Source organism: Salvia splendens, chromosome 22 (assembly GCF_004379255.2).
Source record: "Salvia splendens isolate huo1 chromosome 22, SspV2, whole genome shotgun sequence".
In the NCBI taxonomy this organism is placed as follows: domain Eukaryota; kingdom Viridiplantae; phylum Streptophyta; class Magnoliopsida; order Lamiales; family Lamiaceae; genus Salvia; species Salvia splendens.
Genome location: NC_056053.1, coordinates 17547447 through 17618207, shown reverse-complemented (window position 1 = coordinate 17618207; position 70761 = coordinate 17547447). Strand labels below are relative to the sequence as shown.

The 70761-nt window shown below is 39.6% G+C and overlaps 6 protein-coding genes and 1 non-coding gene across 10 annotated transcripts; 3 read left to right on the top strand and 4 right to left on the bottom strand.

The window, feature by feature from the left end:
- Positions 1-10039: 10039 nt before the first annotated feature.
- LOC121786305 (protein TIFY 10A-like) lies at positions 10040-10870 on the bottom strand. Its single transcript, XM_042184912.1, has 3 exons — positions 10645-10870; positions 10399-10569; positions 10040-10316 (listed from the first exon to the last, which is right to left on the bottom strand). The coding sequence occupies exons 1-3, from the start codon at positions 10769-10771 to the stop codon at positions 10165-10167; spliced, it is 450 nt and encodes a 149-aa protein (XP_042040846.1). The 5' UTR covers positions 10772-10870; the 3' UTR covers positions 10040-10164.
- A 5655-nt stretch (positions 10871-16525) lies between these two features.
- LOC121785785 (probable polygalacturonase) lies at positions 16526-23275 on the bottom strand. The gene is made up of 5 exons (XM_042184223.1): positions 22667-23275; positions 19918-20038; positions 18321-18569; positions 17326-17479; positions 16526-17215 (listed from the first exon to the last, which is right to left on the bottom strand). The coding sequence occupies exons 1-5, from the start codon at positions 23090-23092 to the stop codon at positions 16690-16692; spliced, it is 1476 nt and encodes a 491-aa protein (XP_042040157.1). The 5' UTR covers positions 23093-23275; the 3' UTR covers positions 16526-16689.
- Positions 23276-27528: 4253 nt separating this feature from the next.
- LOC121786264 (pollen receptor-like kinase 3) lies at positions 27529-29883 on the top strand. Its single transcript, XM_042184862.1, has 2 exons — positions 27529-28900; positions 29320-29883. Exons 1-2 carry the CDS (start codon positions 27538-27540, stop codon positions 29874-29876), a joined length of 1920 nt encoding a protein of 639 aa, XP_042040796.1. The 5' UTR covers positions 27529-27537; the 3' UTR covers positions 29877-29883.
- A 341-nt stretch (positions 29884-30224) lies between these two features.
- LOC121786265 (protein NEGATIVE GRAVITROPIC RESPONSE OF ROOTS-like) lies at positions 30225-32078 on the bottom strand. Of its 2 annotated transcripts, none has more exons than XM_042184864.1 (5): positions 31923-32078; positions 31331-31849; positions 31118-31250; positions 30430-30474; positions 30225-30313 (listed from the first exon to the last, which is right to left on the bottom strand). In XM_042184864.1, the coding sequence occupies exons 1-4, from the start codon at positions 31926-31928 to the stop codon at positions 30455-30457; spliced, it is 678 nt and encodes a 225-aa protein (XP_042040798.1). In that variant the 5' UTR covers positions 31929-32078; the 3' UTR covers positions 30225-30313; positions 30430-30454. The 2 variants fall into 2 exon arrangements, with proteins under 2 accessions (XP_042040798.1, XP_042040797.1); XM_042184863.1 differs by having other exon boundaries at positions 30234-30320.
- Positions 32079-35812: 3734 nt separating this feature from the next.
- On the top strand, positions 35813-36274 carry LOC121788149. Its single transcript, XR_006047601.1, has one exon. It is a non-coding gene; the product is annotated as a small nucleolar RNA snR86 (small nucleolar RNA).
- Positions 36275-41968: 5694 nt separating this feature from the next.
- On the top strand, positions 41969-46733 carry LOC121787722 (protein trichome birefringence-like 14). Of its 2 annotated transcripts, none has more exons than XM_042186542.1 (7): positions 41969-42245; positions 42927-43094; positions 43784-43933; positions 44398-44559; positions 44648-44809; positions 45083-45278; positions 45639-46733. In XM_042186542.1, the coding sequence occupies exons 2-7, from the start codon at positions 42941-42943 to the stop codon at positions 46462-46464; spliced, it is 1650 nt and encodes a 549-aa protein (XP_042042476.1). In that variant the 5' UTR covers positions 41969-42245; positions 42927-42940; the 3' UTR covers positions 46465-46733. The 2 variants fall into 2 exon arrangements, with proteins under 2 accessions (XP_042042476.1, XP_042042475.1); XM_042186541.1 differs by having other exon boundaries at positions 42873-43094.
- Positions 46734-55733: 9000 nt separating this feature from the next.
- LOC121786185 (guanine nucleotide-binding protein subunit gamma 3-like) lies at positions 55734-58426 on the bottom strand. Of its 2 annotated transcripts, none has more exons than XM_042184764.1 (6): positions 58229-58426; positions 57758-57920; positions 56722-56774; positions 56519-56563; positions 56378-56422; positions 55734-56134 (listed from the first exon to the last, which is right to left on the bottom strand). In XM_042184764.1, exons 2-6 carry the CDS (start codon positions 57893-57895, stop codon positions 55789-55791), a joined length of 627 nt encoding a protein of 208 aa, XP_042040698.1. In that variant the 5' UTR covers positions 57896-57920; positions 58229-58426; the 3' UTR covers positions 55734-55788. The 2 variants fall into 2 exon arrangements, with proteins under 2 accessions (XP_042040698.1, XP_042040697.1); XM_042184763.1 differs by having other exon boundaries at positions 58225-58293.
- Positions 58427-70761: the final 12335 nt, after the last annotated feature.

Genomic DNA, 70761 nt, shown 5'->3' with positions numbered 1-70761 from the left:
GCATCAGCCACCACGTTGGCTTTGCCGGGATGGTAGTTGATGCCACAATCGTAGTCCTTCACTAATTCCAACCATCTCCTCTGTCTCATGTTTAAGTCCTTCTGCTGGAAGAAATACTTGAGGCTTTTGTGGTCCGTGAAAATTTCACACCGAATTCCGTAAAGGTAGTGCCTCCAAATCTTTAGGGCGTGTACTACCGCGGCTAACTCCAAATCGTGGGTGGGATACTTTAGTTCGTGCGGTCTGAGCTGTCGTGATGCATATGCTATCACTTTCCCATTCTGCATGAGGACGCAACCAAGTCCATTTCTTGACGCATCGGTGTAAACTACATAACCTATCCCCGGCTCTGGAATAGCTAGAACTGGCGCGGTGGTCAACTTTTTCTTCAGTAACTTAAAGCTTTCTTCACATTCGGGGGTCCACGAAATTTTGATGCCCTTCTTGAGTTGTTGTGTCATTGGTCTTGCAATCTTAGAGAAACCCTCAATGAAGCTTCTATAGTAACCTGCCAGTCCCAAGAAGCTTCGTATTTCGTTGGGTGTGGTAGGAGGTTTCCAATTCTGCACCGCCTCTACTTTTGCTGGATCCACCCGGATTCCTTCAGCCGTCACCACATGACCGAGAAAGTTCACCTCATTGAGCCAAAACTCACACTTGCTGAATTTGGCGTACAACCTCTCAGCCCTCAGTGTTTCCAAGGTGGTCCGCAAGTGTTCTTCGTGTTCCTTCTTGTTCTTTGAGTAGATGAGCACGTCGTCTATAAAGACTAATACAAACTTGTCAAGGTAGGGGTGGAATACCCTGTTCATGAGATCCATGAATACTGCAGGTGCATTGGTCAAGCCGAAGGGCATCACCACAAACTCGTAGTGGCCATACCGTGTTCGAAAAGCCGTCTTTGGTATGTCGTCTTCTCGAATCTTCAGTTGGTGGTAGCCGGATTTTAAATCCATCTTTGAAAATACACTCGCCCCTTGAAGTTGGTCGAACAAGTCATCAATTCTTGGCAACGGATATTTGTTCTTGAGGGTCAACTTGTTCAACTCTCGATAATCGATGCACATTCTCAGCGTCCCATCTTTCTTTTTCACAAAAAGTACTGGTGCTCCCCACGGCGAGACACTAGGTCTGATGAAACCTAGGTCCATAAGTTCTTGAAGTTGGAGCTTGAGTTCTTCTAATTCCTTTGGAGCCATTCGATACGGGGCTTTTGACACTGGAGCGGATCCGGGTTCAAGATCAATGGTGAATTCCAGTTGCCTATTTGGGGGTAAGCCAGGTAGATTGTCGGGAAACACATCTGGAAACTCACGCGCCACTGCTACATCTTCAATTTTCTTTTCTTCTTTCTTCTCCTCGTTCAGGTATACAAGGTAGGCTGGGTAGCCTTTTCGTACAAGCGTTGCAGCTTGTAGTGCAGAGATTATGGATTTCCGCTTACCCATTGTGATCCCGTGAAAGTTCGTGGGTTCTTTCCCTGGAGGGTGGAAAGAAATTTGTCGTTGTTTGCATAGGATGGTGGCGAAATTCTCAGCTAGCCAATCCATTCCAAGGATTATGTCGATGTCGCACATCGACATAATGTTCAAGTTGTTAGCTAACAACTTATGTCCTCCAAAGAAAATCTCTATGTTTGAGCAAAAACGGTCAATTTCGACTATTCCCCCGACTGGCGAAGACACCCTAATTTTATGTTCAGTTTGTTCCATGGGGAGGTCTAAGGAATCTACGCAGAGTGCTGATATGAAGGAGTGCGACGCACCAGTATCAAATAAGAGAATAATAGGCACATCGAGAAGCATGACCATACCTGCTAGATTTCCTTGGTCCCTTTCTGGCTTCTTCTGTCTCAGAGCATAGGCGCGGGCCTGTGATGGGAGTCCCGGTCGTAAAGCTTGTTGTTGCAGCGGTGGAGGAGGTAGCTGCAGGGGCTGCCAAGGTTGCATTTGTATTGCTCGCAGCTGTGGGCGCTGTGCTGATTGATTCGACCTTGCCCCTATTCCGGGAAATTTGTTAGGGCAGTTTCTAGCAAAGTGACCACTCTTGCCACACACGAAGCAAATGTCTGTCCCTGCTCTGCAGATCCCCGTGTGTACTTTGTTGCATTTGAAACACGGCCTTAGATTTGACTGATATCCTCCTGTTGGGGCATTTGGTCTTCCAAAGTCCTGGGGGCGAGATTGTGGTTGCCATGGCCGTTTCTGTTCCTAAGGGCCTCGGTTACCATCCCATTTGCGCTTTTCTTTGAATCTTTGGGGATGCAGCTGCGGGGGTCCCTGGGCTGCAGTCTGGGTGTTCCTCTCGTTGGGCATTGCTGCCTCTATGTCCAAAGCTCTGCTGAGGGATTCCGAGTAGGACAATCCCCCGTGGCTAGCTAGCGTCATCCTAATCTCATGTCTTAAACCGGCACAAAATTTATCCGCCATCTTCTCATCAGTATCGACTTGTTCCGGGGCATATCGAGACATATCGCAGAAAACTCTATCATACTCAGTAACTGACATCCTTGCTTGTTTAAGGTGATAAAATTCCATTTCTTTCTTCTTTCTGTAACTCTTGGGAATATATTTATCGTATATTCCTGCCTTGAACTGTTCCCATGTCAAATCCGCCAGTTGGTCCGAGGTCATGGTCTTCCTACGTGCCTCCCACCAGAAGTCGGCCGATCCGGCCAACTGGAAAGACACGCATGTCATGCGCTCTGTGTCTGTGCAGTGCAGGAAGTTGAATATGCGTTCTATAGCGCGAATCCAGGTCTCAGCCTCGACCGGGCCGCTCAATCCGTTAAAGACTGGTGGGTTCTGCCGAAGAAAAACTTCTTCAATCCTTCGTTCAGGTATCTGAACCTGTACCAGTGGTGGCGGAGGTGGAGGTGGAGGTGGTGTGATGTCGCGCCACTCCTCTTGATTTCCTTCGTTAATTGGGAGGACTCTTTCACCGCGCTCCCTCCCTCGTCCTCTAGGACGTCCAGCCCTTCTAGGTGGCATTCTTCTTGGAAAAGAACGAAGAAGAAAAAAAAAGAAAGAAAAAAAAATAAGGTACTTGCATTCGAAAAACTCATACAATCAAGACCACACTGTGGGTTCCCAGATATGATTATATTTGAGGATGAACAATAAGGGAGCATAAGGAAACTTCACAAGTAAACATAATTTGTAAGCATAAAGCTTTACAGATAGATATATACATATATATACACATCAAACCAAAATTTCCTCTAGGGAGGTCTTTCTGTACAGAGCTGACTCCTTATGCAACCAAAAGTCCCAAATTCTACACGGTCAAAAGATGAAAAGATCGTGAAACTGAAGAGTGAAACAGTTTTCACGTCACCAAAAGGGGACTGCAAGAGAAGGAAAAAGGAAAGGAAAAAAAAAAACTAGCATCAGGACTGCCTCATAAAGGGCCAGTTGCTGACGACACACGAACTATCACTACTCTACAGATCTTAACCGGAATCTAGTGAGCTCAACCCAGAACTTCCCTCAAAATCATCTCCATGATCCGAGTCACTGCTGATCTCGACCGGGTGATCCTCAGCCGCTCCTGGCAACTCTTCGGGTACAGGAAGAGGCATCGCAACATCAGGGACAACAAAATCCTCCAGCTCTGCCCTGAGGGCGTTGAGACGGACTCGTAGCTCTGCTGACATCTGATATATGTCGTCACGAATCTCCTCAGCAAGAGGTAGAAGGGGTACTCGATCAGGCACCTCCGGAAACTGTCGGTACTCGTAGGAGCTCCTCATCTGGGGTGTTGCCTCGTCATCAGCAGGATACTCCGTCGGATCCTCATCGTCGTCCGGGGCGGCTGCCATGGGGGCCTTGCCTCGTCATGTGGGGTCATGCTCCTGACCAGGGAACTGACGTACTCCTTGGGGTTGATCAAAACCTGGGGGCAGGTCCACCTCTTGTCTGTGTGAAGGTCCAGCCTCATGATGATACTGGCCATAAGACTCGACAGTGAAGTGAGCAGGAGTGTCCCATTGGGGTGGGTGTGACGCCTGAATGTTGGGGGAGGCTGGCGGGACATTCTGATACTCCGCGTACTGTTGGAAAATGGCAGATATGAAACCTGGGAAGTCTCCCACATCTTCTAAAGTGTCGGCCCGACGATAGATGTAATCTTCTGCTAACCTGGTCGTCCATATCTCCCAATCATCTGGTAGTAAGGGAATCAGATGTCGTATGCCATCAAGTCCGGAGATACCGTGTTTGTTGGCTTCCTCCCACAATTCGTAGAACTTATATATAATCCTCATTATGCTTGTCTCGGGACGAGGCCTGTAGGATCGGTAGGCAAGTATCGCATTGTCCGCAATAGCCTGGGGCGTGACTTGCTTACGAGCAGTCCGACGCTGATTCATCTACACGAGAAATTTTATTGAAACGATAAACAAGAGAGAAAGTATAACAAGTATGTACAAAATACTTCTTCTGTGAAAGAAAGGGTTACACTCAGCTGAAGCCGCACGCCTCGGGTGGCGTCTACTATGTTACAAAGCATTGCGTCTCGACTAGAGATATCACTTCTTTTATTACCTCCACTATTGTACTTTTGAAGGGAACGTCTCATTAGAAAGAATAAATTTACCTTTCTCCAGGTTGAGTGCGATGAAACTGGAGCTGAGTTTTGGTTGGTCTGTTAGTTTAATCTAGAGAAATAAGTGTAGACTTTTCGTTGCGAAGGAAGACTCACGATTTCAGAGCGGAAAACCTTAGCTCTGATACCACTCTGTCACGACCGCGCCTTGCTAAGGATAGCAATGCTCGGGGAAACGTGACTAGGGGAGGGGAATAAGAAGAGGGGATAGAAAGGGGATAAGGATAATGGAGCATCAAACACTTCTTGATAAGACAGAAAAGATTCATAAGACAATATGAAGGATTATACAATCCAAAAGAGAGTTTGCGGAGCGTCATCTCAAACAAAGTATTGTCCTTGTGACCTATTTAGTACAAATTATTACAACGAGGCACAACGGAAGAAGTTGCAAAACACGGCGATATGTGTGAAGACATATGCCACATAAAATCCTACAAAAGATGTGAGACAACCACCAACTCCACTCAACCACCATTTCATCATCAGCTCAACCTGCACATTTATAAATACATACAGGGCTGACTACAGGGTACTCAGTGAACACATTGCCGAAAGTTACACATATAAATAAAAAGTCATTGTCATAATGCCATAGCAGTAACACACGGGGTTTTTTTTTCCTAAAGGCCCGAGCTTACTAAGTTCATTTTCATAAAGTTTGTCTGATCAGACTAAGTTCATTCTTGTAATCCGCCATATCTGATAATTCATAGTGTGTCGGGAAGGTGGCCACCTTCCACGATCACATTGATCGGCCAACCCTTACGATGACACACGGTTCATTCCTTTGTGTACACTAACTCGAATAGGATCTTGGTTCTATTGGAGTCCGAATTCGATTTGTTCATTCTTTTGGCATAGCCAAACAGATAGGCATCATAAAACAAATCATTTATGGCATGATAACATTTGAAAAGAAAGTAAGTGCGATTTTATCAAACAAAAATTATTTCATATATTTGATAATTTTATCCACACTTAATGTGTTGGATATAAAGCCCACCTCGATGCTTCCAAAAATACCCTTCTCAAGCTCGGGTTCGAAAATCAACTCCTTGAACACGCCCTTCTTGAAAGAGGGTATGAATTCAATTAGTCGTAAGAACATTCATAAAAGATGGTATGAAATGATCTTACATGAGGTATGCATCCTACGTTCAGGGTTTAGATTAAAGAAATTTCATTCGATACAAGATTGCGGCACTCTAAATAATTTAGGGACTTTAATTACTTGGAAAAAAAATAAAAACTTATTAAGCACATATTTTAACTTATTCATAAGAAATTTATCAAGAGATCACTATTAATTGACTCTAAAGATTATAAAAGAAAAATAATTAATCATGAGATTAATTATTTAATCAAACCGAACCATTCAAAATTATTTGGAAACCACCATCAAACCATCAATTAAATTGAAGAGCTAAACCTCTCTCATTTCCTTTCACTTCTCGGCCCAAAGAAAGGATTTAATGAAGCTCAAACAAAATATTAAAGTTTTGGCCCAACAAGAGCCCAAGTCCTAAAATTCAAAAGTGAACCCTATATTCACCATCCCAAATTCAGATTTGTCTCACCTCTTTCTTCTCCCCTCTTTCTCTCTCACCGATCTCTCACTCTCTCTCGTTCTCCTTCGTTCACCGGGGCTCGGCCGGTCATTGCGTCGCCGGCGAACGACGCTCGCACCGCCGACTGCACGCCGCCCACCTCACCGCTGTCAGCAGGTCACCGTCCAGTGCTAGCTCCGTCGATCCTCGGTGTAGTCGCGCTGCTGCTCCGCCGGAGCTTCGCTGGCAGCTGGTGCATCGAGGGGCAGTGGCGACAGGGGTTTGGCGTGAAAGACTGCCACCGTGTGACAGCAGTAGCAGCAGCGTGTGTGCGTGTATGGCTGCCGAGAGGGCAGCAAGGTGTGCGTGGCTGCCGCAGATAGCAGCAGCGGCACCGTTCGGGCAGCCCGGTGTTCTCCTAAGTTCACTAAAAGCTAAGTTCTACTATCTCGAGCTCAACGTTATTTCCATGGTTATCAAAATTCATAGATCTTGATTGCTAATATATATATATATATATATAATCATGGTTCTTGGCTCTTTGATTAAGGAAGTTTGTTCAAGAAATTTTGTTTATAAGCATAAATGTTTTTTTTTCCTACGTTCACGGCATACAAGGAGATGGTATTTGGCATGTGAAAATTCTAAGTGTTCATGTTTGAATGTGGTATGAAAATGGCTATGTAGCAAAATAGTTATTAGGAGGAATTACCTTGTGGAGAGGAGGAGAAGAAGGATAGTGAGTAGGAAATTGAACTCCTCTTCTTCAAAAACTTATATGCATCCTCATTTTGATAAAATTTTGGTTAGAGAATTTTGTGAAGGAACAAAAAGTAGAGGATGATATGGCGAGGTATTTATAGGGAAGAAATGTGCATGGTTTACATGGTTAAAATTTGATTCATATGTGGAGGTATAATGTCCAAAAGTTATGGATTTTTTTTTACTAAAAACAAAAATTCACGTCTTTTCGTTTTGATGCGACGAGTAATTAATGCGGTTCACGTCGTTGGAAAACGTGCCTGATGTGACGTGATTCTTATCAAATTGGAAAACGTGCCTGACGTGACGCGGTTCTTATCCAACTTTTCGTCTTGATCCGTTGTCGAAAGTGTATTTGATACGTGGTCTATCCTTTCGTGTAGGTATCGGGAGTGCAAAAGTGGTGATCGAGCAAGACCATGAGGACGGAAGACGGCTGTCCCGGGGCTGCCCGGTTACTCGGCACGGCTATCCGACGCGAGTCCCTCCCGGCACGACTCTTGTGATGTCCGAAATTGTTTTTCTTATTCTATTCTAGCGTCGAACTTGTTGTAAAAACGCTTTTGGACTTCTATTTGTAATTTGAACCTCTCAAACTAGCTATTAGTTCTTCAATGCTAAAAGAACTTTATTCATTTGACGACATGATACTTACTTTAAACATAACACTTGATCACAACGCGAGGTAAAAAAAATTTTTGATACGAGTAAAAACACTAAGGAGTCGATTTCCCACAAGTTAGGACCATTAGAAAAAAACGGGTGTTACATCAACATACCACATCGAGAGTGCAATGCTCAAGGATGAAGAAACTTGCCGAGCAAAGAAAGAGAAAGAATGCAGAATGGTCATGATGAGTGACAAGTCAAAGCCTTTCAAACCATTGGAAGGGGAAGATAATTCTAAATCCACTATTTTCATAGTTACTCCTAAACCTCTAAGTGCTAAAAAGAAAAAGGCTACTAAGCTTCTACATACTCCTTTGCAGGAAAGAATGAGGAAGAAGAAGCCCCTGCATCTCATGGACTCTGAGATCTACGTCATCAAAACCGCGAATGGAAAATTCAAGTGGTGGAAGAAAGTTTACAACAAACTAATCCCATTTGCGGTGTGCAAGACAAGGGTGGTCCTCGTCGATTTTCCCACTTAGAATGGTCTTTAGATTATTTTGTCATATGTAACTAAATTCATAGAATTCTAGGGATGTGTTAGTAACGACTTTGGTTATACAATTCCTATTTATTTAGTATTCGTTTTGTTCATTACTTCGTTTCTATTCTAAATGTTGGATAATTGCTTCACGTTTCTATTCTATGATGATCTATTGACTTGCTACATAATCGTGAGAGGAGGTTAGCGAGTTAGAAGAACTTAGTTGACACTACAATTAACTTCCTTTAAAACGCAGTGTTAATTGAGAGTGGAGACTTTTTAAGGGTCTTAGCAACTTTTGGGAGTTACAAATCTAGGATTGACGCCCCTAGTGTATGTAATCTACGCTTGTGCCGCATGGGCAAAACTTATGTGACTCGTCCTAATGAAGTATGAACTGTGCTAGGATGTTGTAGTTGGAATTTGTATAACCATAATTGTGAAAGCATATCCCTGGAATTCACTTATCTCACTGTTTTATCTCAGTGGTTTATCTTCGAAAGTTGTTTATTTCTGTTTTTACAATTTTTATTTTAAAAAAATCTCAAATCTTTCACTTTTCCAAATAATAGAAGAATCTTAGTAGAAGGTAGACAATTTGTGTCTGTTTTCCCTGTGTTCGATATTCGGTACTGACCTTTAGCTATACTATATATAACTTGTATACTTGTAGGATTATTTAGTGCTAATAAAAATGCATCAATTCCCCAACTCAAGGGTATAGTTAGTTTAGTTTTCATGATGTTTCATTTCTTTTGTTATTTGATTTCCATTACATTTCTTAAAACTCGTGCCTGGTCAAATTGCAACAAAAATAGTTGACACTTGAAACGGACGAACAAGAAAAATAAGTTTATCTTTATATTAAGTACGATGGACTGATGAAGTGTCAAAATAATATGATGTGCTTCAACTCTACGCATAAATTGTCCCACTCACATGAACAAAGGACGACATTATTTGACTTGAGTGCCAATTTTTGCCGTAACGGTATCCCCAGACCACAATTGGTTATGACTTTATACTTGTCTATGCATAACATATCAATACTGAACATGTAATAGAAATTTTTTAAAAAATCGGATCATTAAAGATACAGAGTAGATAAAATAAACTAGATCGCACATATGCATAAGAGCATCGTCCTCAATTCAGGTTCCAAGTCCCTTCCGCGTCATCATTCCCCTAAATTTGAATCCCAAACCACAACTCTTCTGGCCCTTCAAGCCCCATCCCATGCCACAACTATTAAATTGCACTATTCACAACTCCAGTCTATATTACTTGTAAAAATTGAAAACGTTGATCAATTATAAAAATAATAAATTATAAACTATAAAATTTAAAAATTAGAACATTAAAAAAAGTGCAAAAAAAAATTTAAACAAATAATAATTAATATAGTCAGACACGTCGCTCGCCCCTCTCCCTCTTCTTCCTCTCCCCCTCCCTCTTCTTCCTCTTCCAAATACTTAAAAATTCAGAAATTGGTGCCCAGGACCGGCCCGAACCCCCTCCAACGTCGGGCCGGCACGCAACGGGTCACGGCCCCAGAAGCTCCATCACCGGCCTGGCCGGACCCCAAGCGCGGCCCCCAGACGCGACTGCGTCATCGGGACGGTCCCAGGCCGGAAAACGTGCTCGTTTAACGCATGGGCCGCGGGCCGGGACCTAAGTGCGGTCTGGCCAGCTCGCGTTAATGATGCTCTAACAATAACATTTTGTTTGTTTTTTGCTTCCTAAACACATACTATATGATCAGTGGGAATAATACAATACTCCCTCCGTTTCGCCATAGTTGAGACGGAACTTTTCGGCACAGAGTTTTAAAAAGAAATGTTGGGTGTGCTAAATAAATAATTTAAAAGTAAGAGAGATGAAATGATAGAGAGAATAAAGTACAAGGTGAATAAAATATAGAGAGAAAAGTAGGAGAGAGAGAAAAGTAAGAGAGAGAGAAAAGTTACCATATATAGAAATGACTCAACTATGAAGAAACTTCCGGAAACGGTAAAATGACTCAACTATGGCGAACGGAGTGAGTATAATACAACATGTAAATATTAAAATCCGATGGATCAGAAAGTAGAAACCCTAATTGCGCTGAATCTGGAGCCGGTCCATTTCCAGCCACGGCTCCGCCTTCACCGCCGGTTTGCTGGCCTGGTAGGGCGCAGCTCCGGCGACCCTATCTCTCCTCTTCTCCAGGAACCGAGCTAGTGAATTCTTCCTCGCAATTGGTAGATCTGCAGACGCGAAGCCAAATCAATACTCTCATAAATCAGTAAACACAAAATCCGCGTGATTAGACTCGGCGAGAGTGCTTACCTGAGCCAAGAGGCGAAACCGCGGGATAATTATTGGTGGTGGCTAAATTGATGATCTCCTTGGCCTTCTCCGCCGGAATATCGTTCAGCACAATCACTTTACCCGCGTAGAATATCGTCATCTGCCCGATCTCCTTTTCCGCTTTTGGATTCTGATCCGGATTGACGGATCCTATTTCCCCCAAATAGTAAATGATGAGAGAGATAGAAAAAAAAAGAGCAAAGTTGGAAACAGAATTTAATTTACCTATGGAGGTTTGAGGAAAGTTGGGGGTGAAATTGAGGTCACCGAATCCGCCATTCTCCTTCAAGTATTGGCTGAGAAGGTTGCAGGATTGCGAGAAGTTGGATCTGCCGCCATGAAACTTGTCCATCGTAAATGAATTGGAGAAAGCAGAGGTGTTGTTGAATTGGGAAGATGATAAGGCTTTACAATTGATGAAGATGAAGAAGGTTAGTAAAAGAGCACGAGGATATTGTGTTTGTAATGGGATATTTTAATTGTAGGGCCCTTCAGCAGACAGCATACAGCTTAGAGCACCCGCAACGCGGGCCGCGGGCATTCCGCGTTTCGTTCCTTCGAAACGAAACCGTAGCGGAACGCGTTACGGCACTGCGTTTCATCGCGGTTCCGTTCCCATGCCGTCCCGGGTGCCGTCGGCACGAGACGCGGCACGGTCTGTGCCGCCACGCGCCGAGGCGACGTGGCGGCATCCCATTCGACGCGTGACGCCCACTCGCTGCCCCGCGAGTGGGCGTCGTCACGGTGACGCAATAATTCATTTTTTTAAAAAAAAATTCGAATTTAATAAAAAAAAAAATTGCAACGGTATTGTTACCGTTTTTTTTTGCCGTTATTTATTTATTTATTTATTTATTTTAATTTATTTACTCTATAAATACTCATATTTCATACTCATTTCACTCACAAATACACATCTATTCCTCTCAAATCCTCTCTATTTCCACCCCAATTTTCATCTCAAATCAACTCTGTTTTTCTTCTCCCAAATTTAATCAAACTAATGGATCCTTTTGAACAAATGCGTCAAATATTAGAACAATCACTTGAAGAAGATCGACGACGGGAGGAGGAAGAAGCCGCGCCGCCCCCCAACGACGCTCCCGTACGTACATCCATCGTAACCGGGAGGAAACCGCCGCAAGGTTAGTACGCAACTACTTCTGCGATAACCCGGTTTGGGGAGATACGTACTTCCGTCGCCGTTTCCGCATGGGGAAACCGTTATTTCTCCACAACGCCAATACTTTGGCAGCCCGGGAAGAGTTCTTCCAGGAAGGGTTCGACGCGGTCGGCAGTCCCAGCCACACGACGCTGCAGAAATGTACTGCAGCAATCTGCCAGCTTGCGACTGGACAAACGGCCGACATGTTCGACGAATACCTCCACATCGGAGACAGCACTGGGCGAATCCGCGAATGTGCTTGCTCAAATTCTGCAAAGGCGTCCGGGCAGCCTTCACCGACGAATTTCTCCGGAGGCAAAGCACGACCGATTGTCAGTTCCTGCTCGACCTTCACGAAACAGTGCACGGATTCCCCGGGATGCTCGGCAGGGTCGATTGCATGCACTGGCAATGGAAGAATTGCCCGGTGGCGTGGAAGGGGTCCTACACGAGCGGCCACAAAGGCACCCACCCAACCGTTATACTCGAGGCCGTTGCCGACTACCGCCTTTGGATCTGGCACGCGTACTTCGGGGTTCTCGGGTCGAATAACGACGTAAACGTGCTCCACCAGTCCGACCTCTTGACCGAAGTTTTGGATGGTAAAGCGCCGGCCATCAACTTCGTCGCCAACAACCAGCTTTATAAAATGGGGTACTATCTCGCCGATGGCATCTACCCGAAGTGGCCTACCTTCGTGAAAACGTCCAGTGGGTCTGCGAACCCAAAGCAAGCTCTTTTTGCACAGAAGCAGGAAGCCGCTCGCAAGGATGTGGAGAGGGCGTTCGGGGTTCTCCAAGCGCGCTTCAACATCATCAAAGCCCCGGCTCGTACGTGGTTCATGGAGAACATTGTCGACATCATGTATACGTGCATAATCTTGCACAACATGATTGTCCAAGACGAAGGACCCGATGCGGGAAATTGGTTCGACCCCGAATCCCCCGGAAGCTCAACCGCAAGTAGTCCGCCTCGAAGTGGAGCGCATCCGTCTATACAAGAACGGTTATCTATTCGTGCAAGGACACGCGACTCTAGCGCACACACCCAACTCCAACAGGATATAATTGAGCACATTTGGGCAAACTTTGGCGGATGAAATTATTAAAATTGTGTACTTTTATTTTTTTAGGATTTTAATTGTGTGCTTTTTATTTTTTTAAGTTTAAGTTGTAACTTTGTTTTAATGTTGTGTGTTTTTTAATAAAGTGTGTTTGTTTTTTATTAAAGTGTGTTTGTTTTAATTGAATTGAGTTGGAAATAAAAATAAAAAATGAAATTGAATGAATAGTAATTTAAGGAACGGTTAAGGAACGGAGGGTTGCAGGTTCCGTTCCTTAGTTAAGGAATGGAGTAAAAAAGTACAGTGAGGCCCGCAAATAGTAGTTTAAGGAACGGTTTAGGAACGGTATAGGAACAGCGTTGTGGATGGCCTTAGAGCATCTCCAATAATAATAGGTCAGCCTACTAGCCACACACTCCTCCTGTCATATCATCAGCACTAAAAACTCCTTCTGCCACATTATCAGGACAAGCAACTGGACTAGCAATAGGCTAGCCACAATAAACAAAATTATAAAAAATAAATAATTAACAATCAAACAAAATACGGAATTAAATTTATGACACAAATACGAAAAAATTCAATAATAATATTTAAATTAAAAAAAGTACATTAATTTAAAAAAATTACATTAATTAAAAAAAAACTAACGACGTGCAGTCCTCCGCGCCCACAACTCTTCAATTAAATCCTTTTGGAGTCGAATATGAACATTCACTTGGCGCATGTCGGCATGTGCCTTGAGGCGGCCGACTTCATCGTGAGGTACCCCCTTCGTACATTGGGGGCGGCCACGCTGTGGCTTGGGCCGGCTTCATTAGCATCGTCATTGGCCCAACTAGTCAGTTGTGCACCTTCATCTTCGACAATCATGTTGTGCAGGATAATACAGGCGTACATTATATCAGCAATGCAGTCGACATGCCGAAAAATGACGTGCAAATCGCGTATATATAGTGTTTCGAAAAATTTTAAAAAAATTTGAGCTGGCCGATCGCTCGCCGATCGGGAGCCTGTAATGGCGGCCAGCCGACTGGTGAGCGGATCGGCCAGCGCCCGAAAATCGGTCGCCGATTTTTTCACCGAAATGGCGCTCGCCGATTCCAATGGTTCGGCTAGCGGACCGGCCTGCGCCGGGAATCGACTAGCCTATCCGCTCGCCGCCATTAGAGATGCTCTTACTATGCTTTAGGTGGATGGTTATTATTCTTCTTTGTTTTATTAATATCTCAGTTTCAACTAAGTTTGAATAAAAATATTTGGATACGACGATTGAAAAACTGTATTATAAAGTAGAAGAAAGGAATATAGTAGGACCGATAAAGAAAAAATAAAATAGGTCATGCGATAAAGTAAGATTAATTTGATATTTAAAAAAAACAAATAAGAATATTATATTTGGGACATTTAAAAAAAATATGATTCAATTTAGTTAGAATGGAGGGAATACCATATTTTCCTGTATAAAAATGTTAGAAAACGACCAACTATAGAGTACTCCCTCCGTTCCATCTCAAGTGATTCACTGCTTTTCGGCACATATTTGACGAAAATGATAATAAATAGTTGAAGTGAAGAGAAAGTAAAGTTAGTAACAGAATAATTTAGATACGACTCTCTTATATATTATTCTCTCTTTTACTTTACTTTTCCTCCACTTTAACTATTTATTATCACCTTTACAAAACAACGGCCAAAAAGAAATCAATCAATTGAGCTGGGACAGAGAGAGTATATAGGAGTAGTTATTATTATAGACTAATAGTATACTAAGAAACTAGAGTTACACATTAATTTTTTATAGCTTTAACCTACTCTAGACCAAACAATTATGCGAAAAAATTCAGCGATCCGGACATACCACGTGGCAATATGAGACGGTATGTCCAACTAATAATAGTTTGACAAATGGATCTATATATAGAAGTCTAAACTAAATATTTTCATTTTTTTCTAGTGATTGGACATTATTGTAAATTTTGGAAACAATCCAAAAATTTGGAAATACCTATATTTAATATAATGAATGAATACATGTATAACATACTTACATCTTTTGTCATCAAATTAGTTACCAATAAGAATGAATACAAACGAGGATTTAATTAAGGTCATTTACTGAATATATTTTTTCATACATATGCAATAGTTAAATAATTTAAGAATAAAACTATATAATCATTCCTAATTTTGCATAGTTAATGTAATGCCACTGGATTTTATATATAATATAATTTATAGTTATATTTTTTATTTGTGTTTTTTTCTCACAGTTAATGTAATGATAACTTAAATTTGTTGTTTACTTTATTTATTATTTTACATGTATGCAAAAAAATACAAATGAATAATTATACTATTAAATTGCAAAAAATCATAACCTTAAATAAAAAATAAAATTTGTTAGCATTACATTAAACGTCTGACATTATGACTGATTATATAGTTTCATTCTTATACTTATTTTACCATTGTTAATGACTATATGAATAATTAAATATATAAGTGGCTAATAATAAGAAAATTACATAAAAATTGATTTTATTATATTAAATTATCATTAACATACCATAAAAAAACTCTAGAATCAAAATATAATAAGATAATTATTACATAGATTTTATATATTTAAATTATTCTTAAAATTTGAAATATAAAAGGACGAAATAATTTGTAGTTCATAGACTCATAGAGGAAGAATTTGGTCAAATATATACGCATTCATTATATTAAAGCTAATCTTAATTTTTGGATTGTTTCCAAATTTTACAATAATGTCCGATCATTAGAAAAAATGAAAATATTTAGTTTAGACTCCTATAGATTCATTTGTCAAAGTATTATTAGTGGGACATACCATATCATATTGCCACATGGTATGTGGACGCTAAATTTTTTCTCGACAATTATAGACACTTCACCCATCAACAACTCTTTATTTATTTACTCATAAAAAAAAGTTTCTTGCCAATTTCCAACATTTCAACACACAATAAGAAAATTCAATTTTCTCCGAAGAGCAAAATATTTCTCAACATACAAAAACGCCACCAATATCGGAGAAATTTTTTGTAGTACTCCACTAATTTTTTTTGTTTGGGCTTAATTAGGATTTTAACTATTGTTATTTTAGACTTCTATTGCTTCTGTGTTTATTTTGGATCGTTTACTTTTGTTGCATCACGAAGCTATTTTGAATTGTTTACTTCTGTTTTACTATACCCTAAGTTGGAGTGTTACCTTTTCGATTTGTATTATGAAGTTTGGATTCATACATTGTTTTGTATCCCTTGTGTTCTGTTTTCGGAGTAGATATCGCCGACCGAAACTGTCTATCAATTAATGGTTGTTCATCAATTAGTTGATAAAAAAAATCAACGACGGTATCAGTTAAACCATCTCCGACCATTTATATCAAACTCAAACTCATTTTCAAGTATACATCACGTCAAAAAGTAGTTTTATTTCAACCATTTACATCAAATTCAAAATTTACACTACTTTTGTGTTTTTGTCTCACAAAATTTTTACTTGGTAACAAAGTTTGATGTATGGTTGGAGAAGATTTCTACACCAAAACTCATTTTCAGAAACGTGACAATTATGGCTGCTCAATAATGTGATGTGCAACAGACGATGATGATATTATCATAGGTGCCACCTAGGCAACGATGATAATCATACTTTTTTCTTTCATATGATTAAGACACAAGTAGCTTACACAAATACTCCACATAAAAATGAAACTGAAATTACTATAGTTTTATTATTATACTCCCTCCGTCCCATTAAATATGCAACATTTGAAAATCTACACGAAATTTTACGTAGTGTTTTTTGTTTTAATGGGGAGAGAGTAAAATAAGAGATAGGAAGAGTGAGAAGAAAAGGTACTATCAACTAAACTATAATCAGATTAAGTAATGTATTTACAACACACAAGAATGTAAACGGCCATCACACAGAAAATGAAGATGTTCCATCTTTAAACCAGAGAGAGGGAGATGTGGATGATGAAAAATCCACAAACATGAAATGATTCTCAGAAATCATAATCAATATCTGATACATTCTGGGAGGGCGATCGTCTAACGAGGTGGCCTCCCTCGTCGTACAAATCCAGATTGTCACAAGGAGCCGGAAACACTGCCCCTACAACACGTCCCTGCACAAACGAACACTGAAAAATGTGCTTCTTTTTGTAGGTTATTCCCACGGACATGTCCCTGAAGCTCACATTTCTTAGAGGGATCTCCTTGCTACCGTGAATACGAACTGGCACGCGCACTCCTTCGCCATGCACCGAGGTGTAGCTTATGTCCTCTACCACGGGAGCTGCGTCCCTGTTGAAATCCTCGTCTGGATGTTCGTTGTAATCTGTCTTGATCACAATCCCAACACGGACGTTGTCAAACGTCAGGTTTCTGTATGTTATGTTCCTAATGTATCCTCCTCTCCCTGGAGCTGTTTTTATCCGGACGGCACGCCTTGAGTTCCACACGTGGATGTTCTCGATGGTGATGTTCGACACACCACCAGACATCTCGCTGCCTATTGATACACCAGCGCTGTCATTCACGAAAGTGTTCCATTTAGAATCAACTGATATGTACCACATGGATCTATATGAATATAGTAACAAGAATGTCAAGAAAATATTTGGACAGAATTCTCTTACCTGACCATGGAACGAATGACAAGGTTCCGAATGAGTATGTTCGTCGAAGGCCGCCCATAACTGATGCCATACTGATCCCAACCGCTTTTTATGGCAACACCGTCATCTCCAACACTAATGTAACAGTCCTCAATCACCATATCTTCACATGAATCTGCGTGTCCCATGTCAAATCAACCCACTTGACAATCAAGAAAAGTAGAAAACTGATTCTTGCATAAAGTGTTCCAGAGCAGAGATATGATTCAAAGGATAAATGCCCACAAACTTTTACTCAATTATGGTTCAGTTACATAAACTTTCAGTTGTTTGTCACAGTTGTCAATTTCCCGTCAATCAATAAGATTGTGGCTTGCTGAAATGATGTAGTCATCCAACTACACCATTAATACATTAAGCCCCTGTTCGGTTGCAACATGGAGAAGAATAGATATAATTTACTTTCCTTTCAGTAAGAGGCCCTCACATAAGCCCACATAACTAATGCAACTTAACTATTTTAATTAGACTATTCATCTAACCTTACCCCCTCCAACTAAATCAATCCTAGATAAAACTCATTTTAGCCTAACCCCCTCCTACTAAATCAATCCTAGATAAAGCTCATCCTATAAAAAAAGCTCATCTCTATTGTATCATATATTGTTATCCACCATTATTTTATATGGTTAACCGAACGGGCACTAGTTGTTTAAACCATGTAGACATTTCAATTGTCCATATTGGCATTAATTCGGGGGCAAATGACAACCGTGTGGAAAATAAGAACAATTGAAAGTTTGTGTATTTTGAGGCAAATAGTTAATATGAAAAATCAGAGTTGGTAAAAAGATCAACATTGATTATCTGTTATCTTCTGTATCAAAAATTAACCTTTAAACCTCAAACTCGCCATCATTGTCACAAATTAACAGAACTTAACAAGTTGATATATTCAATAACAATATATGGAACTCATGTCCAAATAGAAGGAAAAGTTAACGAAGTAAGCTTACCAGGATCTATGCCATCAGTATTTGGAGCTTCGAAGATGGGTGCCAAGATCGTTATATTTCTTATAGTCACATTCTTGCAGTCATATGGATGAAGTGTCCAGAAAGGAGAATCAAGTAACGTTATATTAGATATCAAAATGTCAGTGGACCACATAATCTGCACAAGAGGTCCTCGGGTATGATTAAGAAGCTTACGGCGATACTTTTTCCACCATGTTTGACCCTGGCCATTAATGGTGCCATTATGCCCTAATACAGACAACACAAGAAGATATTCAGCTTAACAGTATAATAGCTTCTACATAAACATTTGGTATAAAATAATCTATGCAGACAGAAGGAGCCACACCAGGAAGTTCAAACAGATTCAATCAAACAATATAGTAGTTCAGTTACAATATTTTCCTTTAGTTTATAATAGAGCCATAAGTAAAAGTAAAAACCGAAAGGATTGTGAACTGGGACTCCATTCTTGAGGCTTTTTCTATCAGAAGAAGATGGATGTCTATGTAGGAAACAGAAAAAAAAAGCATGGCATGTAGAAACCCAGTCTCGATGGTAAGACCATGGATGTGAATAGCTGTGCATAAATTATACATAGAAATGTAAATCGAGGCCAAAGGTTTATTGATGTAAAAAAAAGTATATATAGTAGTATGAAATAATAGGCCGACGATAATGTATTGTTTTGAATAAACAACTCAGAGTATTCTGTCAGGAAATTTCTGCAATGTCTCAAAGAAATGATGAAATCAGAAGAACTCTTCTGCCTGCCCAAGCGCTACCTGCTACTATTGATCGAAGGAAAATCCTAGACACATATTCCATTAACCAGAAGACCACTTTTATTCACTTGCACATACTAAGCTCATGAAAGAATCATATAGGCCAAATCACTGGTAACAACTATCATAGTAAAATAACAACTAAACAAAGAATTACATATCAACTTTAAAAAAATCACGGCACCGTCAAATGCACACCTTCGATGCGCGATGACAAAAACTCTATCTGTAACATTTAACTTATATTTTTACGAGAACTTCATGTACAAACATATTAGGTTAATTGCTAACAAACTCAGCAAATTGACCTGATATTGGTGCCAGATATTTTTTCATATAGTTGCATCAGTAACGTATCACTTTTTAATTTGTAGTAAAATTGACGTCTCCAGAGCGAAGACTGAAGAACTGACTTGGGCATGCTTTTTTCCATGTTGCGGGAATATTTGGTCAAAAATACAAATCGCATAGGTCATTCCTAATGATCGTGAATATCTTTTTGGCAAGTCTATTTTGATATGGTGTTAATAACAACGACCCATAAAACTTCTCTAAAACTAAAATCAAGTCAAAGTTGGTAAATATTTCAGCAATTAAGCCAACAAAAATAATTCATTTTTCATTCTTTCCAGAAATATAGAGCTTCAAATAAAAGAACCTTGTTATTCTTACATCGCTATCCATGTTCTTACTAATTACCGACGAACCAGTTCACGTAATTTCAAATTCATCAGTGGCAAGCCATATAAATATTTGTGAAACACTAAACTACGAGTCCAGAAAAAGTCACAACGAGTTTATTAAAATCAAACCTGTAATTACAACATCTCGGAGGTTTTGTCCATGGATTAAACTTCCATATCTTGGTCCTTTATGCTCTCTTCCATATCCATAAGAAGGCAGTGGAGGCATTAGAGGCCAGTAGTTCTCATCCTATCCAACATTAAGATGAAAAACAAAGAAATGAATAATGGATTTTTAACAATAACAAAAATCAAGGTTCATGTAATTCATATGTAGCAACTTTTTATGAAAACCATGTCTTATAAGCATGATGCAGCTGTTCCCAAGAGAGCAGAATGCCAAAAACAAGCACGATTCAGATACAATGCAGACCCAAAGAGTATCTCCGGTTCACTAGATGTCCTTTCTATACTATCATCTCTGGCAAGGGCATATTTTCAGCTATATTATCAGCACAGCTATATCATCTCTCACTGCATTACATGATGGTTGAATGATCAATTCTCAGTCAATCGTAGACAAAATAACTCAAGAAGAGCAAATGGGAACTTCATTTTTTTCCTTCGTGGTAATGGATATTATATTTGGTTGACTAGTAGTAAACCATTGTTACTTAGGAAGGTCAGCTGACTCCAATACCAAATTCTATAGGACTGCTAGGCATTATATATCATTCCTAGACTTTATTCCATTCACTCATGTGAGATCATGTATGCGGCAGTTGTAGATTTTTTATTTAGATACGAGAACAAAAGACTTTCCATGTGTTACTTCCACAGAAATTCATTCTCTGCATATAATAATGAAAAGATGGTGACATTTTTATTCCTTTTTTTTTATTTAGGCCTGACATAGGTGATCTTGATACTCCCTCCGTCCCACTGAAGATGACCCACTTTCCTTTTTTGATTTGTCCCAACCAAGATGACCCATTACTTAAAATGGAACCACCTTTATCTCAATTTTATTCCCTCTTCCTTACTTTACTCTCTCCACTTAACATACAAAATAAAATTGCATAAAATCCCGTGCCGCCCAAGGAAGGGTCATCTTCCTTGGGACGGAGGGAGTAGTATTTTCTCTTATGTCCATCAGGAGCTTCATGAAGGGAAGAAATGACCGATAGTATCCTCTATCTTTGGTCTGAATATTTATAAATAAGAAGATCAATTATGATCAAAAGGAAGAATATAGTGATCACTTGTTGTCATGAACTCTGTCCTGTGTGCCCACCCAACTTGTTGGTAGACAAGATTTTCCTCATCAGTCAAAAGTTGATAAAGATAAATTGTGATCACTACTGCAGCAAACCAAGGCATAATAGTAACACTTGCAGGTTGATGCATGGAAACCAGCAAGTGAAGAGAAAATCTTGAAGTTGTTGAAGGCGATATGAGTTCTTAAATCATACTCCCTCCCGTTCCAACTAAGCTGATGCATTTATTTTGGGCGCGGAGATTAAGAAATTGTGTTAAATGGGTTAAATGAAGATAAAATAAAATAGGAGAGATAAGAGAGAGTAAAGTAGGAGCCATGGAATAAAGTACGAGTAATTAGATGTCTTTTTTTGTCAAAAAAAGGAATACGACTCAACTTAGTTGGGACAGAGGGAGTACTATAAAATTGATTGACTTCTAAAACAACAAAACACACAGGAGTGACAGAGTCCAAATATTTGTGTCGGCCAATTGGTTAATATGGTAATAAAACAGCACAATTTGGAATCTTAAATCTGATCATATGACTAGGCGATAAAATGTATTTGTATCATTAGTAAATATCCTTATATCCTCATCTTAAGAGTAAGAATTGTACATGGTAGCTTTCCACCTATTGCTCATATCCTGCATGGGCTGTTAAACTTTCGAATCTTCAGTTTGCAACCATCCATCAGCAAAGTCAGGCTTTTGTTTTCAGATAGCCTTTCTGAATCTTGTTGTATAGTTTGATAGCTTGTGAAAACAATTATACCTAAACCAGGTTGCTTCAGAAACTTCAAAAGGTTTTAAGTGAACAAAATGTGTTTTACAAAATTTATTGACGATGTGATGTTGCTTTATCACTAAATAAGAAACGTGAAGAGGAAAGGCTATCTTTTTGTGTGATAGTATAGAACATATTTTGCAAACCACAGTTTCAACAGAATGCATTCTAATAAGCAGTTGGACAGTTTTAAGGGAAAATCGAATTTAAAATCACTGAATAAACAAATCAAATTCCTAGTGAAAAAGGATCTCCCTGTCTTTGTTGTACCCTATAGTAAATATTTATAGACATCCAAAGTCAAGACAGCAAAGCTTATGAATATAAGAGGAAGAGATTAATTTGATTATACCAATTCATGACAAACAGATTAATTTTTAATAACTTGTAATGTACACATTATATGCCAAGTTCTAGGCCATTATAGGAATGTGCTAAGACTACAGCCTTCCTAAATCATGTCGCGTCTAAGTAAATCGCTGTATTAAGTAACTCAAGGCAGAATGATCTTGGTTAAGGAAGTGTACATAATCAAATTGTGAGCATCAATCTGTCAATAATTTCAGCTGATTGTAGATAAAATTGGGGGAAAACGCATTCATGTAAGCATTATAACCCTATAAACTAACTATAATCCCAAATAATTAACAGTAAAAAGGAATTCATAATGTAAAAGATGGAAATCGACGAAATGGCAAAAACAAATTCAGCTAATAGCAGAAATGCATTAATGGTAACCCTAGAAACTAACTATTACTCCAACTAATGAACAGAATAAAAGGAATTCACAATCTCAAACATGGAAACTGGAGAGAAATCGAAGGAATCACTCACATCAATTCCAAGGATAACAGCACCTTCAGCGAGAAACAGCGTCATATGACTGGTGAGATTGAAAGGCGCCGTGAGCCAGTTCCCCGGCGGCACATTGAGCTGTCCCCCGCCGCTTCTCCCGAGCTTGGAGATCGCCATCACCGCCCCTTCAAACGCCGCCGTATTGAGCGTCAGGCCATCCCCCACCCCTCCGAAGTCGGTCAAGTTGTAGACGGCAGGGCGGAGCCTGGGGAGCTCGCGCGAAAGTGCATACGGGCGGCGGAAATTGAAGACGGCGGCGGCGGCGGGCGCCGTGTCGCGCTGCCAGTAGAAGAGGGTGAAGAAGAAGAGGATCCAGAAGACGGTGAGGGAGGTCTTGTGAGTGGAGAGGAAGGTGACGGCGGAGGGAATCCAGGAGCGGTGGGGGTGTGCGGCGGTTTCCAGCATTGGAATGTTTGGGGAATGGTGGTTGGAGGGCGGAGCTATGCATATGAGCGGAAAGTGGTTGGGTTTAGCGGCAGGGGATGGTGGAGAATGGCGATCAATCACAAATCATGTGTGATGTGTGAGGGAGACGTAGGAGGATGAGTACATTCAAAGGGAAGCTATTTCATTTCATTAATTGGTTAGTTGCATTTGCATACTTATATATTTATATGCACACTCGTCTCTTTCATCTCTACCGACTCTAGATCTGTCAATCAGAGTTTCCCGCACAATATACAAGTAGGAGTATAATATACTATCATCTGCCTTCCGTTTTTTCATTTTAGTCCGTCCGTGAATAAGAGTATCGGTTCACTTTTACTAAAAATAGTAATAGGATCTCATATTCTACCTACTCATTACACTCACATTTCATTTAAAACTAATATATACAAGTGAGATCTATATTAATTTTTTTTCACCCACTTTTTTCTTAATATTTCTTAAAACTAGTGTCGCAAAGAAATGAGACTCCTAATAGCGGACAGATGGAGTAAAAATGTTCGTTTATGTCAATATAAATATTACTCCATTCGTCTTTAAAATTTTGTCACATTACATTTTCTGTTATTCGTTTTGGAAAAAAGATAACAAATAATTAAAATGAAGAGAATAATGTAAATAAGAGTAAACTAAAAATAAATAAAAATATTACTCCCTCATTTCCATAATAAATGTTACATTTTCCGTTTTAGATTATCCCACAAAAGATGTCACGTTTCTTTTTTGGAAAAAGCTATCTCTAACACTAATATAAATATATTATTTTCTCTCTCCACCTAACATATATAATAACATCTTCTAAAATCTCGTGTCATTCTCTAAGTGTGTCATCTATTATGGGACGAAGAGAGTACTATCATTTTTCCAAATGGCCTATTTCCTCTGTGTTAACCCCAAATGGACTATTTCTATTGGACGGAGGGAGTATTTGTTACTCCCGCCGGGTTACTCCATCCGTCCCGGCTAAGATGACATATTCTTTGACTGGCACGGGATTTTAGGAGTTATTGGTTAATTAGTTTAATTGGAAAGAGAAAAGACGTGTGTAAGTACTAAATTAGAGAGAGAAATAAAGATGAATATTTTAAGGGCATCCACTATAAGGCTAAGGCGGACACTTCCAATAGCCCCGCCATTTTTTTGTCCACAGCCCCAATTTATTTGTCCGCGCCCACAAAAAAAAGTGTCCGCGGCTATAGTGAACACTTTTTTTAGCCACTTTTCATTTTATTTCATTTTTCATTTATTTTAATTCAATTCTAATTAAAATTATCGGATCATACGTAATTAGAAAAAAAAAACGGCTATAGTTAAATAAATTAGAGAATTTATTTAACGCATCCTCCTCGTCGGTTTGGTTCTGCACCTCTTGAATCAAAGAATTCCACGCGTCATTCCACAAATCGTCCATTTTTAATACCAATTGAATCCATAAATTTTAGTGAGAGAAAGTATGAGTGAAGAGTTGGAATGGTGTGAAAATAATGAAGGGAATGGGGTGTATTTATAGGTAAATTAAATTGAATTTATAAAAAGAATGAAAAAAAAATCGCCCGCCCCAATCCGCCGCGCTATAGGCCGCCGCGCCTATTGGCGCGGCGCATTCTCGCACTCTTCTCACCGGAGGGCCTTCCGCCCCAAAAATTGCGTCCGCCTCGGGGCGGACGCTACCCGCACTATAGTTAGGCGGGGCAACGGCGGCATGGGGGCGGCCGGCGCGCCGCCCCTATAGTGGATGCCCTAATAGGAGTGAAAAAAAAGTGGTTTGGTGTATTAATTGAGAGAGAAATTTTCAAAAAAAGAAAATGTGTCATCTTAGTTGGGACAAACTAAAAAAGAAAACGTGTCATCTTAAGTGGGACGAAGGAAGTATCATTTTTCCAAAACGAGTGCAGAAAATGAAATGTGACAAATTATCAATAATAGAGGGAAAATAATTTTATTTAATTTAGGACATCTCGAATAATATTACAAATCGATTATATTGAGAAAAAGAAGTTATACAAAAGTAGGTTTTTAATTCGAGGGTGACAAATAAAATGGATTGAATCGTTATCGGTGATTCGATAATAACTTAACACATAGATAATAATCCAACCTAATAAGAACCAAACCTGATCCGCACTCGTTAGAGCATCCGCAATGGCGCCCGTCGGGGTGGAATTCTCACCGGCGCGCGGGAATTCCGTCGCTGACGTCCGCCATTGTGCATGCCCGCAACGGATACGCAATTCCCCCGAGGACGTCGCAGTTCCGCGGCGTTAAGCGGAATTCTACGGGGAAGTCCGCCATTGCGTTGACTCCCGCGGAATTTCGCTTTATTTCATTTTTTTTGGTACCGTCTATATATACTGCTCGTTGAACTTCATTTCATTTGCACCACTTGTTTTAACAAGTTTCTCTCTCTCTAAATTTCTTTTTTATAATAGTAATGGCTGGTAGTGGTAGTGGTAGTGGCCATCATAAAGACATAATGACTCCGATTTGGGCACGTGTGCGAGAGGTCGCGGCGAGGGAAGAACAAGCGGCCTCGGCGCCGGTGGTGCCTCGACCCATCCATCGTCGCACTATAGTACCCCGCGACCACCTCGCTGCCCACCGTCGATTGTACGAGGACTACTTTGCGCCGGAGCCACGGTTTGGGGAGACCCTATTCCGGCGACGGTTTAGGATACATCGGCCGCTGTTTATGCGTATCGTTGGCGCTTTGGAGCGTCAATATGGGTATTTCAGGGTGCGGGAGGATGCAACTGGTAAATCCGGCCACACGCCGATTCAGAAGTGCACTGCCGCAATCAGGCAGTTGGCGTACGGAGGTGCGACGGACATGTTCGACGAGTACCTCCACATCGGCGAGTCGACAGCTCGCGATTGCCTGAAGTATTTTTTTCAGGGCGTTAGGGAGATATTCGGGGATAGGTATCTTCGGAAGCCTACCCCCGAAGATTGTCAGGCTCTGCTGGATATACACGGGTCTCAGCATGGCTTCCTGGTGATGCTGGGCAGCATAGATTGTATGCACTGGGAATGGAAGAACTGTCCCGCTACCTGGAAAGGGATGTACACTACCGGTTTCAAGGTCAAGAATCCCACGATGATCCTTGAAGCGGTAGTTGACTACCGGTTGTGGATTTGACATGCCTATTTTGGAGTAGCCGGGGCGAACAACGACATCAACGTCCTCCAGTCGTCGCCCCTTTTCAACGACCAGTGCATGAGCTTCGGTCAGGCCGTCAACTTCGTTGCCAACGGCAACCAACACAACATGAGCTATTATTTGGCGGATGTGATATGCCCGATGTGGCCCGTCTTTGTGAAGACGATCAGGTGCCCATCAGATGAAAAGAAGATATACTTTGCGCAACGTCTAGAGGCAGCGCGCAAGGATGTGGAGCGGACATTTGGTGTGCTCCAGGCTCGATGGGCGGCAGTTAAGGGTCCATCACGGCTGTGGTACGTTGACAGCATCGACGACATCATGTACGCATGTATTATCATGCACAACATGATCGTTGAAGATGAAGGTCCAACACTGATCGATAAGGCCAATGATGATGATGATGATGCGGGTCCAAGCCATGGCGTGGCCACTAGCAATGTACGCATGGGGATACCCCATGACGAAGTCGATCGAGCCCGTGCATTTGCCGACATGCGACAAAAACAAGCCCACGTTCGACTCCAGAACGATATTATTGAAGAAGTGTGGCAGCGTAGGGGTCGTCGTTGATATAGTTTTTAATTATTGAAATGTATTTTTTTTTAATTTGGTGAAATGTACTTCTCTTTTTTTTAATGGAATTTTTCCCTATTTGTGTCGAAATTTTAATTACATAAATTGTTTACTTCCGGAAATTGTTTAATTTGTGAATTTGTGATTTTTTTTTTATTTCGGGAATTCCGTTAGGAATTCCGCGGGGAATTCCGCCATTGTGCAGTGAGAATTTCGTATGATGTGGCAGTGCAGTGAGAAGTCCTTATGACGTGGCAGGAGGTGTTTTTGGGAATTCCGCCCCACTGCGGATGCCCTTAGCGACATGAGATATAATGAGTTGACACTACATGATAATAACACAAACTTAATTTATATGAATAAAATAACGATAATAGTGCAACACTGATTATATACTTCCGCACCGATTTATTATGCCATAAACAAAATCTCATTTTAAGGACCGAAAAACATTCATGTACATTGACAATGTCAGCGGAAGCTCAACCTCTCTTTCAATAACAAAACTCTTGATCAACTTTGCACTATTATTTTCCGTTACACCATTATTCACCTTCAATTTTAGTAAACCGTTGAATCATGACACATCATTCCCACCCCAAAATGAGGAAATCAAGCTACACATACCTCCTCGCCTGCACAGGAGGCGCATCATCTGCAGGGAGGTGCAATGACGACGACAACGGCCGCCGCCGCTGTTCGTCCTCTCATCATCTCCCTTTTCCTCCTCTCTTATCACACCACCACCCTCTCTCTCCCCGGCGAGGATGCTCACCTCATCCAATTCAAATCCTCGTTAAAGGACTCCTCCCCCCTCGACCCCACCTGGATCCCCGCCACCGACCCCTGCAACAAAAGGCGCCCATGGCTCGGTGTCGAGTGCACCAACGCCGCCTTCTCTACCGTCTCTTCCCTCCTCCTCATCAACCTCGGCCTTTCAAATAAAGATAGAGCTGAATTTGACGTGGCGCCGTTGGAGAAGCTTGAAACCCTAAGAGTCCTCAGCTTGGAAAACAACAGCTTCTCCGGCAAAATGCCGGAGTTCAACCGGCTCACCTCGTTGAAGTCTCTGTTCCTATCTGTGAATAATTTTTCCGGCGAGATACCAAACGACTTCTTCACCAGCATGGGGTCGTTGAAAAAGTTGGAGCTCGCTTCCAACAACTTCACCGGGAAGATCCCGGATTCGCTGCAGCAGCTCGATAATCTCAGTGAGATGCTGCTGCAGCGGAACCAGTTCACCGGCCCCATCCCCGCCTTCGAGCAGAAGTCCTTGCAAAAGTTGGATCTGTCTCACAACGATTTGCAAGGGGAGATCCCTCACACGCTAGCACGGTTTCCCGCATCAGCGTTTGAGGGGAACCCTGGCGCCTGCGGCGCCGCCATCAACAAGGCGTGCGGGGCACCAGGCGCCACGTCGCCTCCTATAGCGGAGGCGATCATGGCGTCACACGCCACCACGAAGTGGGTGGTGCTGGCGATCGTGGTGGCGGTGCTGCTGGTGACGATTATGTTTAAGAAGAAGGAAAAAGGCGACATGTTCAGCGTGATCGGAAGCGATCAGAGAGTGGACGATCGCCGCGAGCACGCGGTTGAGGTGCATGCGCCGAGCGTGAACCGGCGTATGGGCTCGGCGAGGAGGGCCGGAAACTACAACTTCAGCGGCAACAACAACAATTACGATAGGTTGCGGTCGAATTCGGTGAAATCGGGTGACCTTGTGATGATAAACGAGGAGAAGGGGGTGTTTGGGCTGCCGGATTTGATGAAAGCCGCGGCGGAGGTGCTCGGGAACAGCGGGCTGGGGTCGGCGTACAAGGCGACGATGGCGAATCATGGGGTGTCAGTTGTGGTGAAGAGGATGAAAGGGATGAATAAGTTGAATAAGGATGCGTTTGATGTCGAGATAAGGAGGCTCGGGAGGATACGCCACCGGAATATTCTGCCTCCGTTGGCGTATCTTTACCGGAAAGAGGAGAAGCTTTTGGTCACCGAGTTTGTGCCCAAGGGCAGCCTCATGTTTGTGCTACATGGTACTATTTCATTATCCTTAAGTGATGTTTGATTTTCTAGATAAAATAGTATCAAGATACAATCTAGATAGGTGGTGTTCAGTTTCCAAGATAAAATAATATCAATATATAATCTAGGATTGAGTTGTGAGATTATTTTAGTCATAGGTGTTAGCTATGACTAATTATCCCATGATTATCCAAGATTGAGTTTTGAGATTTAATCTCATGAACCAAACACACTACAAATTTAATCTCGGATACAATTTTGCAAACCGAACTCCCCGTTAGTGATATGAATACACAAACCATAAACTTAATTAATTAATTACTAGTAACTGATAAAAATCCAGTGGCTCATGAGACTTGTATAGTGATTTAAAATTTCTCTCTACAACGATGTAGGATATTGTGATAGTTATTTTTGTTTCATTTGCCAGGCGATCGAGGCATTGCCCACGCGGAGCTAGACTGGGCCACGCGTCTCGAAATCATAAAAGGGGTGGCTCGAGGGTTAGGGTTCCTCCACACGGAGTTGTCGGGGCAGGAGGTGCCCCACGGCAACCTAAAGTCGAGCAACATCCTCCTCTCCGCCAACCACGAGCCCCTACTAACCGACTACTCCCTCCATCCCTTAAGCAGCAACTCGCAGTCGCTGCAGGCCTACAAGTGCCCCGAGGCCGGCCTCCTCTCCCCCAAGAGCGACGTCTACTGCCTCGGTGTGGTGGTCCTCGAGGTCATGACGGGGAAGTTCCCATCTCAGTACCTCAACAACCAGAACAGTGGGACTGACTTGGTGCACTGGGCAAAGGAGGCTGTTTCGAACGGGAAAGTGGCGGACCTCATCGATCCGGAGATTGCCAAAGGGGGAGACGTGCTGCCCGAGATGGAGAGGATGTTGTGTATCGGGGCTGCCTGTGCGGAAGATGATCATGAGAAGAGGATGGAGATGAGGGAGGCTATAAGGCGTATAGAGGAGGTGCAACTTTGTGTTTGAAACCAAGTTAGTTGGTAGAATTATTTATGTTGCATGGTCATACTTTTGCTTCTATGTGTTGGACACAAATGTAAAGCTCTTTTTCTCTTGTCAATATTAATCGATTTTGCACACAAACACACATCTACATTGCAAGACTAAATATACTCCTACTTCACAAGTCAAGTTTTCTAGACCATGTATTGGTCAACTCTATATTCTTGTTTAGTCATTTGTGGAGTAATTTTGTAATGTACATTACTTGCCAAGGGACATGCACTTTTCAGCATTCCAATGTAAAAATATGATTCTAATTAAATATATTTGAATTTTTACTGGGCACTTAAGTTCCTGACTAGGCATCTTGGATGCACTTCCTTCATCCTTGCCCTTTTTTTGTCACATTTCATTGCATTTTAAGATTATCCTTGCTTTCCATCTTCGTTCCTCTTCTTGCTCTATTTCCTTACAATAAAACACCAATTAAAGTGATTTATTAAGGTGAGATGGATTGAGTAATAACAAGATTAGAAACAGAATCCTGAAGACTAGTTTTGAAGCATGAATGGATTACCTTGAATTTGCTGCTGATATAGCTCTCATAGATCTAGAAAAATATCTGGAACCAGAATACATATAATTAGTACTCCGTATTAAATAACAACAAAAACTATTATTGAAGTTTGATTCATTTACTAACTAAAAAACAGCTGCGATTCTAAATTAGAAAGGCTTTCATAGTTACAAAAACAACTTGGAATGCCAGTTACAAAAACAACTTCTAAATTAGAAATGTTAGGTGTTACAAAAACAACTTGTAATCAGAAGAAAGAAAAAGGGAAAAAGGAAAAGCATATTGACTGTTTTTTGTTTGTGAACACGGATTTAAGACCTGTAGCAAAATACACGAATTTGAATTTTATTTTTGGTTTGTATAAAATTTTCCCCTAAATACATGAACAGTATTTTTCACAAATCCCCAATCCAAACTAGATGTCACCATATTGAAAATCAAGAATGTTGTTTGGACTTTGGGTTTGCAAGAAAATCCAAAATAAGTAAAGTTGATTTACATTGAGATGAATTCCATGTAAATTTGAAAAGAAGAATAAATTTTTTGTATTTGAGACAATTAACCTAAGAAAAAATGTAATGAGCCTCTAATCTCATTCAAGAACTAGTAGTATCATGTATGTGGATTTCATTCATTTAACATGATGAATTTAATAAATTAATTAATTAAAAAAAAGAGAGAGACTTACATTCTGAGTGTGTCTTTACCCAATTATTTGGACTACTTGTGTCTCCCTTTTCCTCCTCGTTTGTGATCCGATTTTTATCCAAGTATTTCTGTGTTTGAGGATGCTTCTTCTTCCGTATCACAGTCTTCAAGATCTGTTACAAATAAAGCTCAAAATCAATCCCCCAACACAGTTAAGGTGTTGAATAAACCATGCAGCAATTACAAAACGAACCTTCTCCATTCTCGATCTATCCAAATTAGCATCAAGAAATGGATCTCTCAAGATAGGAGGTGGCGCAAATCCACCCCCACAAACAAAAGCCTTCCTAAGAAGAAACGATATCGACTTTCTGTATATGCTTCCCTTTCCTTTCCTGTCTTTTCCTGTGCTATTACTATATGCTCTTTCAACAAGGCCGGCTTCCTTCTCTGCTACCAACTCATCGCCTTCTTCTTCTTCTTCTTCTTCATCGTCAACTTCTTTATGAATGGGAAAACTCTCGAGCATTTTCTCTATTGGCAGATCAAAACGTTCCGATTCCCCAGAGGAATTCGAAGCATGCTCGTTCAGTAGTGCCCTCAGCTCCTTCTCGAATACGTCATCCGCTGAGGTTTCGATGGTGTCTGAATCTTCTAATTTGTTTCCAAACGTGCCGATGGAAAGCAAGGACGTAGGAGATTGTAATTGTGGCTCCGGCTTGATGGTGTTATCCTTGCCAATATGGATTTTGCTTTTCATCCAACTGAAAAACTGTACAAACTATAATCTGTTAAAATCCTATGTTAAGGAAATTTGTGCATCTATGTTGACACAGTGTGTATACCTTCATTTCTGGACTCTTGATGTAGTATATTGGGATGTTGATATTTGATTACAGTTTTTTAGTGTGGTTGTAGAGAAAGAGTAGTGTATGAAACTGTTAAAAGAAAGTCTGGTTTTTTGAGATATATAGTACTAGTTCTACTTCTTGGAGAGGTTCAGGTTCCAAAATAATTGTATTTCGGTGATCTAAAGGATTGACCTGAAAGTCGTTGCGCTAATCCAATTAACATCTATATACATATATAGCTAAATCAAATGGTATTCCGACATGGTGCATCAAAATTCGCTATATCGTATAGTACGGATTATTGGAAATTTGATACGGTATACTGAAAATCTTGTACGGTATTGGTATTGGTATTGGAAATGCTTCATACTGATAATCCAATATATCATAATTCAGTACAATAACAATATGTTATTTTCTCACACCGATATTTTCGGTGTGTCTGATATACGGTATGACATTTTTGGTACGGTATGTCGCCATCATGGATATCGTCGTAAAATTCCATTAATCAGTATGATAACTAATGTCAGCTTCACCTCCGACCCATGATAGCTCTCTGTCTTCATCCCGACGCTTCTTTTTCTATTGATTATTCCCTCTGTCCATGAATGTGAGGGCCATTTACAAAAAATAATAAAAGTAAAATGTGATACGGAGTATGGACATTCCAAAATAATAATATGAGACTTTCAGTGGTGGACAATTGAAGTATTTTTTTATTGATATACTAAAATGTTTCAACAACAAATCTGAGCTTATAAATCTCCTAATTTAGATTTCTCTATTTTGTTTTAGGGACACAGGCGGTGCAATTATTTTACACATATATTTATAAAATTTTGTTCAACTATTTTACATATTTATAAAATTCATAAATTTCTAATTTGGTTGACATATAATAGCTTTTTTTAATGTTCAATCAGACAAATTTGTCCTTCATTTTCAATTCCACATTCATTTTCATTGAAACCTTTATATCTTATTCAATAATATTAGCGATGGAAGTTGGTGGTTGGTGCTGGAATGAAATGGACCGTAGAAAGCCGTTGACCAATAAATTGTGTGATGAAGAAGATGTGAAGTTAACCTTACAAAAAAGCATGTCCATCTTAACTTTATACATCAAGAGAAAAAATTTCGACCCCAGAATTTTATTTTCTGGATTCGTCATTAGTTGTACGTAAGGTCACCAGATAGTGGAGATGCCCTTGATATTATTATATGAATATTTATAGATTTTAACTTGGATGAGTGGATCTCCATTCTAATGAGGCACGTTTCTTCCACGTGAACATGTCCATCCCTAGTCCCCCCACCCACATCACCTCATAAACACACAATCTTCACTACTTAGAATACTACAAATATATAACTCTTGTGATCAAGTAGCCATGGAAGAAGAGGTCCCCCGTCCCCACGCGTCGGACAGCAATAAAAACATAGGACTTCACCCTTCATCGTACCAATCAATCAACTCCTTAAACTCATCATCGCTCTTTGTTTATGTTTCTCGCATTTTGAGAACATTAATCTAAAATTCAGTCTTCATCTGAATGTGTGAGACGAATAGTATTGCAGGGAAAGAGTGGGAATTCCCATTAAACCTTGAAGCATATGTTTGCTTGGTTGGAGTTTCAATTTCACTATAATAAGTAATATGCTGTTATTGAATCCTAAATATAGTTGATTGGATGAGGCTCCACCAATCTCCATTCACCCATGTCAACCTATTTTGAGTCTGCGGTCCAAATCAACATCCTCGTATATCATGCACACAATCCCCATGCATGTTACTCAAATAGTATATACTTATATGAATGCCAAAGTCATTATATTTATGTAAGTTTTCTCTGTCTTATTCTAATAAGGCAGGTTAGAAATAGTAAAGCCCGGACTCTTCGCTAATAATTTGTTTATTTTAAGATAGACGAATTATTCGATTAAATGTCTTATTTGGTCTAGAACTTTTTCAGAGTTATAATTTCTCCCAGTAAAAGTACTCCCTCCATTAAGGTGGATGTTATTTTCTTTTTTAGTTTGTCTCAAAATAAATTCTCTCACATTAATATATAAAAACATATTTTTTCTTTATTCACTTAATACTATATTTTTAAAAATTTTCATATCATCATCTAGGTATGAGATCTACTTTATTTTGTTTTTCTTCTTTTTTGGGCTCCAAAATTTACAAGAGAGCAATGGCCCAAAACATATTTATCTTGGGCTAACGATTGGGTCAAAATATCATTTGTAAAGGTAATTTTCAACATAATGTCATTATAATCTCTTAAAAGTAAATAAAATAAGACCAAGGTTCAATTGGGGCTATACTATGATCATTTTTTATTTAAGTTGTAAGCAATATGTCACAGTCGTTCGAATCTTGTTTGGTATATCAAGTGCGTTATACTAGAAAAATATTTTGTTGGAAAATTCCGCTAAAACTTTCATTTAGTGAGTAGTATATTCCACCACTTTATTCAATGGAGGTGGAGGGGAGGAGCACCACTATGTGCTCGCAAGCACGTTGTAGTTCCATGGTATAGCGAGGAGGGCGAGGATTCACTGCCGTGCACAGCAGGGGCTGTGCTAAATAAACACAATAATTTAAAAGAACAGAAAAAAAGATAAAATGAAAGGAAAATGCCTGCATTTCATTATGTGAAGGTTGCGTTTTAAGGCATAGCCCCATCTATTAATTCTACTAACTAGGAAATAAATAAAAACAAAAAATACTTGCTTAGCCTCCAAGTCATGCTTGAACAGTGGCAGATTCAGGATCTGAAAATGGAGGTAGCGGAATATATAGTATTAGCTTGATTTAGTGTGGACGTGACTATTTTCTTCATTGTTAGGGGCGACGCCAGATGCAAACGGAGGGGGCGGACATGGTAATTTTACGTCCAATAAAGGCAAGTTAGTCGCGTGTAAGGGGCGACTGCTGTTGAAAACGTGAAGGAAATAGAGAAACCTCAAGCTTTTCATTTCCTAAGCCTTTTGGCTTTTCACTCCCAAGGTAACCTCCAAAATGTTTATGAGGTGCCTTATTGCCGAGACTCTTCATGTAGGTACTCCTATCCTATAAATAGGTGGAGTTTTGGGAGATGATAAACACGAACAACAAACATTCTCTCTTTTCTCTCAAGGTCTCTACATCATAGTGTGCATCTTAGGAGCATTGTCTAGCTCGATTCTTGGAACTCCATCAAGTTCGTCGGTGCCTAGCGGGTTTGAGGTGCTTCTACACGCTAGGAGGAAGTCGTTTTATCTTTGGGGGCAATACGCCATTCCGTGAGCACTAGCCGGGGCGTAATTTGTCTTGCGGAAAGAGGGCTTTCCTCGACTCGACTTATAAATTTGGTTTGCTTTATTTCCATTGTAATTTTCATTCCTCTTTTTTGTTGCAAGTTTCCTTTCGATTGTAATAGTTAGAGTACCGCTTGTACACGGCTTGGGAATCTCTTCCCATTATTTCTAACAGTCGAAAGGAAACTTGCAACAAAAAGAGGAATGAAAATTACAATGGAAATAAAGCAAACCTCAAGCTTTTTGGGGGATTGTTGAAAACGTGAAGGAAATAGAGAAGCCTCAAGCTTTTCATTTCCTAAGCCTTTTGGCTTTTCACTCCCAAGGTAACCTCCAAAATGTTTATGAGGTGCCTTATTGCCGAGACTCTTCATGTAGGTACTCCTATCCTATAAATAGGTGGAGTTTTGGGAGATGATAAACACGAACAACAAACATTCTCTCTTTTCTCTCAAGGTCTCTACATCATAGTGTGCATCTTAGGAGCATTGTCTAGCTCGATTCTTGGAACTCCATCAAGTTCGTCGGTGCCTAGCGGGTTTGAGGTGCCTCTACACGCTAGGAGGAAGTCGTTTTATCTTTGGGGGCAATACGCCATTCCGTGAGCACTAGCCGGGGCGTAATTTGTCTTGCGGAAAGAGGGCTTTCCTCGACTCGACTTATAAATTTGGTTTGCTTTATTTCCATTGTAATTTTCATTCCTCTTTTTGTTGCAAGTTTCCTTTCGATTGTAATAGTTAGAGTACCGCTTGTACACGGCTTGGGAATCTCTTCCCATTATTTCTAACAGTCGTTTTTACCACCTCTTCGACTGTTAGAAATAATGGGAAGAGATTCCCAAGCCGTGTACAAGCGGTACTCTAACTATTACAATCGAAAGGAAACTTGCAACAAAAAGAGGAATGAAAATTACAATGGAAATAAAGCAAACCAAATTTATAAGTCGAGTCGAGGAAAGCCCTCTTTCCGCAAGACAAATTACACCCCGGCTAGTGCTCACGGAATGGCGTATTGCCCCCAAAGATAAAACGACTTCCTCCTAGCGTGTAGAAGCACCTCAAACCCGCTAGGCACCGACGAACTTGATGGAGTTCCAAGAATCGAGCTAGACAATGCTCCTAAGATGCACACTATGATGTATAGACCTTGAGAGAAAAGAGAGAATGTTTGTTGTTCGTGTTTATCATCTCCCAAAACTCCACCTATTTATAGGATAGGAGTACCTACATGAAGAGTCTCGGCAATAAGGCACCTCATAAACATTTTGGAGGTTACCTTGGGAGTGAAAAGCCAAAAGGCTTTGGAAATGAAAAGCTTGAGGCTTCTCTATTTCCTTCACGTTTTCAACAATCCCCCACATTGGTTAGAGCACTGCAAGCTCAAACCAACACTAGACACAAAAGCATGCATGCAGACTCTATGCTCAATTCTCGAGAAACAATATTGCATTTGGAATAGTAGCTTGGGGCTTTTAACTTTCCATAGTCAACACTATCGGGCATACCGGCGGCCTGGTGGACGTGATGCCTTGAACCATTCCTCCTTGGTGTATACCGAGACAATAATATTGACACAATATTATTTACAAACTCATCAGTTCTCACGTTTGTGTCCTTTACTGGCCATGGAACACCACTTTGGATTCATAAGTGATTCACATGTTGAAGCGGCCCACACTTCTTCACTTACATAGGTGATTCTTTTCCAGGTATCCTGCAATACCCACCTCCTCGAGGTTTCTAAGAATCATTAAAAGTCAAAACTTAGCCTCTTACCACATGCAGGTTACAACACTCAATGCTTTCTAAAGAATGGGCGAAGATTAAAAATCTTCCGAGTGTTACAACTAGATTCATATAGCTTCGTTTTCCCATTGAACCAAGCCCATGGGATCTCCAATCGTATGGTTGGGTTACCACTATAATCATCTTTTAAGATGTGGTTTTCAGTCCCATTCCTTTTAGCAATTTATGCATTTGATCACGGTTTAAACCTTTTGTTAACGGATCCGCTAAGTTATCAACTGACCTTACATAGTCAACTGTGATAACACCACTTGTGATCAATTGTCTGACGGTATTATGTCGCCGACGAATATGTCGAGACTTACCGTTGTATAAGCCACTATGTGCTCTCCCTATAGCTGCTTGGCTATCACAGTATATCACTACTGTCGGCACTGGCTTCTTCCAACATGGAATACATTCTAGGAAATTTCTGAGCCACTCGGCTTCTTCCCCTGTTTTATCCAATGCGATAAACTCAGATTCCATGGTGGAACGAGCTATACACGTTTGTTTCGTCGACTTCCACGAAACAGCACCACCCCCCACAGTAAACACATAACCACTCGTCGAGAACGAGTCTTTTGAATCAGAGATCCAATTTGCATCACAGTACCCTTCAAGTACTTGGGGATATCTTGTGTACTGCAGCTCAAAGTTAATAGTATACTTCAAGTATCTCAAAACCCTACGCAGAGCTTTCCAATGTTCCTTGCTTGGGTTGCTCGTAAATCGGCTCAGCTTATTCACCGTACACGCAAGATCTGGTCGGGTGCAGTTTGTGATAAACATCAAACTCCCTATGATCTTTGCATATTCTTCTTGAGCTATAGGCTCACCCGTGTGCTTACTCAAATGCACGTTGGGTTCCAATGGAGTCTTAGCTGGCTCACAATCGAACGAGTGAAATTTCTTTAGCACTTTCTCAATATAATGAGATTGTGTCAGAGCAATTCCCTCATGATTCCTTTTAATTTTGATTCCGAGAATCACATCAGCTAAACCCATATCTTTCATGTCGAAATTTCTCTTCAACATATTTTTAGTTTCGTTGATAATGGCACTATTGCTGCCCGTAATCAACATATCATCTACATAAAGACACACAATAACAAAACCGTTATCTGTGTTCTTAATGTAAACACACTTATCGCACTCATTGATAGTGAATCCATTTGCCAACATCACGTTGTCAAATTTTAAATGCCATTGTAATGGTGCTTGCTTCAACCCATATAATGACTTTACCAGTTTGCATACTTTACGCTCTTGCCCAGGCACAACAAACCCTTCGGGTTGTTCCATATATATTTCTTCTTCCAAATCACCATTCAGAAACGCAGTTTTCACATCCATTTGGTGAATCTCAAGATTGTGCAAAGCAGCAATCGCTAGAAGCACCCGAATGGAAGTGATTCTCGTAACAGGTGAATATGTATCAAAAAAGTCATGCCCTTCTTTCTGCTTAAAGCCTTGGACAACTAGGAGAGCTTTGTACTTATCTATAGTACCATCGGGCTTATATTTCCTTTTCAGAATCCACTTGCACCCTAAAGCCTTACAGCATTCAGGCAAGTCTACTAACACCCAAGTGTTATTTCTCATGATGGATTCAATTTCACTATTGATAGCTTCTTGCCACCATGCTGCGTCTGGGCCAGACAGAGCTTTCGCCAATGACTTTGGTTCGTCATCCAACATAAAAGTTATGAAGTCGGGACCAAATGTTTTAGCAACTTTAACTCTTTTACCACGTCTTGGTTCAACATCCTCAGGAATTGACCTCGTCCTTTTTGAAGGATTAGAACTAGTGGATTCATCCATCATTCTTTCACTAGAACGATCCTCTTGCCTCTTGCAAGGGTATACATTCTCAAAGAATATAGCATTCCTTGACTCAATCGTTGTTCCTTCAGCCACGCCAGGCACAGCTGACCTATGGACTAGGAAACGATAGGCACTACTATTAAGTGCATGGCCAATAAAGATGCAATCGACTGTTTTAGGGCCTATTGCAACTTGTTTCGGAGGTGGCACTTCTACCTTCGCTAAACACCCCCACACTTTGAGGTATGAATATGAAGGTTTCTTCCCTTTCCACAACTCATAAGGAGTCACATCCCTATTTTTTAGTGGAATTTTATTCAGGATATGATTCGCTGTTAACACAGCCTCCCCCCACATGTTCTGGGATAAACCAGAATTAATCAACAGAGCATTCATCATCTCTTTAAGTGTTCGATTTTTTCGTTCAGCAACTCCATTTGACTGTGGAGAATATGGAGCCGTTGTTTGGTGAATTATACCACTTGCATGACATAATTCAGCAAACGGGGCTACATACTCACCACCCCTATCACTTCGAACACACTTAATTCGACAATTAAGTTGATTTTCGGCTTCATTTTTGAAGTCTTTAAACGCTTCAATTGCCTCATCTTTACTTCTTAATAAGTAAAGGTAACAATACCTTGTGCAATCATCTATAAACGTGATGAAATACTTTTTACCACCTCTTGTTTGTACAAATTTCAAATCACATACGTCTGTATGGATCAATTCAAGAGGTTTTGTGCTTCGCTCTACCGAATGGAACGGCAGTTTAGCCATTTTGGCTTCAACACACACTTCACATCTTTCTTGTGAGTTAAACTTATCTACTTTTAGTAAATTAAGATTTACTAATCTTTTTATAGCATTTAGATTTACATGTCCCAATCTTTTATGCCATAAATCAGAGCACTCAAGCAAATAAGAGGATGTGTCATCTTCCTTATTTCTTAATCCTTTTTCACGGTGAATGACCGTAACATTCAGCTCAAAAAGCCCATTCACTAGGTGACCTTCACCTATGAACTTTTCATACTTGGTCAATATAACCTTTTCACACTCAAACTCTAGTGAAAATCCATGATTTATTAGAAGTGAGCCTGACACCAAATTATTTCGGATGTCTGGGACATGCAGCACATCCTTGAGGGTAAGAACCTTTCCGGATCCTAATTTTAGGAACACATTACCCACACCAACCACATCGGAAGAGGCTTGGTTTCCCATACGTACTTTTCTACCTCCAACAGATTTGTAAGTAGAAAAAACGCTTCTCTCGGAGCACACATGACATGTGGCACCCGTATCAACAAACCATTCATTTGGAGTGTTACCATGGTTCACGTCGGAGACCATTGCGACCACCTCGTGATCTTTGTAGTTTATAACAGCACGTTCAAATAATTTGCACAATATTGTCTCCAACAATAAGTACACAATTATATCGAACCATATGTGCATTGGTATATTCAACACCACAAGCATCCCAATTATTACTACCAAGTCAAAATTGGTCTTGCTTGTCAACTGACAAACGATAAACACAATTCTCAAGAGAATAGATCTCAAGGAATTAACCATTTCGTAGCTCATGAACATTGGTACTGTTCGTTTCTTCATTCCAGCTTTGGTGCTCATGTTTCCTCCAACTTCAATTGGTATAATCCTGTCTTAGAAGAGTACACTAATTTGTCTTGCGACTGTTAGAAATAATGGGAAGAGATTCCCAAGCCGTGTACAAGCGGTACTCTAACTATTACAATCGAAAGGAAACTTGCAACAAAAAGAGGAATGAAAATTACAATGGAAATAAAGCAAACCAAATTTATAAGTCGAGTCGAGGAAAGCCCTCTTTCCGCAAGACAAATTACGCCTCGGCTAGTGCTCACGGAATGGCGTATTGCCCCCAAAGATAAAACGACTTCCTCCTAGCGTGTAGAAGCACCTCAAACCCGCTAGGCACCGACGAACTTGATGGAGTTCCAAGAATCGAGCTAGACAATGCTCCTAAGATGCACACTATGATGTAGAGACCTTGAGAGAAAAGAGAGAATGTTTGTTGTTCGTGTTTATCATCTCCCAAAACTCCACCTATTTATAGGATAGGAGTACCTACATGAATAGTCTCGGCAATAAGGCACCTCATAAACATTTTGGAGGTTACCTTGGGAGTGAAAAGCCAAAAGGCTTAGGAAATGAAAAGCTTGAGGCTTCTCTATTTCCTTCACGTTTTCAACAACCGCCCCCTCCTACCCCCTAGTGGCCGGAATTGCTTCACCTGCCTGCTGTGCACAACAGGGGATCCTTGGAAACTATACTCGAAATATATTTTGGCAGGAAAAAACAACCGAATATACCAATAGCATTATATGTTGATGTGTGATTGCAATGTTCATAGCAAACTCCAAGTAGATTTAGTTGACACACTTAGACGCATTCAATATCGTCGATAAATGATTAATTTCTTATTGCTTATGCATTTTTATTTTGGATTATGTAATTTTTTTTATTTAAACTACGTACTGTATTAGTTTATATATAAATGAAAGTCACAGTTTTTAATATTAATTATTTACTAAACAAATTCACAATTGCAAAATCAGAAAGAATTAAAAGGATATGCAGTCTATAAAGTGATAAAACGTGGAGAAAAAAGAGCGTAAGATCAATTAATAGTCTGTATAAGAATGGCAAAAAAAATCCCTACTATTATTATTCTATTAAATCATAGAGAATGTGACATGACTCGGACATTGAAATGCATGTTTCATAAAATTGACTTATTTAACACAAATTTTTCAAACCATATATTTCTCGTTTTGTTTCCTAATTCTATCAAGTTGGGAAAGATTTATCCATTCCTAGTTTAACCTAATTTCAAATATGTCAGACTCTTTTAGGTTTGAAAATGATATCCAACTGCATCATCTTTATAATGTTGTTGTATTAACCAAATACTCCAAAATCCAAGATGTGATTATGGGAAGAAAGAGAAATCGTAATTAAATTTAGTATTTTTGTGAGTATGCGCGACTCATCATTAACAATAGCGAAAATGGAATTATAGTGATGCATATAACTAATTCATTTCTGCACCATCATTAATGAGGATTTGTAGTAATTAAATTCTCAATTAAATTAAGTTAATAATCTGATCTTCCCAGTCGTCTCAGCTCTAAATCAATAATTATAAACTAATTGATTAAATCCCCTAGCATCGCATTCGCACAAATCTGTGATCTCCCCCTCCATCCTCCGCCGTCTCTCCACCAGCTGCACTTGCCGTTCAATCTCTAGCGGCGATGCACATTTCTTCACCTGAACCAGACGCGCAATAACTAAGTTCGTGTGCATCTTGTATGACTGCTACGAGATCCACGGCTTTTGATTCCCGGTAAACATTGCTAATCGGTGCCCTTCAGTTTCTATTTCTTATTGTTCCAACTCTGTTCTCCTCTGTGTTAGTGTATTGTTCGTATCTCCGATGCATATTTCTCTCCACTGTTCAGATATTTTCTACTGCTTGATAAACTGTGTAACTTATTTACAGTTTTGGTTGTGATGTGAAATTGGATTGAGCTGATAGTAGTCATTGTGGCATCTTATGATTTCAAGCACTCGAGATCAACTGTTGTTAGGTTAGCAATTAGTCAATTAATACGAGTTTGATTGTTAATCTCGGAGATAAAAAGGCCGGTGAACTCGAATTGAGTTACAATTGAGTAAAGTGAACCCTGTCATACCAATAAGCACGCGGTTCCTTGACTAAAATTTGGCATTAATCGGTTCAGTTGTAGCAGGCCACACCAGCATGACCTTTTCCCCCATCATTTATTAGTCATGACTTCATCTGTTTGCTACATACAATTGTTGCTGAAAATTAATTTTCCCACTAGAAGTGCATTTCATTTTTGGCAATGCCTGTTTTGATTTCGTTGGATTTAAATATTTTGGAACCTTGAAGCTCAGAATAGTTGCTGTTGGGACTTAACACTTCCTGTGATGATTTTTTGGTTTACAGATACTATTATTCGGGTAGATGTGATTTGATGATTGGGTGAATCTGTTTTCTTAGAGCTGCTGTTAAGGATGAAAGGAGGCCTTCAAGGACTCAAGATCTCACAGGTCTCCCTCATCCTCATCGGTTTAGTCTGCACGACTGTGCTTGTATTGGCATGGACAAAGACATCATTTCTCGAGGCTTTCATTCCATCTCCCAGTCGCATTCTGCCACTGGATTTGGGTATGCGTCTAGCAAGACATACAACAACTTTTAGGTTTTCTTCTGTAGTTTGAGTCAGTATAGAGTATGGAAATATACGTGAATGTCAACTTGCCAATTATTGACTTTTTAGTTTTGCTTGTTCATAGTTCATTCAAGTATATCAATTCATCAGTGTGCATGTTAATTTATGAATAATTATGTGGTCTCTGAAATCGAATCTGGAAAAAGACTAGTAGGTAACTGATCTCATCCGTTCACTTCATATTATCTCAATATGGACCTTTTCCCGTTTCTTTCTACTTCAGTATGCTGGATTACTTGATCCTTACTCATGTAGCCTGGGTTTGACAACAAAGTAAAGAAGTTAATACCTCAAAGATTTTAGGAGGAAAAACTGAAGTGAATTGCAATTTTTAATGCAAATGAAATATTTCAATAGAACTTGCATAATTGCATTCCACCACTAGTCTTGTGCTCCTTGTAGACACTGCTAGAGTTGGAAGTTTGTTTGTAGGCATTATACTGTGAGTTTATGCTTCACTTTGTTCTTTTGAATGGTTATGGTGATCCTTATTTCTATTTTTATTCATTATAAATTTCAGAAATCAAAAAGATCTCAAAACAATTGTAGTAGTGATGAATACTTTTGAATATTATTCTGAACTTATATTTTTGACTATTTTCTGAATTTCTCTTGACTGTTATAGATGAAGCAGCTCCAGGAGAAATTTTCAAGGGTAACAACATTTCAGCACAAACAAGGACGGAACAAGTTGAATCATTAGCTCCGTCTGGTGGGATAGAACTAAAAGGCGAGGGAGAAAGTATTGATAATAGTAAAAGTACCAATGAGGAAGGTCTGGTATAGTCTTTCTCTTTCATCTGGTTTAGTTATTACAGTAATGAGCATTATTAACATGGACTACTAGAAAGGAGATTGTAGTGGTATTAATTCTTTCAACATCTTTGCTGTTATGTTCTCTATTTGTAGCATCCAGCATAAGTAGCTAGTTCATGGGGTCATGTGTGCTTCTTTCTCATCATTGTAATCTTTTTCCTCTCATTGTTATATAGAATATGAAATCAACATGGATTCTTCCTGCTCATGCACTTTTTTGTTGGTATCTGTAAATATGGAGGCTCTTATTCACACATTTGTCATACAAGCACTTGTTTCTGTTTACATTGTGTTTGCTGAATGTTTAAACGGTTTTGTTAAGATTTTGAGGACTCTAATATACTATAAAATATTTTAGTTCTTGCCATTCAATAATGCTGTCTTTCTGGGCTTAAGTTTCCTATATATATTCTTTGTGCGCAGAAAATCCTAGCAGTGTTATTAAAAGTTGGGGGTCAGATGAATCATCCAAAGGAAAAGATAAATCCTTACAAGTAGAGACTGTTGTGAAAAACCCATCAGCTTCTGAGTCATCTGTCAGAACAGAGGAAAATGGAACTTTATCTTCTGTTAATAAAAACAACGGTAACATCAAATAGCATGAGTTTCCTCAGGATTTTCTTTTTCTGCATTGTGATCATTAAACTTTAGCTCTTAATACCTTTATCTGCAGAGAGTCATCCTAGTGTTCCTGAAGGAACAGAATCTGAAGAATTGTCAGGAGGAAAAAACAAATCCAAAGAATCAAAGATTGTGCCAGAGAACTCTCCTTCTATGGATTCATTTGTCAAAGGAGAGCAAACAGAAAACTTGTCAACTACTATTGGAAATAAAGGTAAAATCCATGAAATAATATCTCCTCAAACTTGTCTATTTTGATATAATCAAAGAAAGGGGCTGCAGTACACCGAAGTCCGAAACTGAAACTGAAACTGAAACAGTTTCACTTAATTCCATTTCTTGAACTGACCCTGGGTTCTACATTCAACTGATCCATTGTGCTTGCTGTACTAATAATCTAACTTCAGATTTCATATGCTGGATGAGTATCTCATGTCACGACATAAGAACCATTTTTGTGTTTGCTAACCCCATCTTCTATATTTAGGTTGCAATTATGCCAAAGGTAAATGGGTCATTGATGATAATCGTCCATTGTATTCTGGATTTGGATGTAAGCAGTGGTTGTCATCTATGTGGGCTTGTCGCCTGACACAGCGCATGGATTTTGAATATGAAAAGCTTCGTTGGCAACCCCAAGATTGCAAAATGCAAGATTTTGCACCACGTAAGTTCCTGCAGAGGTAATTATGAGCTCCTGAAAAAACTCAGTTGTTTGTTTGCTGAAAGTACTGGAGTCTGCTTGTTAGAATTTGCTTCTCTTGGGCTCTTTCGTCTCCTACTCATTAGTCAGTCGCAAGATTCGTGAGGCATGAGAAATTCTGAAAAAATTTGAATTTGCACATGTCAGAACTGCAGCTATGTTCGTGTCATCTGCTTAGCTAGAAATGTTGGGTGCTTTACATTTGTCTCTAAATACAGCATTGATATGATGGTTTTTCAGCAAATGTCTGCAGATGTCATTCTGCACAAAATCTAATTATTTCTTTTCATGTTTTAATGCCATAGCATTGCGTAAGTTCTAGCACTTCTCTTGCTTGCAGAATGCAGGATAAAACTTTGGCTTTCATAGGGGATTCACTGGGTCGGCAACAATTTCAATCTCTTATGTGCATGGTAACAGGTGGGAAAGAAAGAGCTGATGTGCAAGATGTGGGGCATGAGTATGGTCTTGTTAAGGCTCGTCATGCTATAAGACCAGATGGATGGGCTTATCGGTTCCCTATCACTAACACAACCATCATTTACTATTGGTCAGCCAGTCTTTGTGATTTGGAACCTATTGCAGGGTCGAACCCGGTCAATTTTGCCATGCATTTGGATCGACCCCCTGCATTTTTGCAGCGCTATCTTCACAAATTTGATGTACTTGTTCTGAATACAGGCCACCACTGGAACAGGGGAAAAATTAATGCAAATAGATGGGTCATGTACGTTAATGGCGTCCCTAACACTAATAGGAAGACTTTAGATATTGGGGGTGCCAAAAACTTGACCATCCACAGTATTGTGAAATGGGTTGATGCACAGCTCCCATTGTTTCCAGGTTTAAAAGCATTTCTACGCACTCTATCACCCAGGCACTTTTTCAACGGGGAATGGAACACCGGAGGTACATGTGACAACACAACACCTCTTTCCAGTGGCAAAGAAGTTTTAAAAGAAGATTCTAGTGATTCTGTTGCTGCACATGCGGTGAGGGGAACAAATGTCACGCTTCTAGACATTACTGCTTTGTCTGAGTTGAGAGACGAGGGCCATATATCCCGGTACAGCATTAAAGCCACACCTGGAGTGCAGGATTGCTTGCACTGGTGCCTACCTGGTATTCCTGATGCATGGAATGAAATATTGTTTGCACAGATCTAATCAGATGAACTCAGGTTTCAGCAGAATCGTGATCCGTTCCATGAGAGAAGATGAGCTGCAATCGGTAAAAATGTGGACGTGGTCAAGCCAGAGCTGGCCATGAGATCTTAGGCTCGTATCAACTTTGAAGAAAAATAGTTATGCAATATTTATAGATTGAATCTTCTCCTCTCATTTACCCTTATAAGAACTAGTAAAATGTAGCGAAGCATTTTGATAGGATTATTCGTTACTATTCATATTTTGACAGTCAGTGACAAGAATGAAAAGGTATAACGTTAACATGTGGGAGTAGGCATGCACAATCCGGCCCGGCCCGCCGGTTAACCGCCGGTTCGGGCCCGCCGGTTCATGAACCGGAACCGGGCCCGGAACCGGCGGGTTGAACCGGCTGAAGGGTCGGAGGGTCATAAGGGCCGGTTCAGGTTCGGGCATAACTTGAACCGTGAACCGGCGGTTCGGCGGTTCGAACCGCCGGTTCAAAGGGTCGAACGGCTAGGGTTCGTAGGGGTTCGTAGGGGTTCAAAGTAGGGATAGGTATGAACCGGCGGTTCGCCGGTTTTGGGCGAAAACCGCCGGTTTTGGAGGAAAACCGCCGGTTTGAACCGGCGGTTCCGACCGGTTTCCGCCGGTTCCGGAAGCTTTTCAGGCGTAGGGGGCTAGGTGAGGTCAGAAACCGGCGGTTTGTGTCGGAAAACCGTGGACCAACCCGCCGGTTTCGTGGAAAAACCGCCGGTTTTGAGGTTGAACCGCCGGTTCAGGCGGTAAACCGGCGGTTCGGCCGAAAATTTGAAAGTTTGAAATTTGAATTTTTTTTTTTTATTTATTCCAATTTTACTCCTATAAATACCTCACTTCTCCTTCATATTTCCTTACCCCATTCTTGTGTTAACAAGGATTTCATTCTCAATCTCCATTTCTCTATTCTCTCATCATTCTCTCTAATTGCGCAAGTTTAATTCTACACTTTCTACTCACTACTATATTTGTTGTGCTCATAATTTACCACTTCTTTTATACTTCATACATATTTTATTCCAAGTCCATATTACTTTTCATTTATCAATATATTCAATATGTCTTCTTCTCGTGGTGGATCGGGACGTGGTGATCGGGGCAAGGGAATAGCCCAAGATCAAAGCACTACGCGTCCCTCAAAATCTCGACGACCTAGTCGTCGAGATGTTATGGACGAGGTTTCCCGATTGGCAGCCGAACGCATGCAAGTAAGTAATGAAAAATTTGTTTTCCAATTCACATGCACAAAATTTCATTAATTTTTTTTTGTGTTCATACTTTTAACTTCTACGTACATAATATTTGTAGATGGAAGAAGATCATAGGACCGCCATGCTACTTGCTGAAATGCAACAAGGCGGGGGTAGGGGAGATGAGGAGTTGTGCAACAAAACCTCGAGTATAACTTGCGCTCTCTCTACACCGAATATGAAACCAAGTATAACACCACTCACCAAGTCAGAAGACCCCCTCCTCCACAACATAACTATGGCTTTGCATTTCAAGCCGATTATGATGACCCCGACGCGCAATCCCAACTAGCCGACCTATACAACTACAGCACCGGCGGAAGGTCCTCAGGTATGGTCAGTGAATTAGATTTATATTTTGAATCACTCTTTTCCTTTGGTGATGAAGGTCCTACTCCTCCCGCCCAAATCGACGTCCTCGATTGGTGGGGAACCCACGAGAAAGATTTTCCCATCCTTGCTTCAATGGCCAAGGAGATTTTTTCTGTTCCGCCTTCCACCGTCGCCGTCGAGTCCGCTTTTAGTGTTGGCTCGCGCGTTTTGGATGAATCAAGAAGTAAGCTCTCGGCGAAAAATATGGAAGCCGTGATGTTACTTGATGATTGGGCCAAAGCTGACGTCCGAGAACAAGAAAATGATTGGAATGATCGTCAAGAGGGATCACAAGATGAATTCACCGGGGATGAAGATTAGGCCAACCGTCAACCGCCGCCGGCCAAACCAAATAGGTAAGTAAGGTAAGAGAACTACGTGGACTTTGATTCCCTAATGCAAATGAGCAATTGGGATACGTAGGCACCTCAACTTAAATTTTTAATTTAAGTTGAGCTCAAGTCATTTTTCTTTTATTTCTTTTTTTTCCCATTAATTCCTACTTTAAAAATATGCAAATACAATTACATAATTGTATTTGTATATACTCTAGTCGATGAAGTATATTTCTCTATACGGCTAAATGAGGGAAACTTTTGACAATTCTACTATAATTGTTGATTGTTAGACGAAACTCAACATTTAAAGTTGAATTGCTAAAGGTGTCCTTAATTTAGTTATGTAGAAAGATCTTCTTCGCCGGTTAAGAGTATATATATAATACACTTATACGTTTAAGAACTTCAACGTCGTTTCTTGTCATTTGTAATTAGTTCTTCACTAGTAGTCTCATTTGTATTTAAATTTTGTTTAAGAATTCAAGACCGCCATATGTTTTCAATTTGTAATTGTTGTAACTTGTAACGTGTAATTTGTAAACATGCAATTTCAATAAAATTGCAACTTTAGACGTATTTTTTTCAATTTTATTTACTCACATTGCATACAAAAGCAAACTTGAAAAGTGTAATGTAATTTGATTAAAATTGAAAAGTTGAAAAATGCAAAAAAAAAAAAAAAATTCGTCAACCCGCCCGCCGGTTCGGGCCCGGAACCGGCGGTTCGAGCCGAAAACCGGCGGTTTTGAACCGGCGCGTAACCCGCCGGTTTTTTGAACCTGAACCGGAACCGCCGGGAGCTAGGCGGGCCGGTTCAGGTTCGCGGATTTTCCGACCCTTGACCCGCCGGTTCGGGCCCGGAACCGGCGGGTTCCGACCCTTGTGCAAGCCTATGTGGGAGGGATTCTGTTGTTTGTGTTATGATACTACCTCCCTCCAGCGATGCATCTCTAATTAATTTGCTTACTAATTTCACCTCAGATAATTATAATATTAAAATTCATAGAAAAATAGTTAACGCAATTACTTCAATATGATTAAAAACTTCACAAATTACAAATTCATAAAAAAAACACTTGAGATAATTTTAATTATTAGGTCGTCGTTTGATATCGGATCCATCCTTTTAAAGAGATAATTTTGGGGATGATTGTATAAGAAATGACAGTGAAATGGAGTTTAATTTATAAGTTAAAAATGAGCATATAATTAAAATCCTAGTTTTTCCTTAGGTCCAACACGAACGGCCGAACACACAAGGCATGCAGTTCCGACCAGTTAATACGAGCCTTTAGTTTTAGGGATTATTAATTTGTTGAGATATTTTAGAGATTATCATATCTTTTCTTATATTTGTTTCTTGTTCATTAAGTTAGGGTAGTAATTCTAGTATTATAAATAGGATAGATTGTTATCTTTTTAGTCATTGAATCTATCTATGAAATTATCGTGAAATTGACTCAATTATTTGTGCTTCAAGAAACCCCTCTTAAGGCTGCCGACGAGATCATTCTCGCTCTCAGCCGCCCTCCGCCGGAGCAATCGCCGACCCAACGCGTTGGGCGCTCGATACCTTCGGCACTCGTTTCTTGATTGTGTATGGAATTCGACGTTGAGAAATTAGATCCTTAACAACTGGTGCTTTCATCCAGAGCTCCTCCTCCGTCTTCATTCATCCATATCCCCCCAAATAAATCACAAATATAAAAAAAATCAGCATACATCTCCTATCAGAACTACTTTCTCTCTGTCCGAATATATACAAAATTGAAACATCGAGTTTCATCGTTTGGGCAGATTTCTTACCGCGCTTGCGGCTGAGAGGGACAGCTGGCCTGGTAATACTGTGTATCTCGTCGATCAATCGAAACCGCTTTCTCTTCTGCGGCAGAGCGCCGAGATCTCTGCAACTACACCGGAGATACTGTATATCTCATCATGTCACGCAACTACACCGGAGTTGGACGGAGGGTTCAAATCTGCATGCCGCCGAGTACCGATTACATTCGAGATATAGTGATGCCTCCGCTAAGAGGCTTGACGCCACAGGAATTGATCGGCGATCCGTCGCGTCGCTTGTCGGCGATCAACGCGGAGATGACCAACCGCGGCTGCCCCTGCGCGATAACCCGGAGGGCAGCATTCCTCCGCGCAACTTTCCGGGGACGAGCGAGATTTCTTCCGCCAGGCTGGAGAAGATCATGGCCCGGTTCGACAAATTAGAGTCCAGGCTGAAATCACGATGCAAAGAAATCGATCGTCGTGTAAAAAATTGGCATGCTTCAAAAGCAGCGTATGGACGACAATCCTATGCGGATTTCGATTCGGGAGCGCCTAGGCGTCGTCCAACTGGCTGGGATCCGCCCGTCCAAACTTCCAGTCACCGCGTTGGAGAAACTCGTGCTCCTCCGCTGCCGGAACCACCACTATACCGGAAGTCGCCCTACACTGACTTGGATTCTTCAAACGAGCAGTCGAGGCAATACACGAACTCGACTTTAAGGCACCCACGCTATTCGTCGGACGTGCCCCCACGAAATCCCCATGCTGAGTATCACCACTGGCGGCACGAATACAAACCCTTGCGGTCTATACCGCAACGCTCGCCCTCAGATCACCTCAATCGGACTGAATCCTGCCTCGAACAGCCCGCTACTATGCACTACCCTCTGCTCCAGCACCTGGCTTCCAAGCATCCAACGAGCCTCCGTTCGGCTACAAAGCTTGTTTCTTGTGAAGAGAAGCAGTTGGGTGTTGAAGGTGATTCAGATGTGTTAAATCAAGTGGACTTGCGGCTCAACGGGATGAAATTAGTGGATAAAGAAGTTTGTTATGAAACTAAATGGATTCCAAGCAGCCATTCTTAAAGCCTTGATCACGATTTGGGTGCTCATCCAACAACGAAACAAACTGATTCCTTGAATTGGAGGAGTAATTTTCTTGATGTGGTTGATGAATCAAAATCATCCATATTAGATGATAATCGTGATAAGGCCATTTATAATGATGATGAGTTAATAGAGAAGGAGCATCAATCTGTGAAGGTGAGCGATGAGGTTGATTTGAATTTGGAGAGAGAGGGAGATTCATCTTCATCACCATCATGTGTTGATAATATTTCACAACAGAGGTGTTGGGGTTCGGATGATGAAGATGACGTTAATGGAGTAGATGTTTCGTCCCAACAACATAATTTGGTACAGCCGATGACGATGGAGCTCGAGAGCGGCGAAATCGGATGTCTTCCAACGATATCTAAGGACTCTATAACTCCTAAGATGATTGAAAATTTGAGGCTTCATAAAATTGATCACACGATTAGGTTCAAGGATATGATTGATGGAATCCAGAGATCCTACAAGAGCTATACAAACGAAATGAGAAAACAGGCCATCTTGAATTATCTGGCATCACATGTTGCTATTTGTTTCTTGCAACTGAAGAAAACTAAGCCATTCGCAGCAGGCAAAACAAGGGTTGACTCTGTTTTGTCGAGATTCTTGGCTGGGAAAGGGCGCCGAGATTTGGAGGTGGTGTATGTAGTCGCGTTCGATCCAGGAGGGAAAGTCTCAATGCTTTTGTTATCATCAACTTTGTCCGTTGTTCCATGGTTCCCACCTTGAGGACAAGGTGGATTTTAACCGTGGGGGAGTTGATACGAGTCTTTAGTTTTAGGGATTATTAATTTGTTGAGATATTTTAGAGATTATCATATATTTTCTTATATTTGTTTCTTGTTCATTAAGTTAGGGTAGTAGTTATAGTATTATAAATATGATAGATTGTTATCTTTTTAGTCATTGAATATATCTAAATTATCGTAAAATTGGCTCAATTATTTGTGCTTCAAGAAACCCCTCTTAAGGCTGCCGATGAGATCATTCTCGCGCTCAGCCACCCTCCGCCGGAGCAATCGCCGGGCGCTCGATACCTTCGGCACTCGTTTCTTGATTGTGTGTGGAATTCGACGTTGAGGAATTAGATCCGTAAAAAATTGATAGTTTCATCAAATAGCCAAATAATATCGATAGGGTTAGGCTCATGGCCCGTACCTTGCCTCTAACCTTTGCCGACTTCGTTCGTTCCAATCAGACAACGTCGGGACAAGGGGCCCTCACTCAAGGGCTTGGATTTGGCCTTGCCACCTGTCGAATATCAACGCCACCCGCCCACTTGTCGCTGTAACGGTCCTTCTTCTAGATGTGGCCTGAGCTAGATTCTGATGAGTGCCAACTTGAGAACACCAACCTCACTTGATTTGTTGTCGCATTGCTTCTCTTCTCGTTGTTGAAGATGTCGCAAAACTTCTCACTCATTCGCAATGAGCCCAAAGCATCGTGTCATGTATTTCTTTCTGGTGGGGAGCTTTATGGCTCGATTGTCCAACAACTGCGTCGGGCTGTTGGGCATGAAGGACATGACATATGTGGGTTATATACATCATCCTCACTTGGGTTGGCCATCGCCGAGTCAAATTCCAAGAGTCCTGTTTGGTACATCGGGACATCCAACATGTTTTGAGAGAAATTTATGCGAGAGACAACTTTTTAGCTTGAAAAATATAATGCGGTATTATAACTGATTATAGAAGTAATTGGATGATAAAAAATGGTTATATAACGGATATATTTGGAATAGTGACATAATTTTGAATAAAAAAAATTCAATTTCTAGTATAATATTTTAAAAAAATAATTTTTAAACAGTCATAATGGAAGCCCACTTGAGCAATGAGGATCAGCAGTGTCATTTTCTACTCCATCTCCTACTACATTCACACAAGACCCCATCATCACTTATCATGTTTGTGTATATGTAGTAGGAGATGGAGTTCACTTATCATGTTTGGGTATATGTAGTAGGAGATGGAGTAGGAAATGACAGATGTGATCTCAATGGCCACATGAGAGAGGCTTATCATGTTTATGGCTTTAAGTTAGACCTTTTGATTTTTAAAATGCCAATACTTAAAGTTGGATTTGAGGCTTTAATTTGGAAGAGAGTGTATTAGATTATTCTTTTTTATAGTTAAACATTCTTAGATGTGTTACTTTTTCTTTCAATGTGGGATAAAAGTCATTATTTATAACTATACGATAGATCTCCCATCATTCTTTGTCTATATTAGTACTCTATCTTCTATTATTATAATTTAACAACAAATATTATTACATTAACTATTATACATTAGTTATTTATCATTATCGATTTGCTTATGTTTAAATTTATGTGTATGTTAACTAATAAATATAACTATTATACATATTAAAAGAATAATTATAATATAAATTGTATAAATCTAACGATAACTATTATACAAATAATTATTTTTCTATATACAAATCATATTTCTCAATAATTATTTATTCTTATCAATCAAGAATATATTAAAATAATAATTTTGTTTATATATATTATAAAAAAAAGAAGAAAAGTAGAAGACAAAATAAAGTTTTGTATCCCACATTGGAACAAGATGAATGAATGATCTAAACATGTAGTTATAGAAGAAAATGCTTCAACATATTTTGTCCCGCATCGAAAGTGAAACATAAAACATTCAAGGATGTCTCTATAAAAGAGAAATAACCAAGAATGGTTTCGTAGAATTCACAAGCCCATCAATTATATATGGGCTATTGTGAATTTCTCGTATTCATTTATTTGTAAAAATTATTTTTTACATATAAAAATCAATTTTTATAAATAAAAATATATATTTTTTAAAATTTTAATTGAACCGGCGGTTCCGGTTCCACATTTTGTTGAAGGTGAACCGCCGAACCTCCAGCGGTTCGGAACCGCAGCGCCGGTTTCGGTTCTGATTTTTGAACCGACGGTTAACCGACAGTCCGGTTTGGTTTGTGCATGCCAGCCCTGAATGCACAACCTCTTTGTCCACATACTTGCTTAGAAAATCAAACAAGTTGATTTGTAGATTTTTCTTAGCATTTTATCATTTTTAATTTCTAATTTTTAGAATTGTTAATATTATTTTATTATATATGAAGTACCTTCATGTTATATAGTGTCTCATATTTCAATTTTAGAAGTAAAACAATAAACAATGTAAGTTAAATGTTTTAGCATGGGAAAGGGAGGCATGAGGAAAGGGCATCTATTGTGGGAATTGTGGCTTGGGACATAAGGGCACCCACAGTGGGGTGGACGATAGGCCGCCCGATGCCGGGCGCATCATCGTCTGCCACTGTGGGTGCGCGGACGATGGACGATGCGTCGTCTACGCTCGACAGATAGTCCGCGGAGGAAGCGCGGACGATAGGGCATCATCCGCGCCATCGTCCGCCCACTGTGGACGACGCGGACGATGCAACGCGTTTTTATTTTTTATTTTTTAATTCAAAAAATTCATTTATATAAATACCCCATACCCCACCTTCATTTGTAACATTTCATTCGCATTTTCACTCTCAATTTACACTAGAAAATGGACTCCGGTGATTACTCAAGTCCCAATAGTCCGATGTTTGGAGGTGGTGCACGTTGGCCGGATACACAACCTGACGAATATCGGTCGTTCGACCCCGACACGCAGTACGATCCCGAATTCAGTACGGATTCGTACGGCCTCGATGACGCGGACGTTGTTGGACACGCATAACGCCCTCATGAAGTGTACGGACCCGGCCAGAGCCGAATACCTCCAGGGGTTGATCGATGAGCTGAGCCGGAAGTTGGGGCTTTTGTAGAGTAGTCAACTTTTTTTTTTCTAACTCGTGTAATTTTTTTTAATCAATGTAGTATTTGCCGTTTTTTAGTCAATCGTTGTGTTTTTAATTAGTTTGCATTTATATATTTGAAAACATTTAAACTAATTTAAAAAAACAATAGTAAAACCTATAGGGCGCCCCACTGCAGGTGAAAGGAGGATAGGAGGATAAAATGCTGACGTGGCGATGCATAGGGCGCGCCTTAGGGCGCCCCACTGCTGATGCCCTAAAAAGAGAGGAATGATAGTCTTGGCAGGGGGAGAGGCTTCCTATTGCGAACACTCTTAGACACGTCAATCTTGATGAAAAATGAAATTGAAAAATATACATTTAAAATAGCAAATCAATTTTTGTATATTGATTACTTGAGATATTATGAAAATTTAATTTAGCGTTTAAGAACACAATATATTTAAAGCTTATTTCCACACCTTACAAGCTGTTTGAGTGTTTATTTTGTGAAACACTTTCCAAAACCTTGTTTAAGAATAAGCTCAGCTAAACTCCCCTATGGATATACTCCAAAAATAAAAACAATTAGAGCCCTGACAAGTGACAAGTTAATGGGCCCCAGATAAAAATGACTATAACAAGAATATATTTATCCATTAAAATTTACATACAGTAATAGCAAGGGAAGCAGCAGGTTTTGTGACAACATGAACATATGTTTAGGTTTGGACATTTAGGATAACATGTACACCTTGTGCAAGAGCAGGTTGGGCAGCAGGAGTGCTTTGGCATGCAGCAGCAGCAGCTGCTTCTGCACTTCAGGCTGCATTTCCTCTTCTTAAAGCATTTGCTACTAAAACATGGGAAACACTGGCATGCTGGTATTCCGCAGTTCTGACACGGGTTGCTGCAGGAATTACACGTCATACAGTCGCAGCACTGGGGCATACTAAGATCACACGAACAACCACAGCAGCAAATCCATGAAACGTCGAAGCAGCACACTCCACTGCGCCAAGATAAAGCAACTTGTGTCACAGAATTCTAATGGCGTATAAAGTAAAGTTACATAATAGCAATTATAAATAGATTAAAGTCCAAAATTGGCCCCGTATATTTGCTCAAAAAAAAGTGTTAGCTTCTGATCCTAAATAAGTTTGGATATTTATGTAGGTGTTCAATGATCAACAGGGATTTAAAAAGGAAACAAACAAAAAATACTTTTGAGGCAAAGTAATATAGAGGAACTTACCAGAGCCATTTCCAGAAACGACGTGATCTTCGAGTCTTCTTAATTCTGATTTTATAGACAAAAATGGAAGAGATCTAAAAGTGAGAACTTAACCATATGCAAAGTGGCAAAGAAAGAGAATGAATCAGACTCTCTGCTTACGTAGGTATGAGAGGATCGACATTTCCTGTCACAAAATCAACGACCCTGCAAGAAGTCGAAATTCACTTTGTTACGGCCCTGCTTTAATAAGACACAGAGTTTGCCACAATTTGACGAACCAAAAACTATTATCTTAGGTCTTAGGGTATTTTTTATGATCAAGACTTAAAAGGCGAAGTCAATGCACTGCCAAAATAACTTACTCCTTACAGGATCTTGAAGCTGGTGGAATACTCTCAAGAGACTTCAGTTCTTCCTGCTCACAACAAAATTCAAATCTGTCATTGAGAATAGAATTGGGCTCAAGTTCGTACAAACAGAGCTAAAAACGAGTCAATCCGAGATGAAAGAAAACGATTTGGAGCAATCGGGACAGAGGACTTAATCGATAGGAATTCGGAAGCAAACCAATACTTAGCGCGATGAGAAAGTTTCATGGCGTTTACTAACATATCTGGTACAAAGAAGTAAATTTCCATTTTCACAAAGTTCTCATTGTAAGATATTAATGACATAACGAATGGCTTTAGTAAATTTTTAAGCATTTAAGTATCTTGCGTCGTTCGTATGCACTACTAAGCCACATCTCTTCAACATTTAAGAGCTATACAAAATGTATGAAGTACTACTATTCTTTTCTAATTTAGTAGCTGAATCCATCTAAGTAAAATGAACTAAACATATTTAGTTCAAGTGTTCAACCCATAAAGTATACTCCTTGTTTGCCAATTTCAAGACCTTTAAACAAGCAAAACCTTCATTGGGAGCATTAATCATTAAGCAAAAAACCATTACAAGGCTCGAGTAAAGTGGTCCAGAGTTAAAAAATCAAAAATGAAGTTGCACAATACAAAATAATCTGCATTGGGCTCCAGGTGCTAGATTGGCAAATAAACAACAGTGGTGAGTCATTATTATAACTAATATTGAAGTCTCTACCTCACTCACCTACCCTACAAATTAGTCTTAAATAATAAGCTAAAAAGATGCCAATCATAAGCACATTCACAGCAACACAAGTAGATAATGAGTGAACTAACTCTCTTCTTTCCTAACTTTTTCACTTCACCTTTCTGAAGCTAAAAGCAATGAGTCAGCCTTCATTATTTTCAATCTCTAATTCCCCTATCCAACAATGCATAATTGCAAATTAACAAAAAAAATCAACAACTTAGCACATTTGAATCCTTAATTACACATAACCAGTTTCAACTTAATTTATAAGAAAAAAAAACTCACGTCTAGAAAGCCAATCTCTCGTTGAAGCATCTGAACCCTGGCGAGCTCCCGCCGCTTCCCGTACAAATCGGGGAACTGCGGCGGCGACCTCGGATGCGGCGGAGGCAGCGACGAACCGTTACTCTTCGAAGCAACCATATCGAGTAAATGGTAACAGAGGAAGCTGAAAAGAGAGAGAGAAAGAGGAAAACGAAACGTTACGAGAAAGAAAACAAGACAGAGGAGATAATTACTGATCGGTGCGAGAAATGGGTATAATTAGAGGGGGCCCAAGCAACAACTATCGTCAGAGGCATTGACACACACAATCAATCGAGCTTGATAAATACACACACAAATTCTTCCCCAATTGAATAATTAAGCGCGGGGTGGGGTTGCAAAATTGGGCAATAATGGAATGGGAAAGGAAAAGGAACGACTGGTGCAGCAATGATGGCGATGCTAGTATTGAATAAAGGCTGACATACATACATACGGCACGCACTAGTGTGTGAGAGAGAAAATTTGGTGGTGGTGGCGGGGCGGAAAGCACGACGCCGTACCGCAGAGCACACGTGACTGCCTCTGTTGAGGAAGGTGATTTTTTTTTTTTTGAAAAGAAATTGACAGTGGTGTTACTGTTAACTGTGAAGTTAACTCTACTCTTTGATCCTCGTTTTTACAGTATTTGGAAACAAAATGGAAGCGATTCTCAGATTTGCTTTCGTCGTTTTTCAGAATTCAATTGAAAAATGGAATCAAGCTCGTTTTGGGAAGAAGAATCTAAGCATAAATCTGATCTGGCATATTTAATTATTTTTGCAGATTTTTTTATTGATGGGTGAGGTGTTAAATGTCAGTGTAAGTTAATTCTTTTATTTGTTTTTTCAAAAATGTAAAATGAGCAAGGATACTTACTAACAAAATAACGGGAAAGTCTGTAAATTATGTTGTTCAATTGTAGAGAATGATGAATGAAGAATAATTTACCTGAATCGATATATATTGTTTTAAGCTATAAATAAATTTCCGTTATTGCAAAGGATATTGACGAGGAAGAAAAGAACTATAACTGCATCCTGGGAAAAGCTGCAGTGGGCAGTTACTCAGGCTCAGGCATGTGCAACTCAGGCACCAACTTTGAAATTAGGAAGTGCATGGATATGATGGGAACCATTGTTTTTCCTTTCCTTTTTTCTTTTTTTTTCTTCTCATTATTTTGAGGAAATAACTGTAAATTTTGGCAAAATTGGGTCTGTCCAAGAATCATTATTGTTTATTCCCGAGAATCAGAAAATTCTATTAAAATTGATCTTTGGAATTGTAGTCGGTCTCATTGTGCTATAGCCATGGGTGGATCTAGGATTTAAAAATCGTGGGGTCGGACGAGATAATTAATATAATAATATTATATATATATTATAAAAATACATTACAAATAAAATTATTTTTGTTTTATCACGATAGTTGACTTTTACGAGTTCATATTTTTAACTTTTACGAATATTCATATTTTGAAGCTGGCCGAAATTTTATCATTGGAAATAATTGCAAACATATCTTCCAGTCTTTGATTGTGTTCAACATTAGCACCAGAAAAACAGATAAAACTCATGAGAACAGATACAAACTCAAGATATTTTTAAAATAAATTTATCCATTAATTTAATATGGATGGTAATTAAAATCAATAATAAAGAAACATAAGTATATAATTATTATATTCATAAAAATTAGGTCAAATAAACAAAATAAAAGTAAAAAAATAATAAAACATGATTAAAAGAATCTCAATAACGCACCAATTTTTTTTGTGCAAAGCCCTATGCCCCTCAAAAATCTTAATCTTAGTCTCCTACTATAACTTTCTATTTAATCAAAATAATAATTGGGTAGAAATATAGAATTTTTATTTATAAAGAAAGTTGTAACTCTTGTAATAAAGATAAAATTATTTAAAAAGACAGTATTGACTGATTTTTTTAACTAATAAACTTAAATAAATTAGGAATTTATGTAAATTTGTGGGAAAATTAAGGAGAAAAAAGTTAATACTACATGGCTTAGAAAATTATTGGCAGGCGAATTAAATGAAAAAACAGTATTAACGGCGAGTGACCAGAGGCAATCAATTAGATTTTTTACTTATAGATTTTCTAACCCAACAATCAATAGGAGTATTAACCACTCCTCAGCCCAAAAATCAATATTAACCTCTCTGTTCATCTTCTTCGTTGAGAATACATCAGCTTCTTCTGCAACCCCTCCCCTTATCTATCTCTACTCTATTCTTATTAGTATTGTTCCTTTCTCCTCTTAGTTTTTGGAAAAGGCGGAAGGCTTCGGGTAGAGTTGAAGCTGGCCGTGGGGTCGGAGACGGAACTGCACCAGGTCAAAGGTCGAAGATGATGTTTTCCGGCAGTGTTCGATGGACCGCCGGTGGGGTCGGCCGACCCCGCGCGACCCCACCTGGATCCGCCGATGGCTATAGCTCTGCCCCAACCCTTCAGGGTTAGGGTTCACTTTCACGCAACACTACATCTACCTTGCAGCGTTAACTATGAGTCTATGACCATTCATATCATTTTTGTTTTATGGTTATGTCATTGGGCATTAATGTGACATCACATGTGGAGAAGCAACATTTTAAATGACATTAGTGCTTTAGGTCATTTGCAACGCTGTCTCTTATTCGCCTCTTAACTGTCTCTTAAATTACTATTCTTGGGCCCCACTGTAATTTTTACTCCATCTCTTAACTAAGGGACATAACCTGCAACCCTCCATCTTTTATTCGTCTCTTAACCATCTCTTAAATTACTATTCATTCATTTTCATTTTTTATTTTTATTTCCAACAAATTCAATTAATAAAAACACATTTCATTAAATAAAATAAATTTACAACATAAAATTCTCTAAAAAATAAAAAAAAACATAATAAAAAATCCTAAAAATGAAAAATACATAATTCAATTTCTTCCGCTCACTCTCACTAAATTCAAAATCTTTAAAGCTCAAAGAAGCAAAAGAACGGCGATGATGTGCGTCTACCGGTTGTCAAATTTTGCCCAAATGTACTCAATTAGATCATCTTGGAGTTGGGCGTGGGCGGTAGAGTCACGTGTCCTTTCTCGAATAGACAACCGTTCTTGTATAGACGGATGCACTCCACTGCGAGGCGGACTACTTGCGGTAGAGCTTCCGGGGGGTCAAGGGTCGAACAAGTTTCCCGCCTCAGGTCCTTCGTCTTGGACAATCATGTTGTGCAAGATTATACACGTATACATGATGTCGACCATACTCTCCATAAACCACGTACGAACCAGAGCTTTGATAATGTTGAAACGCGCTTGGAGAACCCCGAACGCCCTCTCCACATCCTTGCGAGCAGCCTCCTGCTTCTGCGCAAAAAGAGTCTGCTTTGCGTTCACAGGCCTGCTACACGTCTTCACGAAGGTTGGCCACTTCGGGTAGACGCCGTCGGCAAGATAATACCCCATTTTATACCGCCGGTTGTTAGCGATGAAGTTGATGGCCAACGCTTTACTATCCAAAACTTCGGCGAAGAGGTCGGATTGGTGGAGCACGTTTACGTCGTTGTTCGATCCGGGGCCCCCGAAGTACGCATGCCAGATCCATAGCCGGTAGTCGGCAACGGCCTCGAGTATAACGGTGGGGTGGGTGCCTTTGTGGCCGCTCGTGTACGACCCCCTCCACGCCACATGGCAATTCTTCTATTGCCAGTGCATGCAATCGACGCTGCCGAGCATCCCGGGGAATCCGTGCACTTCTTCGTGAAGGTGGAGCAGAAACTGACAATCTGTCGTGCTTGACTTCCGGAGAAATTCATCGGTGAAGGCTGCCCGGACGCCTTTGCAGAATTGGATCAAGCACATTCTCCCAGTGCTTTCTCCAATGTGGAGGTATTCGTCGAACACATCCGCCGTTGGTCCAGTCGCAAGCTGACGGATTGCTGCAGTACATTTATGCAGCGTCGTTTGGCTAGGACGGCCGACGGCGTCGAATCTTTCTTGGAAGAACTCTTCCCGGGCTACCAATGTATTTGCGATGTGGAGAAGTAGCGGTTTCCGCATGCGGAAACGGCGACGGAAGTAGGTATCTCCCCAAACCGGGTTATCGCAGAAGTAGTCGCGTACTAACCTTGCGGCAGCTTCCTCCCGGTTACGATGCATGTAAGTCCGGGAGCGTATTTGGGGCGGCGCGGCTTCCTCCGCCTCCCGGCGTCGATCTTCTTCAAGTGATTTTTCCATTATTCGACGCATTTGCTCATATGGATTCATTAGATCTATTAACTTTGGGGGAAGAATAAAAGAGTTGATTTGAGATGAAAATTGGAGTGGAAAGAGAGATGATTTGAGAAGAATAGATGTGTGTTTGTGTGTAAAATGAGGATGAAATAGGAGTATTTATAGAGTAAAAAAAATTGGGGGGAAACGGTCGAAAAACGGTAATATTACCGTTTTTGAATTTTAATTTTTAATTTTTTTAATTAAATAAATCATTTTAAAAAATGATATATTGCGTCAGCGTGACGAAACCCACTCGCGAGCCGGCGAGTGGGCGTCACGCATCACGCCGGAGGGCGCAACGTCGCGCGCGCGCGTGGCGAGACAGCTCGCGGGCTGTCTCAGTAATTGCTCCACGATGTTGTTTTTCAACTGAAATGAATAAGTTTACCTTGACTTATTTTGTTAATAATACTGTCTTAAACTATATTAGTTCCTTTCTGCCATTTATTCACAGGATGGGTTATATTGGGTTTTTAGAAAGATTGTATCTGTGGAATCACATTATGATACATGGTATTACATGTCATGTAAGACCTGTTTCAAGAAGGTTGAGGCAGAGGATAATAAGTTTTACTGTTCAGTATGTAAGAGCACTTATTCCCATGCTTATAGAAGGTATGATAGCATTGTATTTTTATCATAAGAATATTGAAGCAGACTTCAGTAAGTTTAATTTTTGCTAAGTAACATATTTTTAATATTTATCTTATGCAGGTATAAATTTATTGTCAATATTGTTGATGATACAAGCAACACTTCAGTTTTAGTGTGGGATAGGGAGGGGATCCAACTGATAGGAAAAAAGGTTTATGTTTGTAGGGGCTGATAATCAGGTTTGTTATTTAAAATATTGATATGATGCATTTATTCTTTTTGGTTTTAATCTTTAGTAGCTTTTACTAAAATCACTTAAATTGCAGGTTTTGCCAATGGAGGACATTGCTAAAGAAATTGAAAAGAAGTTGGTAGGGCAGAGTGTGTTGTTCAAGCTCCAATTCAAAAATCAGCTGGAGTATTACAAATCTTATCCATATACAGTGAACAAAGTGTGCAATAATCCTCATGTTGTTGAGAAGTACACCCTCCCTAAAGCTTGGTTCTCAAGAAGCTAAGAGAGAATTAAAGTTATCTGATCTCATCTTTTGTTCTGATCTTCCAGAGGTAATCATATTTTGTGTTGAGGTTTTGCAATATAGTAACAATTCTTATTTATATGGATTGATGTCTGATTGAATTTATTTTATTATTATTATTATTATTATTATTATTATTTCAGGTTTCTCAGAAAAGCTTTGTTACTCCAGATTTGTCAAGTGTAACAAATGAGATTAATCATGAGCGCAACATTGAAGGCTCTGTTAAGAGGTGCTTGGAGGATGATTTTAATAGCTGTGATGATATTTTTGGCTCTCAGAAGAACAAGAATAAAAAAGTCAGCAAGTAGTATTAGATTTTTGAGTCATTGTTGGTGGTTTTGTACCATGGATTCCTACATTTTGATTAAATGGCAGAGTGGAATGCTCAGATTATCTTTTCTGAGAAACAGGTTTTGTTGGCAGAACATGATATGAGCATTCTATGGTGTACTTGCTTCAGTTTAATGATCTTTGTTTTGTTTTATGTAATCCTTTAATTCCAAGTGTATTTTTTACTTTCAGGCTGTGCCCTTAATATTTATGTACTTAATGACATCAATCTTAAATGACACTGAGTCACTAATAAAAAATTTAACTAATGATAGTGTTTATTCCAAAAGAACTAGAGCTTAAACAGTGAAAAAATATCTATGTGAGATAAAACTATTAAATTTGTAGTGAAAGTGTCAATTTCAATCACCAACCTCTTTTTCTAATGAATTTGAAGTGTCTTCTCTCTCATGGCATGTCTATCATAAGTTGGCTTATAATAAGATTCACCTTAATCCTAAAACGCAAAACCTGCAATATCAGATGCAGAATTTCAGATTTAGTTCTAGAGACAAACTTTTAAAAATGGAGTGAAACAAATCTACCAATGCTTACATCCAATTGAGGGAATCTATACCCTCATTCTATGTCTTCATTGTAAAGCTGAAGACCAACTGGTTTATAGTTAGTTATAGTTTGTTTAAGGACAACGCAACTAAAAGAAAAGTTGTTCGATTTTGCATTACAGATATGCAATAACCATGCAGACACAATTTGTGCATCAAATAATGGAATTCTCTTTTAAGTTCTCAACAACTTTTTGAAAAGACTATTTTGGCATGTCATATTTTACAACCTTTACAAGGCCAATATTAGTACAGCGTCTAAATTGGATGTAAGCATTGAAGAAGCTAAAGACATACATAAAGTTTGGGATCAGTTAAATCCCCTTTGGAACCATTTAATTAATTTAATAAAGACATGTAATACAAAAGTGTTAGGCATAACAACATACATCTTATTCAAGTTTATGTACTTATATACTTATCAATCAAATATTAGTATTGGTTCTTCAATTGGATGTAAGCATTGAAAAATACAAAGACATGTGAAAACAAGTTCAGTGAAATCCCATTTGGAACATTTAAGAACTGAAAGACATGTAATACAAAATTGTAAGAATTGAAAGTTTAAATCCCAGTAAGAGTTACAGCACTTATCTGCTTATTTCCACAAGTTGTAGGCATTCTGCTTATAGAGCTCCAGCTGCAATATGAAGATTTCTTAGTTTGGTTTACTAATATTATAGTATGCTATTCAATAACTTACTTTAGATTAGTGCCACAATAGTAGATTTATAACCATTTATATAAGGATATATAGAATAACTTACTACAAAAACTGTAAGATCTTTTTTGGGGTGCTTGAAAATTGGTGATAAATGGTTTTTTGTTACAAACCCAACAGTAATACCTAATTTCCATTTTAAAGCTCATTTTGCAAGATTTAGGGTTCTGGAAGCCAAGGATGAACTGAAAGGTCATCTTGGTTTATGTGGTGTTATAAACATATAAAATATCAGCACATCAAGTATCCATTATCCCTCACTATTTTCTTATATTTTGTTTCTGTTGAGCTTCATATTATTCTAGAATCTGTTCTGGATTCAATTATTAGCTCTGAATCAATGAAGTAATTAAAAAAATCTGTAGTACTAAAGAGTTTGGCATCTCAGAACTTCACCTATTCAATTTCAGGTACTTATTTAGCAATAATTAAAGTTCTCTATTTGGACTATAATTTGACACAGATATGACTTTTTACAATCTGTGAAGCCTGTTGTGATATATATGTAAACATGCTTTGAAAAAACAAGTGATTTATGTCTGTTGAAGTTGGTATTCGTTTTTTAGCCAGGTGTTTAAAGCCAAGTATGAATGCTCTCGATTTTTTTTCTCAGATCTGTGTAGGTTTTACCAATATGTGACTATCATCTACAAAAAAATAATTCTTCTATGGTTGGGAAAAGGAATTTTGTTATCTTTTGCAGTTTATGCCCGAGGTTAGGTCACGAATCCATTTGACAACCCACCGCTTTCATCGGCGCCCTTTCAACAGATCTGCGAGTGTAGAAAAACATGTTTGTGTGTTCTATGAGAACAGATTGGAAATATAAATCAATTACGAATCCTTTAAAATTCATGAAACAAGACCGAAATTTTTACCTTTAATTCGTTCAGAATCCAAGTTGAAAGGGCGAGAGAAACTGTTGGATTTGTAGGCTGAAATCCGTTAGGGTTTTCGAGAGTTGTATTTTGCCGAATGGAGGATGATGTAGTCGGCGGAGGAGGGAGTCATTCGTGGCGGTGATGGAGGTAGTCGTTGGTTTCGGTGGTGGTGGATGTAATCGGCGGAAAAATCGCGCCGCTAAGGTTGAGGGAGATGTAATCTCGGTGAGAGAAAATGGAGTTGGCTGATTAAAAAATCGAATTGAGTAAAATAAGATTAGTTCATTACCTAATTCACTAATCTTATATTATTAAGTTGTTAAAAACCTAAGATAAGATTAGTTAATTTATTTCTCACAATATTTTAGATTGATGATATTGGCTTAAATATATGGCAAAGTCTGGGCCTGCAATTTCTTATTTGGGCTAAATTTACCATTTTCATATAGGCCATTCTTTTTATTTGGACTGATATCTTATGGATGTAGAACCATATTTTGGGCCTGTTTTTATATAATGCATTTATATTAGATAATAATAACTTGAGAAAAATAAAATAAAATTTTTAATTCTTATATTCATTTTAATGAAATTGTTGTATGGTAAATTTAGTTATGTCCTGAATCACATTTTTTTGTTTGATCTTACTATTTTTTTTGTGTATCAAATATTGGTATATTCGTTCAAAGGTCAATAGCTATGAGTTATGTTGTTTTCTAATTTTCCTCTTTAATTGGTAATCAAATAACATGTTCTTTAATGCAGTATCTTATTCTAACTAACTCATACTCTTCGATCATTAGTCATACATCTCTTATTTGTCATTTATTTTACTCCACTTATATCATAAATTAAAATTGTATAAAACTGATTGCCGAATATCAAATATTTCATTTACAGTTGATGAATAAATTCTTCATTTAGTATAAATGTTTTATTTATAATCACATTTATATTTTTGTAAATCTTTATATTGTTTTAATTCTTAGTTTCTATATTTCATTAAAATTTATATTCATTATTTAAAAATTATATGCCCCGTGCATAGCACGGGTGTAAACACTAGTTCTATTAAAATTGATCTTTAGAATTGTAGTCGGTCTCATTGTGCTATAGCTCTGCCCCAACCCTTCAGGGTTAGGGTTCACTTTCACGCAACACTACATCTACCTTGCAGCGTTAACTATGAGTCTACGACCACTTATATCATTTTTGTTTTATGGTTATGTCATTGGGCATTAATGTGACATCACATGTGGAGAATCAACATTTTAAATGACATTAGTGCTTTAGGCCGTCTGCAACGCTGTCTCTTATTCGTCTCTTAACTGTCACTTAAATTACTATTCTTGGGCCCCACTGTACTTTTTACTACATCTCTTAACTAAGGGACAGAACCTACAACCATCCATCTCTTATTCGTCTTTTAACCATCTCTTAAATTACTATTCATTCATTTTCATTTTTTATTTTTATTTCCAACAAATTCAATTAATAAAAACAAATTTCATTAAATAAAATAAATTTACAACATAAAATTCTCTAAAAAATAAAAAAACATAATAAAAAATCCTAAAAAATGAAAAATACATAATTCAATTTCTTCCGCTCACTCTCACTAAATTCAAAATCTTTAAAGCTCAAAGAAGCAGAAGAACGACGATGATGTGCGTCTACCGGTTGCCAAATTTTGCCCAAATGTGCTCAATTAGATCTCTTGGAGTTGGGTGTGGGCGGTAGAGTCACGTGTCCTTGCTCGAATAGACAACCGTTCTTGTATAGACGGATGCACTCCACTGCGAGGTGGACTACTTGCGGTAGAGCTTCTGGGGGGTCAAGGGTCGAACAAGTTTCCCGCCTCAGGTCCTTCGTCTTGGACAATCATGTTGTGCAAGATTATACACGTATACATGATGTCGACCATACTCTCCATAAACCACGTACGAACCGGAGCTTTGATAACGTTGAAGCGTGCTTGGAGAACCCCGAACGCCCTCTCCACATCCTTGCCCGCAGCCTCCTGCTTCTGCGCAAAAAGAGTCTGCTTTGCGTTCACAGGCCTGCTGCACGTCTTCACGAAGGTTGGCCACTTCGGGTAGATGCCGTCGGCAAGATAATACCCCATTTTATACCGCCGGTTGTTAGCGATGAAGTTGATGGCCGGCGCTTTACCATCCAAAACTTCGGCGAAGAGGTCGGATTGGTGGAGCATGTTTACGTCGTTGTTCGATCCGGGGACCCCGAAGTACGCATGCCAGATCCATAGCCGGTAGTTGGCAACGGCCTCGAGTGTTGCCTCATTTCGCATCTCTTTCTGCCTCGAACATTTTCTCGTTTGGAACATCTCTTCAATTTGTACCTCTTCTTTTCTTAAACTCTTTACCATATACTACGTCCTTTCGCATTCTCCTTGTTCTTGTCATTCAGGAAAAAAAACAATACTGAATTTGTAATCATTCAATAAAGTTCGAGTTCACACTACATATTTCCATTTGTCTTATCACTCGGAAAAGTGATATTGCAGTTATCAACAACTAAATATCTAGGACAACATATAAAATGATGACTAAGGAGTTGGAAGAACTCAAGATGCAACTGCAAGAACTGTAAAACCTAGGTTTCATCAAATTCAGTATGCCACCTCGGGGTGCACCAATGCTATTTTTGAAGAATGACGGAACGCTGAGAATGTGCATAAATTGTCGAGAGCAGAACGAGATGACACTTTAGAACATGTTTCCACTAATGGGAATAGATGATTGGTTTGATCAGCTTCGAGGAGTTGGTGTCTTTGTGAAAATGGAATTGTCATCTGAATACCATCAATTGGAGTCCGACAAGATGTACCCAAGACGGCCTTCCGAGCTAAATATGGTCATTATGAGTTTATAGTGATGCCTTTCGGACTGACTAATGCCCCGGCTGTATTTATGGACCTTATGAATCGCGTGTTTCGTCCATACTCGGACAAGTTCGTCTTAGTCTTCATAGACGATGTCCTTATCTACTCAAAGAACGAGGAGGAACATGAAGAACATTTGAGGACTACCTTGGAGACGTTAAGGGTCGAGAAACTCTACGCCAAGTTCAGTAAGTGTGAGTTTTGGCTCAGAGAAGTGAATTTCCTTGGGCATATAGTGAGCACAGAAGGAATCCGAGTGGATCCCGCCAAGGTTAAGGCGGTACAACAGTGGAAAGCATTTTCAACACCAAACGATATTCGGAGTTTCCTAGGCTTGGCAGGATACTACCGAAGGTTTATAGAGGGATTCTCCAAGATAGCGAGACCCATGACCCAACAACTCAAGAAGGGAGTGAAAGTCGATTGGACCCCAGAGTGTGAGGCAAGTTTTAAACTCTTGAAGGAAAAGCTAACTAGTGCACCGATTCTAGCCGTGCCAGAGCCTGGAGTGAAATACGTGGTATACACTGACACTTCGAAGGTGGTACTTGGATGTGTGTTGATGCAGAACAACAAAGTGATTGCTTATGCATCACAACAATTGAGGCCACACTTTCGTCGCACTATGGTAAGAGGATGTGAATGATTGGTTGTTGAGAAAGTCGGAGATTGTTTTGCCTGGCCAGGCTATGAAACTGTTTTTGTGATACTCGATGATATTTCTTTTCTAAATGTAAAACTCGAGTTCACTATGGTATGGATGACATAACTTTATCAACTATTTTCGGCGTGTGTCCACTGAGTATATTAAGTACTCAGCCCTGCATGTGTTTTCCCTATGTGCAGGTTGAGCGGCGACGAGAATTTGGTGGTGTTGAGCAAGTAAATCGGAGAATGAATTGTTTATCCTTGAATTATGAGTATCGTGGTGTCTTCACACATGACGTCACTCTCTCTTGGTCGTTTCCGCTGTGACATTTCTTTTACCTACCATTTATTGGGCCTGATACTCAAATTGTTTAGATATTGAATATTTGGGATTTTGTTGGATAATGTCAACTCTTGGTCATTTTCTTTGAATATCAATTGTTGGTCAAACTCGTTATCGAAACCCTAGTTCTCTTCGTCTGATTATTAAATTCTTTTAATCACGAGAACTTAGTAAACAGACGAAGGAAACTAGGGTTTCAATAAAGAGTTTGACCAATAATTAATATTTAATAAAAAGGGGCCAAGAGGTTGACATTATCCAAATAATTAGGTTCAAAGCTAAAAGATTTATGAGTAAAAACAATGTCTCAGCGGAAGCGTTCAAGAGAAAGAGTGACGTCATGTGTGGAGACACAACGACACTCGTAGTTCACAACTAACCAAACCATGCTTCAATTTTAAATTGCTCAACACCACCAATTGCTCGTCGCCGCTCAACCTGCACATAGGGAAAACACATGCAGGGCTGAGTACTTAATATACTCAGTGGGCTCATGCCGAAAACATTTTCAATAAAAATATTATTTATCATGCCATACATATCATGCCATACATAAGTAACCATCGGGGTTTAGCTTTAGAAAGGTCCGAGGCACTCAAAATCATTTCCCATTGTAAAAGTCGACTGATCAATCATTTTCCCATAGACGTTAGCCATATCTGCCAATACATGACTTGGAATGTGGCCACAAACCAAGTCACTAGACCGGCCAGCCCGTACGCTAGCACACAGTCTACCATAGGTGTACACTAGTCCAAGTAGGGTTTGCGGCCCTACGATGACCCGAATTCAATTTATATAATAATGGCATAAAGCCACATCAGATAGGCACGTTAAAAATCAAATCACGGCATGATAAATACAGTTTCATTCCCATCGATAAAATGTTTAGGACATCGTCCTTATTTAAAAGAAAGCCCACCTCGACTGCTTAATTCTCAAGTACTTTCTTCCCCTTGGTATCACGATTCACTTGCAATGATTCACCTTTAACATTTAGATAATATATATCAACACACTTTTCAAATAAATAAATAAAAAAATGCATGCATCCTAAGTGAAGTTATTTATCTCGTTTTTTTCTCAATTTTCGATCATTCGGCGGCCGTTTACGCCCCTAATTCCTCCGTTGGCTCCTCGTACTTTCCACCACGATGTCAAATAAATTCCCAAAATTTATATAAGC

Excerpts from the sequence above, each read along its gene's own strand:
- LOC121786305 (XM_042184912.1), bottom strand. The coding sequence starts at position 10,771 with ATGGACAAGTTTCATGGCGGCAGATCCAACTTCTCGCAATCCTGCAAC. Across the intron at positions 10,570-10,644 it reads CTTTCCTCAAACCTCCATAG|GATCCGTCAATCCGGATCAG; the intron begins GTAAATTAAATT and ends TGGGGGAAATAG. Across the intron at positions 10,317-10,398 it reads GGTTTCGCCTCTTGGCTCAG|ATCTACCAATTGCGAGGAAG; the intron begins GTAAGCACTCTC and ends TCGCGTCTGCAG.
- LOC121785785 (XM_042184223.1), bottom strand. The coding sequence starts at position 23,092 with ATGCTGGAAACCGCCGCACACCCCCACCGCTCCTGGATTCCCTCCGCC. Across the intron at positions 20,039-22,666 it reads CTGTTATCCTTGGAATTGAT|GATGAGAACTACTGGCCTCT; the intron begins GTGAGTGATTCC and ends AATGTTGGATAG. Across the intron at positions 18,570-19,917 it reads CCGAGATGTTGTAATTACAG|GGCATAATGGCACCATTAAT; the intron begins GTTTGATTTTAA and ends TGTCTGTATTAG.
- LOC121786264 (XM_042184862.1), top strand. The coding sequence starts at position 27,538 with ATGACGACGACAACGGCCGCCGCCGCTGTTCGTCCTCTCATCATCTCC. Across the intron at positions 28,901-29,319 it reads CCTCATGTTTGTGCTACATG|GCGATCGAGGCATTGCCCAC; the intron begins GTACTATTTCAT and ends TTCATTTGCCAG.
- LOC121786265 (XM_042184864.1), bottom strand. Across the intron at positions 31,251-31,330 it reads ATAGATCGAGAATGGAGAAG|ATCTTGAAGACTGTGATACG; the intron begins GTTCGTTTTGTA and ends TATTTGTAACAG. Across the intron at positions 30,475-31,117 it reads GGTAAAGACACACTCAGAAT|ATATTTTTCTAGATCTATGA; the intron begins GTAAGTCTCTCT and ends TTCTGGTTCCAG.
- LOC121787722 (XM_042186542.1), top strand. The coding sequence starts at position 42,941 with ATGAAAGGAGGCCTTCAAGGACTCAAGATCTCACAGGTCTCCCTCATC. Across the intron at positions 43,095-43,783 it reads CATTCTGCCACTGGATTTGG|ATGAAGCAGCTCCAGGAGAA; the intron begins GTATGCGTCTAG and ends TGACTGTTATAG. Across the intron at positions 44,560-44,647 it reads TTCTGTTAATAAAAACAACG|AGAGTCATCCTAGTGTTCCT; the intron begins GTAACATCAAAT and ends CTTTATCTGCAG.
- LOC121786185 (XM_042184764.1), bottom strand. The coding sequence starts at position 57,895 with ATGGTTGCTTCGAAGAGTAACGGTTCGTCGCTGCCTCCGCCGCATCCG. Across the intron at positions 56,564-56,721 it reads GCTTCAAGATCCTGTAAGGA|GGTCGTTGATTTTGTGACAG; the intron begins GTAAGTTATTTT and ends GACTTCTTGCAG. Across the intron at positions 56,423-56,518 it reads GTCGATCCTCTCATACCTAC|AATTAAGAAGACTCGAAGAT; the intron begins GTAAGCAGAGAG and ends CTATAAAATCAG.